The sequence below is a fragment of the Primulina huaijiensis genome, chromosome 12 (genome assembly GCF_012295235.1).
Source record: "Primulina huaijiensis isolate GDHJ02 chromosome 12, ASM1229523v2, whole genome shotgun sequence".
NCBI lineage: Eukaryota > Viridiplantae > Streptophyta > Magnoliopsida > Lamiales > Gesneriaceae > Primulina > Primulina huaijiensis.
This window is the reverse complement of record NC_133317.1, coordinates 5,952,902-6,023,439: the sequence shown is the minus strand read 5'-3', so window position 1 is coordinate 6,023,439 and position 70,538 is coordinate 5,952,902. Positions and strand designations below refer to the sequence as shown.

At 33.0% G+C, this 70,538-nt stretch overlaps 9 protein-coding genes across 12 annotated transcripts in view; 6 read left to right on the top strand and 3 right to left on the bottom strand.

The window, feature by feature from the left end:
- Window positions 1–3,026: 3,026 nt before the first annotated feature.
- On the top strand, window positions 3,027–9,336 carry LOC140990470 (polygalacturonase At1g48100-like). Its single transcript, XM_073460175.1, has 6 exons — window positions 3,027–3,596; window positions 7,433–7,870; window positions 8,115–8,159; window positions 8,262–8,469; window positions 8,557–8,747; window positions 8,839–9,336. Exons 1-6 carry the CDS (start codon window positions 3,117–3,119, stop codon window positions 9,232–9,234), a joined length of 1,758 nt encoding a protein of 585 aa, XP_073316276.1. The 5' UTR covers window positions 3,027–3,116; the 3' UTR covers window positions 9,235–9,336.
- A 3,101-nt stretch (window positions 9,337–12,437) lies between these two features.
- Window positions 12,438–14,350, top strand: LOC140989982 (1,4-dihydroxy-2-naphthoyl-CoA synthase, peroxisomal-like). The gene is made up of 7 exons (XM_073459569.1): window positions 12,438–12,786; window positions 12,927–13,049; window positions 13,142–13,243; window positions 13,339–13,524; window positions 13,735–13,830; window positions 13,917–14,039; window positions 14,139–14,350. The coding sequence occupies exons 1-7, from the start codon at window positions 12,532–12,534 to the stop codon at window positions 14,253–14,255; spliced, it is 1,002 nt and encodes a 333-aa protein (XP_073315670.1). The 5' UTR covers window positions 12,438–12,531; the 3' UTR covers window positions 14,256–14,350.
- Window positions 14,351–15,661: 1,311 nt separating this feature from the next.
- LOC140990674 (ADP-ribosylation factor 2) lies at window positions 15,662–18,882 on the top strand. 2 transcript variants are annotated; one of them, XM_073460495.1, is made up of 7 exons: window positions 15,662–15,818; window positions 16,576–16,744; window positions 16,895–16,965; window positions 17,160–17,279; window positions 18,048–18,166; window positions 18,268–18,349; window positions 18,706–18,882. In XM_073460495.1, exons 2-7 carry the CDS (start codon window positions 16,597–16,599, stop codon window positions 18,709–18,711), a joined length of 546 nt encoding a protein of 181 aa, XP_073316596.1. In that variant the 5' UTR covers window positions 15,662–15,818; window positions 16,576–16,596; the 3' UTR covers window positions 18,712–18,882. The 2 variants fall into 2 exon arrangements, with proteins under 2 accessions (XP_073316596.1, XP_073316595.1); XM_073460494.1 differs by lacking the exon at window positions 18,706–18,882 and having other exon boundaries at window positions 18,268–18,361.
- A 6,217-nt stretch (window positions 18,883–25,099) lies between these two features.
- On the top strand, window positions 25,100–26,872 carry LOC140989655 (galactinol synthase 1-like). Its single transcript, XM_073458966.1, has 4 exons — window positions 25,100–25,532; window positions 25,735–26,055; window positions 26,259–26,393; window positions 26,501–26,872. Exons 1-4 carry the CDS (start codon window positions 25,209–25,211, stop codon window positions 26,696–26,698), a joined length of 978 nt encoding a protein of 325 aa, XP_073315067.1. The 5' UTR covers window positions 25,100–25,208; the 3' UTR covers window positions 26,699–26,872.
- Window positions 26,873–37,211: 10,339 nt separating this feature from the next.
- Window positions 37,212–38,030, bottom strand: LOC140990151 (uncharacterized). Its single transcript, XM_073459728.1, has one exon. The coding sequence runs from the start codon at window positions 38,028–38,030 to the stop codon at window positions 37,212–37,214; it is 819 nt and encodes a 272-aa protein (XP_073315829.1).
- Window positions 38,031–44,368: 6,338 nt separating this feature from the next.
- LOC140990579 (protein trichome birefringence-like 2) lies at window positions 44,369–46,038 on the top strand. The gene is made up of 4 exons (XM_073460337.1): window positions 44,369–44,909; window positions 44,981–45,171; window positions 45,365–45,523; window positions 45,642–46,038. The coding sequence occupies exons 1-4, from the start codon at window positions 44,790–44,792 to the stop codon at window positions 45,904–45,906; spliced, it is 735 nt and encodes a 244-aa protein (XP_073316438.1). The 5' UTR covers window positions 44,369–44,789; the 3' UTR covers window positions 45,907–46,038.
- Window positions 46,039–46,543: 505 nt separating this feature from the next.
- Window positions 46,544–48,612, bottom strand: LOC140990540 (high affinity nitrate transporter 2.5-like). Its single transcript, XM_073460274.1, has 2 exons — window positions 47,254–48,612; window positions 46,544–47,168 (listed from the first exon to the last, which is right to left on the bottom strand). Exons 1-2 carry the CDS (start codon window positions 48,396–48,398, stop codon window positions 46,796–46,798), a joined length of 1,518 nt encoding a protein of 505 aa, XP_073316375.1. The 5' UTR covers window positions 48,399–48,612; the 3' UTR covers window positions 46,544–46,795.
- A 4,182-nt stretch (window positions 48,613–52,794) lies between these two features.
- LOC140990321 (high affinity nitrate transporter 2.5-like) lies at window positions 52,795–54,799 on the bottom strand. Its single transcript, XM_073459946.1, has 2 exons — window positions 53,420–54,799; window positions 52,795–53,355 (listed from the first exon to the last, which is right to left on the bottom strand). The coding sequence occupies exons 1-2, from the start codon at window positions 54,562–54,564 to the stop codon at window positions 53,007–53,009; spliced, it is 1,494 nt and encodes a 497-aa protein (XP_073316047.1). The 5' UTR covers window positions 54,565–54,799; the 3' UTR covers window positions 52,795–53,006.
- Window positions 54,800–64,563: 9,764 nt separating this feature from the next.
- Window positions 64,564–70,538, top strand: part of LOC140989617 (alpha-glucan water dikinase, chloroplastic-like) — an 11,175-nt gene continuing 5,200 nt past the window's right edge. Inside the window, exons 1-18 of one of the 3 annotated variants that reach the window (XM_073458903.1) lie at window positions 64,564–64,682; window positions 64,802–64,914; window positions 65,191–65,472; window positions 65,803–65,847; window positions 65,990–66,099; window positions 66,208–66,286; window positions 66,405–66,496; window positions 66,585–66,738; window positions 67,337–67,561; window positions 67,730–68,068; window positions 68,144–68,251; window positions 68,371–68,469; window positions 68,569–68,709; window positions 68,821–68,909; window positions 69,330–69,464; window positions 69,667–69,829; window positions 69,948–70,037; window positions 70,150–70,335. In XM_073458903.1, coding sequence (XP_073315004.1) covers window positions 65,203–65,472; window positions 65,803–65,847; window positions 65,990–66,099; window positions 66,208–66,286; window positions 66,405–66,496; window positions 66,585–66,738; window positions 67,337–67,561; window positions 67,730–68,068; window positions 68,144–68,251; window positions 68,371–68,469; window positions 68,569–68,709; window positions 68,821–68,909; window positions 69,330–69,464; window positions 69,667–69,829; window positions 69,948–70,037; window positions 70,150–70,335 — 2,325 coding nt within the window. In that variant the 5' untranslated portion in view covers window positions 64,564–64,682; window positions 64,802–64,914; window positions 65,191–65,202. The remainder of the gene's footprint in view (window positions 64,683–64,801; window positions 64,915–65,190; window positions 65,473–65,802; window positions 65,848–65,989; window positions 66,100–66,207; window positions 66,287–66,404; window positions 66,497–66,584; window positions 66,739–67,336; window positions 67,562–67,729; window positions 68,069–68,143; window positions 68,252–68,370; window positions 68,470–68,568; window positions 68,710–68,820; window positions 68,910–69,329; window positions 69,465–69,666; window positions 69,830–69,947; window positions 70,038–70,149; window positions 70,336–70,538) is intronic. The other 2 variants (XM_073458904.1, XM_073458905.1) reach the window with 2 other exon arrangements.

Sequence of the window (70,538 nt, the reverse complement as noted above, 5' to 3'; positions counted from 1 at the left end):
CAGCGTGCATTAAAAGCACGCTGCGAATACTACTTTCCACGGCGTGCACCCATACGTGCGTTGTTAATAGTGTTGCATTTGAAAGAAATAACGGCGTGCAGTAAAAGCACGCTGCGGATAGTATTATTAACGCCGTGCAGTAAAAGCACGCTGCGGATAACCTATGCAATTTTTGCAGTGCACAATAAAGGCACGCCGTAAATAGTATTATTAACAGCGTGCATGTTTATGTGCGCCGTTAAAAGTAAATCATTTTTTTTTAAAAAAAAAATCGTGTTTAGACATTAACGGCGTACATTAATTGCACGCCGTCAATAGTATTATTCACGGCATGCATATTATTAGCACGCTGCGAAAAATGGGTTCGAATTTTTAAATTAGCGACAGTTTATAAACACCGTCGCCGATCTACGATCGACGACGGTTTATTAAAATACCGTCGCTAATGGCGTAAATCAGCGACAGTTTAATAAAAAACCGTCGCTAAATGTAGCGACGATGTTATGACCGTCGCTAAATTTAAATCCCGTCGCTAATTTAGCGACGGCGTCTTCGGACTTAGCGACGGTTTTATCACCGTCGCTAAATGTAGCGACGATGTTATGACCGTCGCTAAATTTAAATCCCGTCGCTAATTTAGCGACGGCGTATTCGGAAAAATCGTCGCTAATTTTTATATGTTCAAAGAATATTAACGGCGTACATTGCACGCCGCGGATAGTTGTATTAACGGTGTATATATTCACGCCGTGAATAATAGTATTAACAGCATGCACATGTACGCCGCGGATAATCTTGAACTTTCAACAGCTTGCAACTTTGCTGCGGAAAGCCCATATGCACGCTGCGGAAAATCATTTTTGTTGTAGTGCATGGACGAAGATAATCATTAATAATTGAATGAATGTCTGCAAGAACTTATTTTAAGTGCTTCCAAATTTCTAATTATAAAAATTATATGTAGAAACTGAAAAATATTTAAATAAGCTATTACAAACACTACCTTAATATCATAAGATAGATATATATGTTCAATGTATCAAATACGTGTATGTAAGATCACATGAAGTGCTTAGAAGGGTTACTAATAAACAGTTAATACAATCTTTTCCTTTCTTGTTAATTTAGATGTGTTAGCAACTAAATCTAATATGTTCTCAAGTGTTGATATCAGTTGGCTAAAAAATAAGTGTTGAAAAATTCAAACTCACATATTTGAACAAATCACAAACAGAGTCGTTTAGGTAAACTGAAAATGAAAAATGCACACATATGTTTCTGGATTTTCAAAGACTCAAGCTTCTAAGTCATCTCTTCTTCCGTTTGGAAGGCTCGCACTAGAAAACTTTGGATTATACAAGTGATTTGCAAGATCCCAGTTCAGTTTGGACTTAGACACTGTCAGACTGAAACTCTTAATATATCTTCTCTGGTAATAGACAGTATGCAAACTGCTATTCAAATGTGATGAATTACAGTACTATCTTAGCACTTAATGATCATTAAAAAAAAATCAGATACTAAGACTTTTTATCGTGTGCTAAACTGATTGAGTTTTTGTTCGGATGGAGATTTGAGCACTTAATCTTTTTCAGTTGTTGCAAAACTAACTTCGTTCAGCTAAATTATTTATCTATATATAGTTCCTGAAAAAGTATCTGTTGATTTGTGTCTGTTGGCTTGTTTTTAGTCCATGTCAACATGTTTCTGATGGTCGTACGCTGTTGCGATCAAATTTGTATCGTACACTGTTGCAATATGTTTTTGTCTGCTTGCTCAAACCGATTCTGGTAAGTTGAATGTAGGTAAACTGAAATTATGAAAACTGATAATATGATAGGAACTATTTCAGTTGCAGTTGGAGCCATATCAATTTTGTTCAACTGGATCAGTTCATTTTAGCTATTTGTTAAAACATGAAATTTCTTAATCCATAAGTGTCTGTACGAGCAAATCTTTTTCAAGTATTTTTCATCATCTTATGATCAGATTTGGGGCAACTTTTATTAGATGGCACTGTTTTAGATATTTGTCATAACTTCATAAAGAATATAAGATCATTCTATTTTGACAAATTAATTGTGAATTTGTAAGGTATATTATATTCAATGTTCAAACATTAGAAGTTAGAACTAGTCCATCCTTAGTGTTTGCCTTATTGCGTTTACTTCTTGCTGTAACTTGTAGATGGTTTTGCTCCTATTTTATCACAGATCAGTGGCTCTTCAATCACACATATATATTCATCTTCTTTTGGCCAAGATAAATCTTGATATTGTAACGACGTAACTTGCACATATTTATGATCAGCTCTATCCTCAAAATTTAAATAATAGTGTGAATTATAATTATGAAATGCATTAATTTATTTAGGGAAAACTTCCTTTTTGGTCCCCTGTATATTTGTTTATTTGCTATTTTAGTCTTCTATGTTGTCAAATTTCAGTTTTAGTCTGCTGTATTTCTTTATCTTGTTCTATTTTTTTCCCAATTTCAGTTTTTTTTTCGAGATGACGTTGATGTGACACCAATCAAATGCTGATATGTTATTGACGTCTGATGTAGTATAGCATTAACATTCCTAATCAACAACTATTGAAATTATCAAAAATCGAAAGAAGTAAGAGTAAACATGAAATTTGAATACATAGATGACAAAAAGTACGAAAAAGTAGACATGTAAGACCAAAAATGCAATTTCCCTATTTATTTATTTACCCCTCTTGTCTTTTTTATTGGAAGTTTCTCATTAACAAAATATATATTAATATAAAACATGCTCAATTGGACATATTATAACAAATCGAGGTCCTAACCATAAAAAAATTGGCAACAAGGAATTCCAAGCGATAAATAACAAGAGAATAGGGGAATAAGAAACACACGTCGTTTTAACATTTATCAACAACCTCAGTTCTTGTCCTCATCAATAGTTAGCTTCTACATATATACAACGCCTTCAAATCCATCCTCCTTACATATACTAACAGAACCATCTTTATACTAATCATCACCTCCTCCACCACTACCACTACCACTACCACTACCACTACCAATACCACCACCATATCCGCCACAGCCGCCGCCACGCACCCACGCACTTCAATAGACAAAAAATGGGTGCTTTTTGCTTGAAGAACATCATATTTTTGCTTACCATATTTCTTGTTTTATGGCTTTCTTGCATGGAAAGCACTTGCAATGCAAGAAGAGCAGGCAGTCATTGGAGGCAAAATTCAATAAGTAGCTCAGCTTCCCTATCCAAGAAGAAAGACAGAAAACATGGCTCCAATTATCTTCATCATGGCCATGCTGGTAAATCAGCACATAAAGCTCATTCTCCAAAAGCACCACCACTAGCTCTGACTCCCCCGCCGCCACCACCAGCAGCATTGGCTCCGCCACTGGCACTAGTGCCACCGCCTACTGGAGGACATAAAGGAAGCCCTCCGCCACCACCAACCACAGGACACAAAGGAAGCCCTCCTCCCACAATCACTCCGCCACCCAACAAAGGTGAAAAACCACCTGGTTCCACTGTGTATAATGTGTTGGAATTTGGAGCCAAAGGTGATGGAACCACGGATGACACAAAGGTAAAGTTTATATACATAGTACGTACAAAAATTTCAGTCGTTATAGAATTTGTGAACATTACATAATTTAATAATATTACATGCTCTTGTCACGAGACAACCGTTAAAAGGTGAATGTTGGTGGTCGGGACAAAAGTTAGGTGCTAATTTTGGCATAATAGAAAATTCCCCTGAAAACTATTTTATTAATATTTATTTATTATACATGTATTGTTTTGTAAAAGCTTGTTAGGTAGTTATTATTAAAAAATGAATGAACTAAAATTTGTTCTGGTCGTGATTTTAATAATATATTATTTAAATATAATAGGATAATGGAGTATTCTCGATCGGGCCGGGTCATTAATTCTGTTATTGATATATGCTTTAATTTCAAATAAAATATAATGGATAAGAAAGTTTTAATCTAACATACATATAAATATATGACTTCTAATTGTGAATTTTCTAATATACATTTGTTCATTTAATTTAGCAAATTAAATCAATAGTTTTTTTATGGGTTCTTTTGTAATTTATTGTATATCTTAAATGTCTTTGAATATTAATGTGAATTTTCTAATATACCTTTGTTCATTTAATTTAGCAAATTAAATCAATAGTTTTTTATGGGTTCTTTTGTAATTTATTGTCTATCTTAAATGCCTTTGAATATTAATGCATATTGAATTTATCAATTTACCCATTATTTTTCTTTGTTGCTACTAAAATTTGTTACTAAAATGAGTGTATTTTTTTATGATTGCTAATGAATATTTAATATTTATATCTTATCTTATCTTTTATTTTACATATAAATACGTCAATTTTATAATAAGTTGATTTTAAAATATGAACTAAGAAGCATCATATATGTTGTAGATATTGAAATATGTTAAAGATTATTTCTAAGAATATTTTTTTAACGTAAAATTATTATGTGATTGCATTTTTTCAATATTTTTCTCAAATTATTTTTTAATTGTGATTTTGCTACTTGTACCTCTCATTGCGGAGGTAGAAAACCTTGTACCATGTATGGATATATAACTTACTTTACATTACATACATAAAAAATAATTTTTTCTCTTTTCTACGTATTAATTAATTTATCATTATATATGATGAATTTATATATATAAAAACTATTTTTCACATTTCAAAATAACAAAATTGTTATTTAATATTACCCACTTGTTAAATTTACTAAGTTATATCAACCAATTCATGGAAGGTAGAACAATCGAAATGTGACGTTTGAGTTGTTTTACGATTTTAAAATATTTTAGTTAACGTTACATTGTTATCCCGGTTATAACTTTTGGTAAAGCGGCATATTTTTTTTAGCTTAATTGTTTTTTGTAATATTCGACAGTATTCAAAATATTGTTTTGCTATATATTACTTTTTAATGATTATATATATTTTGTGTGTGATATAAATACATTCTAAATTAATTTTAGAATTATGTGAATATATGCATATTCTTTTTTATATTTTTATGATGTTATGACTTAAATTTTTTAAAAACATTTAGTAACATTTGAAATATTAATATTTGTATCTAAAAATTACGATGTGTCCCATTATTTTTTTTTAAAAGGAAAAAATACCGTTATATTTTGGCCTTTTTCGATTATGAATTATTTTGAATTTTTTTGCCTCCTTAATAAAATATATATATATAATATACATCCCTTATATCGAGAGAGTTTTTTTCTAATATATTATCTGCTCTTGAATTTTCTTGTATTTTCTCATAATTTTTATTTCAAGTGATTATATCAATAATTTTAAAATTAATATATACATCATATCTATTTTAATCACTTCATTTTTTCCAATTTTTTTTAGACCCAAATCGTGAACGACTCAAATAAACAAAACAGAAAGATCATAGTAAAAAGCACACAAGCATCAAAGAGATTAATCAAAATCAAATCTGACGATGAAAACAAACATAAAAATTAAATATGATGTTATGATTGCTGAATTTAATCGAAGAAAAAAGCAGAAAAAATAAATAAAAATATGAAAAAGATACTGAAAAATTCGAAAATCATGCGAGAAAAGGATTGAAGAAACTAAATCATGGTTGTTTAAAATGATAAATAAGCTGTGAAATAATATCTGTTATTGAATAATTTGTGAAAAATTATGTTTATACGTTCATTTGCAAATTTAGAATCAATATTCATANAAATGAGTGTATTTTTTTATGATTGCTAATGAATATTTAATATTTATATCTTATCTTATCTTTTATTTTACATATAAATATGTCAATTTTATAATAAGTTGATTTTAAAATATGAACTAAGAAGCATCATATATGTTGTAGATATTGAAATATGTTAAAGATTATTTCTAAGAATATTTTTTTAACGTAAAATTATTATGTGATTGCATTTTTTCAATATTTTTCTCAAATTATTTTTTAATTGTGATTTTGCTACTTGTACCTCTCATTGCGGAGGTAGAAAACCTTGTACCATGTATGGATATATAACTTACTTTACATTACATACATAAAAAATAATTTTTTCTCTTTTCTACGTATTAATTAATTTATCATTATATATGATGAATTTATATATATAAAAACTATTTTTCACATTTCAAAATAACAAAATTGTTATTTAATATTACCCACTTGTTAAATTTACTAAGTTATATCAACCAATTCATGGAAGGTAGAACAATCGAAATGTGACGTTTGAGTTGTTTTACGATTTTAAAATATTTTAGTTAACGTTACATTGTTATCCCGGTTATAACTTTTGGTAAAGCGGCATATTTTTTTTAGCTTAATTGTTTTTTGTAATATTCGACAGTATTCAAAATATTGTTTTGCTATATATTACTTTTTAATGATTATATATATTTTGTGTGTGATATAAATACATTCTAAATTAATTTTAGAATTATGTGAATATATGCATATTCTTTTTTATATTTTTATGATGTTATGACTTAAATTTTTTAAAAACATTTAGTAACATTTGAAATATTAATATTTGTATCTAAAAATTACGATGTGTCCCATTATTTTTTTTTAAAAGGAAAAAATACCGTTATATTTTGGCCTTTTTCGATTATGAATTATTTTGAATTTTTTTGCCTCCTTAATAAAATATATATATATAATATACATCCCTTATATCGAGAGAGTTTTTTTCTAATATATTATCTGCTCTTGAATTTTCTTGTATTTTCTCATAATTTTTATTTCAAGTGATTATATCAATAATTTTAAAATTAATATATACATCATATCTATTTTAATCACTTCATTTTTTCCAATTTTTTTTAGACCCAAATCGTGAACGACTCAAATAAACAAAACAGAAAGATCATAGTAAAAAGCACACAAGCATCAAAGAGATTAATCAAAATCAAATCTGACGATGAAAACAAACATAAAAATTAAATATGATGTTATGATTGCTGAATTTAATCGAAGAAAAAAGCAGAAAAAATAAATAAAAATATGAAAAAGATACTGAAAAATTCGAAAATCATGCGAGAAAAGGATTGAAGAAACTAAATCATGGTTGTTTAAAATGATAAATAAGCTGTGAAATAATATCTGTTATTGAATAATTTGTGAAAAATTATGTTTATACGTTCATTTGCAAATTTAGAATCAATATTCATAACGTACTTAAGTTCGTTACCCACGTGCAACGCACGTGCTTTGCTACTAGTTTAATTAATATTACAGTTTAAGTATAGTAACAAAATACAGCTTACCATTACAATACTTTAATATATCATAATTTGTACGTAATTAAATATAAAATTACAGGAATTAATTAAAAGTAATGAAAAGATCCATATGGGTGAATTCAATGTAGGCATTCCAAGCTGCATGGGCTGCTGCTTGCAAGGTTGAAGCCTCGATCGTCCATGTCCCAACAGAATATGTATTTCTAGTGGGACCAATTTCATTTTCTGGTCCATATTGCCAACACAACATTGTATTTCAGGTAAACTATAAATGCTTTTATTTCAAAATCCCAAATATGTTGATCAAGGTGACGTGTTTGTTGAATTTTTGGCAGTTAGATGGTAAAATTGTTGCCCCAACAAGCTTAAAGGCATGGGGCTCTGGTCTTCTTCAGTGGCTTGAATTTACAAAACTGGTAGGAATTACGGTAACCGGAAGCGGGACGATAGACGGCAATGGGGCTGTTTGGTGGCAAGATTCTTCATACGAAGATGATCCCTTGGATGGTCGATCAACACATTTAAACCCATCAAATGGAACAATGAAGGAAAGCCCTCCTATTTCAGTATGATTATTCTCTTTATCTTTTGTTAGTTAACTTAATTCCCATATGCCTAAAGTTAGCAAGAATTGATCTACTAAACTGATATAGTATATTTTGTTATGTCTACTGAATATATATATATACTAGCTCACATATTTTTATTTCAAGACATGTTGAAAAAACTAAATCTTTAACTACATTGGCTACTTTACAATGAGTCGCTCTAATTGTCACTAAATTTTACTTTTTGGGCCAAATATCGCAGCTTGCAAACTCGTCTGGAGAGAAAATGCCACGCATAAAGCCAACGGTGAGAACCGACATTGACATTACATTAATTGAATCCTGTATTGGAACTAAATGTGAGTTTTAGTTTTTACTAAAATGGAACGATATGGTTCTTAATGCTTAGGCACTTAGATTCTATGGAAGTTTCAATGTGACGGTAACCGGAATAAGCATACAGAGCAGCCCTCAATGCCATCTAAAATTCGACAATTGCATTGGAGTATCCGTCTATAATTTTAGTGTCTCATCCCCCGGCGACAGCCCGAATACGGACGGAATACATCTCCAAAACTCCAAAGATGTGCTTATTCGTAATTCCAATCTTGCTTGTGGTACGTGAATAAACACTGCAAAAACTACATTTTCCACTATTTGTATGTGTGATGGACAATTTAAACATGTAGTCATGTCAAATTCAGGGGATGATTGTGTATCCATACAAACCGGATGCACCAATATATACATACATGATGTCAACTGTGGACCAGGACATGGCATCAGTATCGGAGGTCTAGGAAAAGACAATACCAAGGCTTGTGTATCTAATGTCACCGTTCGAGACGTGTTCTTTCGGGGCACGAAGAATGGTGTCCGAATAAAAACATGGCAGGTATAAAAGCAACATTAATATTGGATGTAATATATTCAAACATTTAACACTAGTCGTGATTCCTGAAGAAAACTATATATTACCTATCCAGGGTGGATTAGGATCTGTGCAAGGAATACAATTCTCAAACATTCAGGTATCCGAAGTCCAACTCCCGATTATCATCGACCAATATTATTGCGACGCCCGAAGCTGCAAGAATCAAACGTCTGCAGTGGCTCTATCAGGTATAAGTTACGAAAATATAAGGGGAACGTATACGGTGAGCCCCGTCCACTTCGCGTGCAGCGATAGCATGCCGTGCACGGAGGTGACACTGACCAGCATAGATCTGCAGCCTCAGAAACAACGATATCACATGTACGATCCTTATTGTTGGCAAGCATTCGGAAAGCTCTTGTCTCCCACAACTCCTCCGGTGAATTGCTTGCAAATAGGAAAGCCAGCTAGCAACAACATTAATCCGGGGAATAATGATTCTTGCTAACTAGTTAGCTTATAAAGAGCACAAGTTTTATTATTTTTATACTAGGTTTTCCTTCTTTTTTTTGGTCTTTTGTGAGGCCGGGCGAGGTTAGCTGGTCCCTTAATTTCTNAAACCATACTAGAAAAATCTTGTGTGAAAAGATCGTCCAAAAAAATGTTGGTAGAGGAATTTGAACTTTTGACTATTGATTAAACATTCATATATTTCATCACTCGGACACCTCGAGGGATTATTATGATTCTACTTTAATCAGTAAGAATGTTGTTTATTCATACCATAATCGAATTAGAGTAGGTCTCTTGTGAGACGGTCTCACGAATCTTTATCTGTAAGACCGGTCAACCCTACCGATATTCACAATAAAAAGTAATACTATTAGCATAAAAAGTAATATTTTTTCATTGTTCACAATAAAAATTAATACTCTTAACATAAAAAGTAATATTTTTTTCATGGATAACCCAAATAAGATATCTGTCTTACAAAATACGACCTGTAAGACCGTCTCAAATAAGTTTTTGCCGTCAAATTATTATAAAAAGAAGGAAGTTGATATTTACATGTTGGAATTCAAATTAGTAATATATAATGTCATCTATATTATTTAAATGTTCGAATTCAAATAATAAATGATGAAAGAATTTATAATAATTCATTAAAAAAGAGCCCGTCAAAATTCAAGAATTATCGATTAATATGACGTGCGAATAAATTATTGTACATCACATTACAGATATATAAAATCAAAGGTCAGTCTATTCTATTAGTTATGTTTATTAATTAATAATTCTAATTATTAGACTTGGATTGAAGAACAGCTAGAGGGAGGAAATGTGGAGGAAAGGCGAAGTGGCGGCGAAAAAGGGGTGATGAATTAGAAATAATGACCACAAATTATCTAAAATATTATGTATAATCTGTCTGCGTCAAAATTGGTAGTCTTCGTCTCCAAACTTAAATTGAATAACAAGAATGCCGCCATGCGCCAACCACTGCACAGTACAAACAGAAAATGGAGGCAGCATACATTTGATGTGTTCCGTCAGTGAAATAACGAAAGTAATTGATCTATATGACTTCATTAGTTACATTAATTGACGAAGTAATTGAAATATATGATTTCATCATTTTTAAATTATAGTTTTTAAAATCGTGAAATCAAGGATATTTTGGAAAGAATTAAAAAAAAAACATTGACATTTTTGTTTCTGTGTAATGATTATAGTAAAATGTGTTTTTTAGATAAAAATTTAAAGGCAAAAACTTATGTGAGTCGGTCTCACGGGTCGTATTTTGTGAGATGGATATCTTATTTGGGTCATTAATGAAAAATTATTACTTTTTATGCTAAGAGTATTACTTTTTATTGTGAATATCGGTAGGGTTGACCCGTCTCACAGATAAAGAATCTTGAGACCGTCTCACAAGAGACATACTCAAATTTAAATTAATTAATTTTTTTGGATAAGAATTTCTTATTTGACTTTTAGTAATTGAGTTGAGTGATTAAATTAAGAAAAGGAAAAAAAAAATGCGTTTCGGTTTCTAATTCAATGCTAATTCCACTGTCATAGATGAATGGATGGAAGTAATAGTTATAATATTTGAAATAAAATTAATATTACAAAAAAGTATGATGTTATTTGTAATTTTCTAATTAAAATTTATTTTTCCAGAACTAAATTTATAGGTATATTTCACATGTTAATTATAATTTGATCATGCAAGTTTTTGGAAAGATTCACCCATCAATAAATAAAATTCATGAAAAAGATGGGAATGTGACTCCCGGGTACTACCAAAGGTCAACTTAGCCTTTTAACTTGACCCACCTATTTTTGTTTTTCTAAAAACTATTGAAAATGCTTGCAAACAAAACAATGCATGGACAAGTTTCTATGGAATATATATATATATATATATATTAAGTATTACAAAAAATACAACTAACTGAAAAAAATATATATATGCATATATATATTTGAAGTTTTGATCCTCTAAATATTTAAATTTGAATTTTGGTTCTATAAATAATGTTGTGTTTTGATTTTTGGTCCTTTTTTTTTGTAGAATAGTAGCATGACATCAAACACGTTATTATTTTTACATATAATGCACATTAATATTTTCTAATATCATGTCAGCATCCACACAAAAAATGACAAGAAGAAAAAACATAACAACAAAATTCAATTTTGAACACTTAAGATCAAAAAATATATATATAACTTATAGTTGTTGCAAATCAATTAACCCAATAACTTAACCAATCGCCGTTTTTGAATGGAAAAAGTATTTTATTCAAAGAAAACATTATTAAACCAACATAATTCTTGTACCATTTTGATTGGTAAATGCCATGATAAGAAAATGAATAAAAGACAACGCCAATCTTGACTGATTATTAGACTTAAGATAACGTGCCAAAGAATATAAAATTGTATTCTACAATCAAAGGCAAAAAAATGGAATTGAGAATAGCTGAAGGCTGTATGTATGTGCTATACTGGTATTCATATTAATTTAATTTAAGTTCTTACAATGTCAAATGCAAGAGTAGCATTTTCAAGATTTATGTGTTAAATTCAAATTTCCAGTAAATAAATAAAGATAATATAAAGTAAATAAATCCATTTTAAATGTTATTTTAGGAAAGTATCTATGGTTTCTTGATATTTATGTACTTGACTAACGACAATATGTGTTCTAATGTTTGACTAAGTATGTTTCAAACTTGGCATGCTTGTGCTTCCTATTTTGACTAGAGAGTGTTGTGTTGCACCAACGAGCATGCTTGTATATTTAATTTAAAAATGCAAAAAAATATAGTGAGTATATTGACCCAAGCAAGAAAATTATGAAATAATCTTTTTTTTATATTTTGATTCCATCAGTAAATAATGACAAAAACTTGTGTTAGACGGTCTCACGAGTCGTATTTTGTGAGACAGATCTTTTATTTGGGTTATCCATGAAAAAATATTACTTTTTATGCTAAGATTATACTTTTTATTGTGAATATCGGTAGAGTTGACCCTTCTCACAGATAAAGATTCGTGAGACCGTCTCACAAGATACCTATTCTAAAATAAATTATTCGTCAAACAAAAGGACGGATGGGCAATTTTGGAGTTTTACCTTTATTGTAGGGCGTAGGCTTATCTAAATTATCTATTCTTCTCCTCTATATAAACCTTCCAACACTTGAATCTCAACACAACACAACACAAAGGCTCCAAAGTTCCAGCCCCGGCGTTCAGAACCATTTGGAAACCAAACTTTTCCAGGGATACAGCAATGGCAGGGATAACGCAGAAGGATCTCGACCTTGTTAACAGGAGAATGGCCTCTGTTTCCGGGCATTTCACTCCATCTGCAGAAAGCGGGAGCATTGCCATGTCCAACTGCAGCGGAAGATTGAACGATTCCTATCATCGTGTGCACGGAGAAGTTCCGGGGTTTATCCCGGAATGGAAGCAAGTGCCCGATGAGTCCGGGAAGCCTTTCACTGATATCATCTACGAAAAATCCGTCGGAGAAGGCATTGCCAAGGTCATTTTTCTTTAAATATACATACTAGTGATCAAGATTTTCAATGAACTCTCGCCAAAAAGATGGGGATTTTTTGCTGATTCGTAAAGTTATTACCTGGTTGGATGTGTTTCTAACCCTGTATTTTTTGTGGACACCAGATAACAATTAACAGGCCAGAGAGGAGGAATGCATTCAGGCCTCACACGGTGAAGGAGCTCATGCGGGCATTCAATGATGCCAGGGACGATAACACTATTGGGGTCATTATTTTCACTGGAAAGGTTAAAAAATGGCAAATCTAATGCAATTTATCGTGTAATAGATTAGTTAATATTTTGATTAAACATATTTTGAAACTCGTAAAAATATACAGGGCACACAAGCCTTTTGCAGTGGAGGTGATCAATCATTCAGAGGCAAAAATGGGTACTCTGACTACGACAATTTCGGCCGCCTGAACGTCCTAGATTTGCAGGTTTGAATCCCAATGAGTTATTAATCTCGAATTCAAAATTTTCTGTTTAAACCAAGCATAGATTGCTAAAACTCTATGACATGTGAATTGATCAGGTGCAAATTCGTCGTCTCCCAAAGCCAGTGATTGCGATGGTTGCTGGCTATGCTGTCGGAGGTGGACATGTGCTCCACATGGTTTGCGACATGACAATTGCAGCAGATAATGCTGTTTTTGGCCAGACAGGACCAAAGGTGGGAAGCTTTGATGCTGGCTATGGAGCTTCTGTGATGGATCGTTTGGTAAGTTTTGAAACTCTTAAAGATTTCTGATCTTGCAATCAGACAAGATAAAGCAAGCTAGGAATCCAAGATTAAATTTTTAAATGAAAACTTTTATACTTAGGGGTGCAAAATTGCAATTACAAGCTAAAATGGGAAAAATAAAGAAGTTTTTACAATAAGTCGTCGTGGAATCCTTCATTTCCTAACTAATGTTATGAATCTGAGTAGGTTGGCCCGAAAAAAGCTCGTGAAATGTGGTTCATGGCAAGATTTTACAATGCTGCGGAAGCTGATAAGATGGGACTCGTCAATAAAGTTGTCCCAGTAAGTGCTTTCGTGCAGCTCCACTATAATAAAACTCCCCTTAGATGCACATTATTCATTTACAAGAAACTACATATATTTTGCAGCTGGAAAATTTGGAAGAGGAGACAATCAAATGGTGCAGAGAGATCATGAGGAACAGCCCAATGGCGATTCGCGTTCTCAAATCGGCTCTTAACGCGGTCGATGATGGTCACTCTGGACTTCAGGTACTTCAAACTTTCTATTGAAAGGATGTCGGACAATCTTCTTGAAATTTAATGATGTATGGGACAGAATATAATTTCTTGTGGTTTCTTGTGCTACAGCAAATTGCCGGAGATGGGACTCTTCTATTTTATGGAACTGAGGAAGGTGCAGAGGGGAAGAACTCGTACTTACAACACAGGAAGCCCGACTTCTCCAAATTCCCTCGTCTTCCTTGATTTTCATATTATATAGGGAAACAATAAATTTGTCTGGGTTGAGTTACGTAAAATTTTCCGATTTCACCAAATTAAATTGTTTTTTGTTTGTATTATGCATTTGAGCCTTTACCAAATCTTTGGAATTGTTCGATATGATCGATAAAATTTAGGATTTGTTGGTGAATCACATTTTATTCTTTTAATTTAATAAATAAATTATGTGGATAAATTAAATATATTGAGTGTACTATTGTTTTTTCTTAGTATATAGATAAATAATAATTTCAAGCAAACGATTGGATAAGAGATGATAATTAATCCTATATTGGCAACTAAACACAGCCATAAGTATACTCAATTTAAGCCTACAATTTTCAATGATTAAACCAAATATACACAAACTTCACGTGAGACGATCTCATGTATCAATTTTATGAGACATATAATTTATTTATGTTATAATATGAAAAATTATTATTATTTTTATTATAAATATAGACATATTGATTAATCTCATAAATAAAAATATGTAAAAACGTCTCACAAAAAACATAATCAACAATATATCAGCGAACTGATATACCTTGGATTTGGTGATAAATATTTATTATATCTTTAAAATAAGATTTTGGATTGAGTATCCTGAAACTAGGTATAGCACCAAACCGATTTTATTTGGTATAGTCGAATGGATCAAATTTTTTTAGGCAAACGGATAAAAAACTGAACAGAAGTAAAATACGTAAATTTGGTTCAGCATTATCGATTTTCTTATAATATTTTGAAAATTAAGAGAAAAATTAAACTTGCTAAACAATTACTTAAAAATTATTTTATATAGAAAGATTAAAATCTATAGAAAAATAATATTATTAAAAAAAATATGTTAAATCGGTTAACCATTTTTTTAAAATAAATACCGAAAATTAACCAATTTGACAATTTTTTTTAAAAATAAAATTGAAACTTTTGAATTAGTTCGTTTCGATCGAATAATTCAGTTTTTATCCGAATTGAAGCTTACCCCCAGCTAGCTGAAATAATATACGTTGCTCGACGTACGTTTATAAAAAAAAAATTCAAATAATAAACATTTACTGATTAACATGGTAATTAATACGCATCATAATTTTGAATTGATAGTACAAAATAAAATAGAGAATGTATCTAATTTACGTAAATAAATTTGCGATTTATTATTATTATCTTCATAATGGCGTAATAAAAATGACGTGGCAAGATCTCCTTGGGAAGCCGAAATCGAACGGTAGAAGATTCACTGAGTAGCCAAGCACAACATAATCTTCACCGTCAACCTAAAATGTGGAGACATCCGACGGTGGGAAACGCAGGAGTTAGCGTCACTCCTTGAGGGGCAATCTCGTTATTTGAGTGAAGAACCGATGGCATATGGATAGTATAAAAAGCACCTCGTAGAGGTACGCATCTAATATAAATAACCACTTGTCTGATAATTCATTTAAAAGAAAAAGAAAAAGAAAAAAGATTTTTCAAGTCTCATCTCGCGTTGTTCCCAGGCGTCGCCACTGTGTTACGATTCGCCAAATCTAGCGCTTGCAGGTATTTTACTCGTCTGATTTTTATTTATTCATATAGAGGTTATTGTGGTTACATTGTTTATGATTAGATTATTTTTGTTTTGTTTGGATTTGTGGGATTTTTTTTCTGTTTTATTTGTTAAACTGGAAAGTGGTGAAGTAAAAGCGATTCATTAGGTTTGAGCTTTTTTTTGTAGGTTCGTGATTTCTTGTTTGGTATCTTCAATTATCTGATCTGAAAGTTTCGATTTGATAGAGCTTTTGTAAGATATTCATAGTATATCAAACTAATATTACCTTTTTATATGCTGGCAATTGATGTGTGCATTCCGAAACATGTTTTTTTTGAACTGTCGTTTGTTGGATTTATATTGTGGCTCCTTTTATTTAGGAGTGTATCGTTTCATGATTGATTAAACAAGTTGTCTGTCAAATAAATGATCCTACTGTTTGTTGCATTGTTTTTCAAATTTCCAAAAGATGTTAATTTGTTTAGAAATATGTCTGTCAAGATGACTGTCGCACATGCTTGGGATTATTGTGTCTATGGGAAACATTGATGGTTCATTACAATGTGAGATATTTGGATAAGAAAGGAAATGTCACAAAATTATATTGATGTTGCTATGTTTCTTTGTATGCTAATGGAATTTTAATGCACTTTTCATGGTATCATCTTTCTACAAGAATTTCATATGTGAGTGTAGGAATTTTAACTGTCCTTTGAATTGTTGCCTAAGTATATGCTATAAAGTTGACTATGTTTCGTGATGACAAAGGATTCAAATCAAGAAAGAGAAATGGGGCTAACATTCACCAAGCTCTTTAGCCGGCTTTTTGCCAAGAAGGAGATGCGCATTCTTATGGTTGGTCTTGATGCTGCTGGTAAGACAACAATACTGTACAAACTCAAACTCGGAGAGATTGTAACTACAATTCCAACCATTGGTATGCCCTCCCTTCAACTACTCAGATTTCTTTCTTTTTACTTAAGTCCTCTCCTTGATTTCCTAAAAGTCAATACACAATCATGTTATTTTTGACTTTTCGATCTACTTTCCGGTATTCATTTTTCTTTGGTTTTAAATCGGACTGCAGGTTTCAATGTGGAGACGGTTGAGTACAAGAACATTAGCTTCACCGTTTGGGATGTTGGCGGTCAGGACAAGGTGATATTCCATGGTCAATAAATGGTTATGTCTTTACAATCTAAATTCTCAAATTTGGTTCATGAATTTATGTACCTTGAGCTTCTAGTATTTTTCATCCCATAGGATGCTAAAATGATTTTTGGCTATTGGATGAAACTCTCATATGCTTGTAACAACAATCTTTAACCTAAATTTGCTATTTCCTTTTGTAGATCCGCCCATTGTGGAGGCACTACTTCCAGAACACGCAGGGCCTCATATTCGTTGTGGATAGCAATGATAGGGATCGGGTTGTAGAGGCACGGGACGAACTGCATAGGATGCTGAATGAGGTGATAATTCCTTGTTCACTGTATCCACACGTTACCCAGTGCAAACCACTTACTAATTCGTTTTGAACAATGTTTTAATTATTCAAGAACTCTGGAATAATTAATTACTAGCCATGTGGAATAGTATCGATTTGGTTAAAGCTCCTAAATCACCCGATTATTGATTCACAGTATATTTGTGTAAGACCTTTTGCATCTCTAAATGTTGCTGCTGCTATTAGAAATTACCAATTAACATGTGTAGACACTTTGACCTAAAGATAGAGAACAAAACATAGTGATATTTTTGCCACAAGTTCTGTAACTCTCAACCATATGAAGGCTATAATCATGTGAACATGACAATACATTGAAATGTGAATTGCAACTGGGTTGAATGCTTTTGTGTCCGCAAGTTGAGTGAATGAATATTTATAAATTTCACTTCCTTGTACATCTGCATTATTTTTATGTTAGAACTTAGAGATTAGAGACATACAAGTGCAATCTACCCATTATACAGAACCATTGGCATGAATGATGAGTGTTTTGGAGTTCTATCTCCTCTATTGACCTTTACCCGAGCATTAGTGGACTATACCCTGAATTTAGGATAGTTGGAACTTGGAAGGTATCAGTCGACCCTATTGTTGCTAAGAGTCATTTCCATGAAAGAGTTTCACTTTACATGGTTGATATATATTCTATGGCTTGGTTATTAACCTTATTATTTCCTGAAGTTAAAGATTAGACCAACCCTTTAGCCCTAATTGTTGGCCATTTATTTAGGATGAGCTGAGAGATGCTGTGTTACTTGTTTTTGCAAACAAACAAGATCTGCCTAATGCTATGAATGCTGCTGAAATAACTGACAAGCTTGGCCTTCATTCACTCAGGCAACGCCGCTGGTAAACATTCTTGGCATGGATTCCTTGTATACTAGCTACTTCTATGCTTTGCTTATTTTGATATGTGCAATTTTGAACCTGGTTTTCCTTGTTCTTTCCAGGTACATTCAGAGCACATGTGCTACCTCAGGGGAGGGGCTTTATGAGGGGCTGGACTGGCTTTCTAACAACATAGCTAACAAGGCAAGTACTTGATATAACATTACTCGACAACAATTTCTTGATATGTTCCAGATATTTTATTCTAGATTTTATATATGTTTGTGCGTGTTGATAAGTGTATTGATAATTTTTAAACTAATTTTACAAATTCACGTCCGTCCAATTATGTGATCAAAGTTTGAACAGAAAAAGTAAGGTAGTGTCGTTCTTTTTTTTTAGTGTTTTGGGAAGAATTATGTATACTTGTTTGTTTTGGGAAGGATGAAAACATTCTGGGAAGATGCTAACAAACATTGCCTAAACTTTTCTTTTGCCTTTTAATTTATTTTATATCGATAGTTGTATGATGTATTTCTTACTATGCTCCATTTTTACAGGCATAAAAGCTTTATGGAGTTGTTTATGTGAGTTGTTGATGTATGCTTTTGGGTTTTTTTCTAGACTTGTGCCGTGTGACCATGGATGGTTTGTTCCTTAGAAAATGGTTGTTTTTGAGTTAGGAGTTTGTATGACAAACTGTGATTTGTTTTATATATTCCCAAGCTACGTTCTTATTTTGTTTGTGCTTTTTTCTCTTTTTTTGAATAACTATGTTTTTAGTGTAATGCTCTACCGTTGTAAATTCTTTGGTTGAGTCTCTCTCTCTTAACAGTTTTGAGCTAAATTTTTTAGCTCGTAATCTACTATAATAAATTTTAACTCTTATATCTTCTTATTTATACAAGATTATGCTCCTACCATACTTCCACAAAATGAGTAATCAGAGAAATCGATAGCGGAGAGTTCTAAGTGAATTGGGTCAATATATTAGAGAGAGAGAGAGAGAAAATAATTTTAGATATAACTATTTAGTACTGATGTAATTTTGATTATTTTATAAATAACTTGATCTCATCTTGATATTTTTGTAATTAACTTTATGAATTCTTATGGCTTATTTTTTAGCTTCGTAAATCTTTTAAAATCAATTTTGTCAAACACTAAGAATGGTCTAAATCTTGTTCGTTCGAGCTGCTTAGTGTGTTAAACATCTGAACCTTGTTTTGCATTAATTAATTTTTTTTTTTTTCGTGTACTTTTAAAATTCCAAAAACACAATTATTTTGGTTCAATCTTAAAAATCCACATTGCCAGTCAAATGAAGAATATTATAATAAGGATTATTATAACTTTTTCCCTATTTTCAGATTATATTAAATAATCGGTGAGCTGAATAATTGGATCACATGAGGCCCATGCTTTAACTTGGGTCTCATTTACAAATTCAAATCCTCTATTGGATCAAGTTGGTTCAGATAAATAGCTTCAGCATCACCGAGTAGTTGGGCTAGTCCGCCTGACCTTTTCTTTTATCAATTGAAGTTCGTTATTGCTGCTTAGTATGTATTGAGTAAATTCTTGAAATAATATAATAGTCTACAAATTACACTAATCAAGTAAACCTATCTGTGTAAACCATGTACGACAAGCTCGTCCGAGAAGGTGTTGGCAGGAGAAGCGAACTCTTGACTACTGGTCAAATACTCACCAACTCGAACATTTCCTTGGAGTCGTTTTTTTAAATATAATTAAGGCGAGAGATTTATCTAAATATTAGTACCTGACTAACTAAACATTAAACCCAATCGGTGGAATTTGAACCAAGATAATGAGGGTCTTGAGGTTTTGTTCTTGTGAGACGGTCTCACGAATTTTTATCTGTGAGACGGGTCAATCCTACTGATATTCACAAAAAAAGTAATATTCTTAGTATAAAAAGTAATATTTTTTTATGGATGACCCAAATAAGATATCCGTCTCACAAAATACGACCCGTGAGATCATCTCACACAAGTTTTTGTCTCGCTCTTGTCATTAGAGCAAGGTGTCCGTGGTAGTTCACGTGACTTTTAATCGAACTGAATTCGTTCTAGAGTTGATAAATGTTTATTCTTTGAAAATTGGGTTGCAATAAACAGAAAATAGTTCCTAATTTTTACTAATTAATACAGGTTATAATCTCCACAAAATGCTGTGACTTGCACGAAAAAGTGTTTTTAATCCCTTCAAAAATAATAATAAATTACTTCTTTTTATATTTTGAAATGAATAGTCATTTATATTTGTTATTATCAATTAACATTTAATATAATGAAATGAAAAACTATAGAAATGATTTAAAATCTAGATAGTGATGAATAAACAAAAAAAGATATTATATAAATATTGCCTGAGGCTATGCGATGCCTCTTCGTTTGGTACACACATACATATGATAAGTCCCTTCTCAATCACATTTTGCAAATCAATCCACACCACAATTATTTTATTTCACAAATTAATTTACACAAACATATGCTTGTAGTATATTCCATAACGCAGGACCCTCCGAATAATCAAGGTCTTCATCATCGTTCAATTGAATTTTGTTTTATTTTTTCTTTTATTAATGTGCACAACATTATAGCATGTCTGAGAATATAAATTGCGTGTCTACAAAATGTATATTTTATGTTGGAATTGTCCTCTACTGGTAGAGTAATTGATATGCGTCTTGGATTGACGTGAGACATAAAATATTTGAATTGTACAATTATCGTCATTTATGGTTTTTAGTAAATGTGCAAACGTTCGATCCTATTAGTAATGCCGAGCTAAGATCGAGTGTTTTATCCTACGTATATGATGATAGAATTAAATTAACCAATGACTAATTAAGCTCCCAATTAAATACTTGAGGAAATATCAACTATAAATCCCAAATAACGACTAATAGGACCCAAATTCGTGTATTCCTTTTGTCCCCACCTATGAATCCACAAAGATAATTAGGGCCCTCAAAAAGTGGGGATCGGATTCTACCTTAAAATATATTATTGCCTTTCGGGAAAAAATTGTCCTTTATTGAATTTTGTTTTGTTTTGAAATGAATGTGTGTTTGTGAGTATTTGATTAGTAGGGATAGCTAACAACGTGCATGGGAACTAGTTGTCCATATAAGATTGCTACTTTGTACCAGCATTTGCCATTTTGTTATGGTCCACATGAATTTGGGGTTACCCGCCTCTCAAAAATATCAAAATATATAGGCGAAAACTGTGATTTTAGTTATGTAAGTTGAAATATTTTAGATTTTTGTCATGTAAGTTAATCACTTGTTCTGGATTTTAGTAACGTAATTTCTCCATATTTGGTTTTCATCCAGTAACTTGGATTTATTTTCCCGAAGTCACTAAATCAATCGAATGTTGTTTATTATGCATTAGTGTTCTTGTACGTAACTCTTATGACGATAATAAAACTTATATTATACAAATTAAAATATACCTAAACAAAAAAAAACGACTAATTTAATTTTTTTCTTCTCATTTTGAAATATTAAGTGTCGTTTTATTTTATTTTTACTCATATGGATTTTAATGTGTGTAATATGAACTTTATTTGTGTTATATGAGTCACGTCACTACACTAAAAACGGCAAACGACAACGGATTTTGGATAAAATCTGTTGTCGTGGCCTTCTTAAAACTGTTGTAACTGAGGGTGTTGTTGAAAGTCCGTTCAACGACAACGGATTTTATCGGTTGTGATAGGTCAAATTTGCGACGGTTTTTAAAACCGTCGCTAAAAATATTAGCAACGGTTTTATTCCAAACTGTCGCTAATTCAAAATTAGCGACAGTTCATTAAACCGTCGCTAGTTCAAATGAGTAACCGTCGCTAATTTAAAATTAGCGACAGTTATCAATCAAGACCGTCGCTAATATTAGCGACGATTATTAATCACAATTTCCGTCGCTAATTTGTTTCGAAAAATAAAAAAAAATTCTTTTAATAATTTAATAAATCTAAAAAAACTTATAATCGAAACTAAAATCGTGTAAAAGAAAAAAATTTTAAGTGTTGTGAAGTAGTAAAATCGTGTAAGAGAGAAAAATTTTACGTGTTGTGTGAAATTGTATAAGAGAGAAAAAATTTTGAAGTGTTATGAAGTGGTTAGAAAAATTTTAGGTGTTGGGTAAAATTGTGTAAGAGAAAAAAATTTTAAGTGTTGTGTGAAGTGATAAAATGGTGTAAGAGAGAAAAATTTTAAGTGTTGTGAAGTGGTGAGAAAGATTTTAAGTGTTGTGTGAAGTGATAAAAGGGTGTAAAAGAGAAAAATTTTAAGTATTGTGAAGTGTTGTGGAGGAAAATGGACCGAAAATGTGATATTTATAGACAATAGCGACGGTTGTAAACCGTCGCTATTGGCGACGGTAATGTTGAAACCGTCGCATGATTTAAATTTGCAACGGTTTATATTTAAACTGTCGTTAAAATTAGCGACGGTTTCAGAACATTGTCGCTAATTTTAGCGACGAGTTTTGGAAAAACGTAGCTAATTTTAAACATGCGACGGGTTTTGGATAAAACCGTTGTTAAAAACATACGACAACGGTTTTTCACAAAAACCATTGTCGTATGTGCGTTGTTGTATGCAGAATTTCTTGTAGTGCGTATGAGAGAATCGGTATCAAATTTTAAAAAAAATATTTGATGAGTTTAGTGGATTTCAGCGGAAAAACAAAACAAAACAAATTGTCATCGCTAAATTGATATGTCTTTGAATTGCTTCAATTCACATAGTTTAGTTCTCTTCTCGTATATATATAGTATTCCAGGATAGACGCATATATCATTCATCATATCATTTATCACGTACGTAACTATACTCGTGCTGCTAAACCCTAATTCCACCACCAAAATTTGACAGATCAACTTCAAAATCCAAGTCAAATATCCACAGTAGAAATCCAAGAACAAGAAGCAATGTTTGTTAATGAAACATAAAAAACCCTCTCTTTATTAATTACGCGCAACGTATATCCAAGGATTATCTAGAATTGATTTCTTTGCAAATGCATAAACGTTTCCTTTGGATTCAACATGAGATGTGGTGCCACAACCTAAATATTTTTTCATGGCTACACGTAAATATCGGATAAGGGAATGTAAAATGAAACATGAAGTGTTCGAATTCGAACGTGGACGGATAGAATAGTATATGCAATGCAGAGCTAGCCGAGAACCTTCAAGAGGACCACTTCTTCTTACATTCATGAATAATGAAAAGGTATGTTTGCATTCCATATAGATTCCCAAGTTGAAATTGAGATTCTTTTTAAAACTTATTATTCTAGTTACCACATGCCTTTAACCAATGAATAATTGTTTAAATTTCATACTTTGAATTATTTAATTTCCTTTCGAAATTCCACAAACTGGAAAAAGGATGATATATTCGAATTTATTCTGATATAAAAAGTAATGTATATTCCATCTGCTTTTAGGGTTAGCTTGTTTTGGTGTACTGTTCTTCCTTTTAACTTGGCATATCTCGAAGCAAATACGTACACATGGTTTACTAGAATTTTTAATAGGTGTTCTACATTTTATAAATACTAGAGACTGGGCCGACACGTTGTGAAACATATGTGTAATATAATACGTGAATATTATGTGTTGCACGTAATTCAATTCTCAAGTTTAGTTATGATATTTATAAAATTAAATATGACATAAGATTTTGTAAGATGATTTTTCTATAATTATGAAATATGAAATATGAAATTTTAACACTTCATGATATTAAATAAAAATATGAGTAGTAATTTTGGAATTAAAAAAAAAAGTTTCACCATGGTAACTTCTTTAATTAACAGTTTAGATAATTCAATCAACGAGAAATAACCAAATTTATTTATAAATTAGCCTATTTTTGTTTTGATTTTTAAGTAGTTTTAAATTTGGTCATGTAAGTAGGGTTTCCTTTTGCTTTTAAGTCACATTTCATTGAAATACTGACACGATATTGGACGTTGTTGATATGATATAAAATATTTTCACATGACGATAGATATGACTAATTTGGACTGCATTAGTTTTGTTTTTGATGAAAATTAAATTTTTAAATACTATAAAAACATACCAAAAATCGCTAGATTACATGATGATTTTGATAATTTATCTATTTTCTCTATCTTATTTGGACTGGAGGAGTTGAGATTGCTTTGATATATTACATTTTGTCTTTCGTAATCATCATGGTGCAATCTCACTTAATCCTTGACAATAAATAAATAAAGAAGTATAATTTTTTCCATGTTTGTTTGTCTATATGTGATTTTAATCTCGTGTTGTTAATTTCTCATTTTTCCAACATGAAACCGATGTGTCACTAACTTAGTGCCGACGTGACACTCATTTGTAAAGTGTTATATCAACACCCTAAAGAACTAAAATCGTCAAAAATTGAAATATACATTATTAAAACTCAATTTTAACGATATAAGACTATAAAATTGAAATTTTTTCCTAGATAAACTTAATGGTGTGCGTATATATATTTCACTTCATGTCAATGAAATTTACATTTTTATGTGTTTAATTTTATTATGATTATTGTGGTTTAATTAGACTTGTTTTCTATAATATAATAAACTGCCTCTATCAAACATTTTTCCCTGTCACTAATGCCCTTCAAAGTTCAACCCACGTCCACCTTCGCCTTGCCATCGAAACAATTCTTTCATGGAGAAAAGCCATGAAAGACACAAAACAAATTAGTCAGCATCATAGCTCATTATAATATCTAATGCATTCTCTCCACACAAAATCCATGCATGTCTTAATCCACACGTAAATTAATTTAATTTCAAAAAATAAAATAATATAAAAAAGAATATTGCATTTAAATTTGAATTTCATTTACGCTGCATCAATCTTTCATTTTCCGTCTATTTAAAGCCAACAGATCCTGCCATTGAAGCTCAGGAGCAAACAAGGCAAAGTAGGGTTTTGCAAGTGTTGCTTACTTTTACTTTCCTACAAACTCTCCTCAACCGCACCCGATTTCTCTAAAATGGCTCCCCAAATCCCCGCAGATTATTTCCCTGGAAAAGTAGCTCCTACCATCGATTCGAAACGAGCATACGTGACGTTTCTAGCTGGCAGTGGTGATTATGTGAAAGGCGTCGTTGGATTGGCTAAGGGTCTAAGGAAGGTGAAGAGTGCCTACCCTCTTGTGGTGGCAATCTTGCCTGATGTTCCTGAAGAACATCGTGAGATTCTGAGAGAACAAGGTTGCATTGTGAAGGAAATCGAGCCGATTTATCCACCGGAGAATCAGATTCAGTTCGCCATGGCTTATTATGTTATCAACTACTCCAAGCTCCGCATATGGAACGTAAGTAATATGCTCATTAATTGTGTGTCTATTTATTTATTACGGATGAATCGAGATTTCAGCTAAACAAGGGTTGGTACGTGGTAAAAAAAATTGACTTATGCATCCATACAGAGACGGGTTGAGGGAGAGGGAGAGGGGAGAGGGAGAGGGAGATGACAGAGACCGTTTCAGCCTTCTTTGTTGTTTCTNTTTTTTGCAGTTCTTGGAGTACAACAAGATGGTGTACCTTGATGCAGACATCCAAGTTTACGAGAACATCGACCATCTGTTCGACTTGGCCGATGGCTATTTCTATGCTGTGATGGACTGCTTCTGTGAGAAGACGTGGAGCCACTCGAAACAGTACTCTATTGGGTACTGCCAACAGGTCCCTAACAAGGTGACTTGGCCCGCTGAAATGGGATCCCCTCCTCCACTCTACTTCAATGCTGGCATGTTTGTGTATGAGCCTAACAAAGAGACCTACGAGAACCTGCTTGAGACCCTGCGCATCACTCCACCGACTCCATTTGCAGAGCAGGTAACTTTACATTGTATTTTCCAGCTTTACAACATATAATATGTCATATGACACCATTTGAGCGTCATCATGTTTTACTTGTACGTATTAATCAAGAGTATAGGCTGTTGGTTGTGTTTAGTTTGTTAGTCATGGCTCCATAATCTTCTATCCTGGGTGCGATCATCATCATTCTGAAATCATTTTTACCGCGAAAACGACAGGATTTCTTGAACATGTTCTTCAACAGCATCTACAAGCCAATTCCCAATGTCTACAACCTTGTCCTAGCCAACATATGGCGCCACCCTGAGAACGTCGAGCTTGACAAGATCAAAGTAGTTCACTACTGTGCTGCTGTAAGATCTTATTCAACATCAAATACTCAGTACCAAGCACCGTGTTAAATTCCTATTTCACTCACATTTATTCTCAATTTTGATCAAATAATATAAAAAAAACTCAGGGATCCAAACCATGGAGGTACACTGGTGTAGAAGAGAACATGGACAGAGCCGATATAAAAATGCTTGTCAAGAAATGGTGGGATGTTTACGACGACGAGTCCCTCGACTACAAGGGCGAAGATTTCTCCAAGACATCTATCCTGGCTTCCATGCCTGAGCCTGCTGTGTCATACATTCCTGCACCATCTGCTGCATAAAACTAATGAGCGAGAGGATATGATTGTGCGTTTCGAACTTCAAATTGGGTGTAACCCTATGACTACTATGTTGTCCTAATATCTACTGTTTTGTAGGCCACTTGGCCTACTTTTTGTTTGGTGTGTAACGCAAAAATATATAATATGACATAAATTTGGTACTGTTTGGTTTTATGCAATGTACTCAAAGTAGTCAAGGGATGTAAAATTTCTTGCTGCAATTACTATTATAACATAAACTAAATTCTCTACATATTGCGGGCGATAAGTTCATTTTCAGTTTTGCTATACATTCGATTCAAAACATTAGTACTTTTTTTTTTTTTTAAATGTAGCTCGTAATAATTGGATAAACAAAACAAAAAACATATAATCAAAAGAATATGATATAAAAATTTTAACAGGGAGGAATTTCGAATTAAAGAGCGTAATAAATAACAACGATGAAAATTAATACTAGAGAAGATAGGAAACCGAAATGTTTTTTTTTTATTTTATAAATGCTTCTTTAAATGTGACTATTTAATGTCTTAAATTTCCATTGTAGCACAAAGTATATTACCGAGTCCGAAACCCAATCTACCATATGTGAGAATTATCAGTACTCACACACACTAATAAACATGAAATTTCTTCACTGTTTTCTTCTCGTTTTAATAATTATTGTGAAGTTTTCTGATGCAACACGTCCGATTCCAAGAACAATGCAGGAAAAGAAAGCAGTTTCGGATGATGATCCGGAAACAAATTCATTTCCTGAAACAGGGGAAGGGAAACAAAAATTGAAAGAAGAAGAAGAAAAAGAAAACTATGAGTTTTGTGATTCTTGCGAAGACTATGATGAACAAGATTCATCAAATGAGGATGATGAATCGTCCGAGTTCACAAAAGATAAAACAAAACCCAAAGAAACCAAAAAATGTGAGGGCATGCCTTGCGAAGACGAAGATGATCAAGATTCATCAAATGAGGACGATGAATCATCCGAGTCTACAAAAGATAAACCAAAACCCAAAGAATGTGAGGGTGATTCTTGCAAAGACGAAGATGATCAAGATTCATCAAATGAGGACGATGAATCATCAGAGTCTACAAAAGATAAACCAAAACCCAAAGAATGTGAGGGTGATTCTTGCAAAGACGAAGATGATCAAGATTCATCAAATGAGGAGGATGAATCGTTCGAGCCTACAAAAGATAAACCAAAACCAAAAGAAACCAAAAAATGTGAGGGCAATTCTTGTGAACATGAAGATGAAGAAAGCTCACATCCAACTAAGAAAAAGGAAAAATCCAGTGAGTCCACGAAATGTACTTGCCCTTCTTGTGATGGAGAGGCTGCAGAACCACAACCTGCAAAAGGGAACTCAAAATCAGAAGGAAAAGATACAGATGATGATGTTGATGGTACTGGAAATGATAAAGATGGTTTCGACAGTGATGTTGATGATGATCATAATTCCCCGACTCCCACAAAGAAGAAACCAGAATCCAAAGAAACCGAGAATGGCGATGGGAAACCAGCACCGGAGAAATGTGGACCTACGTGTGGTGATGATTCTGAATCAAACGCAGCACCACCTACAAACAGGAAACAGATACCGGATGAACTTGAGGATGGTGATGCTGCACGAGCACCCGAGAGTGATGACCCGGAAATGGACTTGTCTCCTAAGGTCCAGCCTAATAAAGGAAATGGTAATAAATCAGCGGCAGCACCACCTACAAATGGGAAACAAATACCAAAAGAACTCGAGGATGGTGATGCTGTACAAGCACCTGAGGGTGCCGACGACCCTGAAATGGAATTGCCTCCAAATGTTCCGTCCACGAAAGAGAAAGATGCTAAATCAATGGCACCATCACCTACAAATGGGAAACAGATACCGGAAGTACTCAAGAATGGTAATGTGGAACAAGAATCCGAGGATGAAGACCTTGAAATGGAATTGTCCCCAGAGGTAAATATTCCGAATACTAAAAGAAAGGGCGCCACCGTTAAGCCAATGGCCCCACCTCCGATGAATGGGAAGCAGAAACCCAAAGAACTCAAGAACAACAATGCTGAACAAGCAGCCAAGGAGGACGACCCTGAAATGGAACTGCCACACGTTCCAACTACCAAAGGGACAGGTGCTAAACCAACAGCACCACCTCCAGCAAATGGGAAACAGAATGCTAAAGGCAACGCTGAACAAGCACCTGAGGATGAAGACTCTGGAATGGAACTGCCCCTGGTTCCGACTACCGAAGGGAAGAGTGCTAAAACAACGACAACGCCTCCAATGAAAGGGAAACAGAAAACCGAAGGGGATGCTGAACAAGGACCCGAGGATGACGAGCCTGAAATGGATTTCCCCTCAAAGGCTCCATCTGCTAAAGGGATAGGAGCTAACCCAACAGCACCACCTCCAACAAACGGGAAAGAGACACCCAAAGGACTCAAGAATGATGATGCTGTACAAGCAGCAGAGGATGACCACCCTGATGTCGCATTGCCCCCAAAGGCTCCGTCCACTAAAGGGAAGGATGCTAAATTAACCGCACCACCTCTGACGAACAGGAAACAGATATCCAAAGAACTCAAGGATGTTGATGCTGAGCTAGAACCTGACTACGACTACCCTGAAATGGAAACACCAACGAAGGCTCCCTCTGCAGCAGGGAAAGATGATAAACCAATCGCACCACCACCTACAAACGGAAAACAGAAATCAGTAGAACTAAAGAATCATGGAACCAAACTAGAAATCAGTTCCAAAGATGATGACAACAGTGACTTCATAGAAGATGATGAAAGCCAAAAGGTACTCTACGAAAAATTGAAAGAGCTTACGGAATAAGGGACAGATGATTCTTGTAAGGCAGTATGTGGCAATAAATTGATAAAAGAATGTTTAAAACAGGAGGAAGAGCTCACAACGGAGAAAGATCAGCTCATAAATTATCCAAGTTTCCTTGTAGCTATGGAACTATTGCCTCTTCTTCTTTTCTTTTTGTAGAAAATAGTGGAGATTGGATTGCTAACTAGCATGAAAACAAATTTATTGCATACCAAAATGATATTTTGTCAAGCTCATAGCTCCGAAGGATTTGCAGCTCATATTATCATACCTGGATGCAACTTATGCATCCAACAATTCTCCATCAAGCTTTTTTTTATATATATATTTTTTATTTTTTTTAAAGCGACGCTTAACTAGTTTATCAAGTGTGAATTTTTCTAGACGAGCTTTAATCATTTGACAAAATTAATGCCCCAAAAGAACAGTCCAAGAATCAATAATCAAGAATATCAATTCAGAAATCACAATCAAGACAAGCAATTCAAAATTCAAGAATGCATAACCAACTATCCACGAATGCATGGCATACAACAACAGTGGAAATTCAAGAAGAAGAATTCAAGATTAGATTCACAAGTAGAGCAATTTCAAAGATCCAAACCAAAAAGAAAGGGGAAAAAACAATATTTCCAGAAACAATTCAAAGGGTAGATATCAAGTAGAAAAGTTGAGAAAAGGAACAATGCCTGCTCAAGGACCTACTATAATTGGTATAAATCTTGATTGATGAATATGAAGGCGGAAATGAAACGAGGCCTTCTTCATGCGCTTGTGTCCCAATTTCCCAAAATCTTGACATTCTTGATCAGTCTTACGTCTAAATAAATAAGAAGAAAAACAGAACGAAAAACTGTGGAAAACTGAAAGAAGCATTCCTTCCCACTCGAACTAGTCTTGCGACTGTTGGGATAATTTGCGTAGATGTATATTCAAAAAATATATATAGAGAATTAATATTTAAGTATCTTTATTTAAGACTTAGGGTATATATTGAGCTAAATCTTGACGGCTAATGCAACAAACCCCATTCATCACGTCAGATGAACACTAAATGAACATACTACAATATGTTCGACCAAAAAAAAATTCGAGTTCTTATTTTATCATTAAAGAATGAAGGTCCATCTAACTAAAATTCGTACGAGTCTAATTGTATTTTATTTTTATTACAACTCACGTGAGGACGGTGGATCGATTCTGAAAAAATCCGTTATTCTGGCAGACGGTGAGATGACTTGGCTTCAAGCCCGGTCTCATAGTCTAATTGTATTATAATTTTTAAATATGATATATTATAAGTAGTACGTGTAAGCAGGTTGGCTTAATAGTTGTTCAATTGAAAAACAAAATTAAACTATTTAATTATTTGCTTTTAAATATAATCGTCGATATGATTAATTATCTTTTATTTATCTCAAAATTTATGCCCCATAATAACTTTAAAAATTTAAAGATAAAAGGAATCTGGATTCGATGGTTTTAGGGCGTACGTGTTTATTGTAAAATGAGAGATATGTCTCATGTTGCAACAATAACATGATAATTAATTATTATTTCTTAAATTAATTTATTTTTTTTAATCTCTTGTTGAAGAGACAAATTATTGAAAAGGAAATAGACACGAACATTATAAATTTATTTAAATTTGATGTTGACAATCAAATACCCACCATCCATGAAAGCTGCACGTGCATGTTGCGTTTGCCTCTTTGCTATCCAATTTCCTATCTTCTTCTCATACATTATTTTAGATGGAAAATCGTATTTTTTTTCTTGTCAAATTTTAGCGTTTTATCTTAATTGTTGTTGTGATATAAATACAACGCTAATATAATACTGACGTATATAATGTTGTCTTAATTTTTTTCATGAAAAATTATTAAAATCGTCAAAAAAAAATAAAGAAAACACGGAATTAAAATTGAAATTTGTTCACATCAAGCAAAGAACAAAAAAATACAAATTTCCCTCAATTTATACAAAAACTTTTAACGGTAAATTTAAAAAAAAATACCTCTGTCAATATTTCATTTAAGATTCAGTACCTATACATATTTTTTTAGGAATCAGTACCTGAAAAATATATAATTTTAGTTTTAACCCTTATAATGCAAAATTTACATTTTTACCCTTTATTATTTAAATAAATATATTATTTTATCCACAAACATTACATGTGTTTTCTCCATTTAAAATATAATTTTAAAAAAAATATTATTTCTCAATTATCATGGAATAAAAGTAAATACTTATTTTGACATACAAAATATCTATTATGGGGTTTCAGATACTTGATTTCGTTCTTTGAATACTCCAAATCTATAAGAAAATACTATATTTTCGAGCATTCACCATAAATTCGGTCATTTTTAGTCTTTTCATAAAAAATACATTAGGATTACTTATTCATGTCATTTTATTTTTTAAAAAAACATAGGTCATCACTCATCATGAAATAAAATTAAATATTTATTTTGACCTACAAAATATCTATTTTGGAGTTCCAAATGCTTGATTTGACTCTTTAAATACTCAAAATGTGTAAGAAAATACTGGATCTTCGAGCTATCACAATAAACTCAATAATTGTTGGTATTTTCATTGAAAATACATTAAGATGACTTATTCATGTCATCTAATTTTTGAAAAAACACAGTTTATCACTCATTGTTGAATTAAAAAAAAGTATTTATTTTGATCGATACAATACCTATTTTGGGATTTCAAATATTTGATTTGGCTATTTGAATACTTCAAATGTGTAAGAAAATACTTAAGTTTCAAGTAATATTAAATGACTTTTGATGGTGTCATTTGTGAAGTTAAAATGTGATACTTAAATTGGTATAAAGAGTATCTAATTAAAGTCTATAAATAAATTATTTTACTCGTAAATACTCATATCCAATTATTTGAGGATGCCAAAATATAATTTGAAGTTAATATTAAGTGACACCGATGATGAAATTCGTGAAGTAAAAAAGTGATACTTAAATTAATACAAATAATACATAATTCGAGTCCACAAATACTTGATTTTACCTTTTAAATACTCAAATTCCATTGAGTATGTCAAAATATATAGTTCGAAGATAATATTGAATGTTCTTTGATGATGAGATTTGTGAATTAAAAACGTGCTACCTAAATTGATACAAATAGTACCTAATTTGGTTTCACATATATTTGATTTTACTCTTTTAAAACTCAATTTTGATTATTTTTGTATATAAAAAAATATAGTTTCAAGTAATATTGAGCTACTTTTGATGTGTAATTTGTGAAGTTAAAATGTGATACCTAAATCGGTACAAAAAGTATCTAATTCGAGTATATCAATACTTAATTTTACTCCGTAAATGAGAAGTACTTAATTTGAGTTTGCAAATACTTGATTTTGTAAATGAGATACTCACAATATGTATTAAAATACTGGATATTCGAATAAGAAACGTAAGTTCACCAAGTGTTGGTATTTTTATGAAAGATACATTTAGATGACATATTCATCTCATTTAATATTTTTTTTTCTTCAAAAAAACAAATTCTCAACTAAGCATGAAAATTTAAAGTACTTATTTTTACTTGAGAAGTACCTAATTTGAGTTTGCAAATGCTTGATTTCGTAAATGAGATACTCACAATATGTATTAAAATACTGGATGTTCGAATAGACAACGTAAGTTCACCAAGTATTGATATTTCTATGGAATAAGCATTTGGATGACATATTCATTTCATTTAATTTTTTTTTTGTAAAAGAAAAAACAAATTCCCAACTAAGCATGTAAATTTTAAAGTACTTATTTTTATTTGAGATGTACCTAGTTTGAGATTGTAAATATTTGATTTGGTACATAAGATACTCATAATATGTAATAGAATACTGGATATTCTAATATGCAACGTAAGCTCACCAAGTGTTTATCTTTCCTTGGAAGATGTATTTGGATGACATATTCATCTCATTTAATATTTTTTTTGTAAAAATAAATTCTCAACTAAGTATTGAAATTTTAAAATACTTAGTTTTACTTGATAAGTATCTAATTTGAATTTGCAAATACTTGATATCTTGAATGACATACTTACAATATATATTAAAATACTGGATATTCGAATAGGCAACGTAAGTTCACTAAGTGTTGTTCTTTCCATGGAAGATGCATTGATACGAAGAGTATCTAAATTGGTGAAGTTAAAATATGATATCTAAATTGGTACAAAGAGTATCTAATGCGAGTTCGCAAATACTTGATTTTACTCTCTAAATACTTATATCCAACTATTTGGGGATGTCATATAATTTGAAGTTAGTATCACGTTGTCTTTGATGATGACATTTGTGAAGTAAAAATGTGATACCTAAATTAATACAAATAATATTTAATACGAGTCCACAAATATTTGATTTTATCATTTAAATACTCAAATTCGATTATTTGATGATGTTAAAATATATAATTTGAAGTCAATATTGAGTGACATTTGATGATGAGATCCGTGAAATAAAAATGTGATACCTAAATTGTTACAAATATTACATAATCAGATTCAACTGATGATTGATTTTATCATTTAAAAACTCAAATTTGACAATAAGTATAATGAAATAATATTGATACATATAATGAATGATTATCAATAAATATTATGAATGAATACTAATGAGGATGATATCAAATGAAGTATTGCCTTGTCATTTAATGAATACCAACAAGTATTGTGAATGAATATTAATGATATTATAAATTAATACTCATAAGTATAAAGAAAAAAATACTATAAGTATAATGAATAATTACCAATAAGTATTATGTCAAATAAATATAATTGTCAAATAAGTCATTCAATGAATATCAAAAGTATTGTCAATTAGTATTGATGAATGTTCTATAAATCATTAATCCAAGAATCGATAGATATGCTTAAAATGCAAACTTTAAGCTCATTTACGAACTATGTTCATAATGCATATCCCAATTAGTCCATGATGAATAATGAACTATGTTTATTTATTTAAATGACATGAATAAGTATCCTAATTAATTTTCATGGAAATATTGCATATTCGAATATCCAGTATTTTAATGCATATTGTGAGTTTCTCATTTACGAAATCAAGTATTTGCAAACTCAAATTAGATACTTCTCAAATAAAACTAAGTACTTTAAAATTTTCATGATTATTTGAGAAATTTTTTTTACTAAAAAAATATTAAATAAGATGAATATGTAATACAAATGCATCTTTAATGGAAAGATCAATACTTGGTGAACTTACGTTGCATATTCGAATATCAAGTAGTCTATTGCATATTATGAGTATCTCGTGTACCAAATCAAGTATTTGCAATATGAAATCAGGTACTTATCAAGTAAAATCAAGTACTTTTAAATATTCATGCTTATTTGAGAAATTTTTTTTTTTACAAAAAGATATTAAATGAGATGAATATGTCATCCAAAGAATCTTCCATGGAAAGCAAACATTTGGTGAACTTACGTTGGATATTTGAATATCCAGTATTCTATTACATATTATGAGTATCTCATATACCAAATCAATTATTTGCAACATGAAATTATGCACTTCTTAAGTAAAAGTACTTTAAAATTTTCATGTTTATTTGGGAATTTTTTTTTTTTTTTTTACAAAAAATATATTAAATGATATAAATATGTCATCCAAACGAATATTCCATGGAAAACAAATACTTGGTGAACTTACGTTGGATATTCGAATATCCAGTATTCTATTACATATTATGAGTATCTCCTGTACCAAATCGAGTATTTGCAAACTCAAATTAGGTACTTTTCATTCAAATGCATATTCCATGGAAATACCAACACTTGGAGATTTTACGTTGATTCGAATATCCAGTATTTTATTACATATTTTGAGTATCTCATTTACGAAATCAAGTATTTGTCAACTCAAATTAGCTACTTCTCAAGTAAAACTAAGTACTTTAAAATGTTCATGCTTATTTGAGAATTTGTTTTTACAAAAAATATATTAAATGAGATGAATATGTCATCCGAATGCATCTTCCATGAAAAGCCAACAATTGGTGAACTTACATTGCATATTTGAATATCCAGTATTCTATTACATATTATGAGTATCTTCTATATCATATCAAGTATTTACAAACTCAAATTAGGTACTTCTCATCCAAATGCATATTCCACNAAGTATTTGTCAACTCAAATTAGCTACTTCTCAAGTAAAACTAAGTACTTTAAAATGTTCATGCTTATTTGAGAATTTGTTTTTACAAAAAATATATTAAATGAGATGAATATGTCATCCGAATGCATCTTCCATGAAAAGCCAACAATTGGTGAACTTACATTGCATATTTGAATATCCAGTATTCTATTACATATTATGAGTATCTTCTATATCATATCAAGTATTTACAAACTCAAATTAGGTACTTCTCATCCAAATGCATATTCCATGGAAATACCAACCCTTGGAAAACTTACGTCGCCTATCCGAATATCTAATATTTTAATACATATTGTGAGTATCTCATTTACGAAATCAAGTATTTGTCAACTCAAATTAGGTACTTCTCAAGTAAAACTAAGTACTTTAAAATTTTCATGCTTAGTTGAGAATTTCTTTTTTACAAAAAAATATATTAAATGAGATGAATATGTCATTCAAATACATTTTCTATTGAAATACCAATACTTGGTGAATTTACGTTGTCTATTCGAATATCCAGTATTTTAATACATACTGTGAGTATCTCATTTACGAAATCAAGTATTTGCAAGCTCAAAATAGGTATTTATCAAGTAAAACTAAGTATTTTAAATTTTACATGCTTAGTTGAGAATTTATTTATTTTTTACAAAAAATATTAAATGAGATGGATATAAAATCCAAATACACGTTTCATAAAAAGACAAACAATGACTGAATTTATTGTGATCTTCGTATTTTCTTACACATTCGGAGTATTTAAAGAGCCAAATCAAGTATCATGGAACTTTAAAATAGATATTTTATATGTCAAAATAAGTACAAAATCTTATTTCATGATGAGTGAACAACTATATTTTTTAAAAAATAAAATAACATGAATAAGTCATCATAATGCATTTTTAATGAAAAACCAACAATAACCGAATTTATGGTGATTGTTCGAAAATATAATATTTTTTTACACATTTGGAGTATTCAAATAACAAAATCAAGTGTCTGAAATTTCATAATAATTACTAATATTTTGGTAGATGGAAAACACAAAATTAATTTGGTGGATAGAATTATATATTTATTTAAATAATAAAAGAGCAAAAATGTAAATTTATCTTTGTAGGAAGTTAAAACTAAGTTTGTAGTGTTGTCAGGTACTGATTTGTAAAAAAAATCATCTAGGTACTGAATCTTAAACTAAATATGTACATATGTATTTTTTAGAAATTTACCCAACTTTTAATAAAGAACTGTAAATTCTATTTTTGTAATTATATCTATTTTATAAATCTTTACAAAATTTAGTAAAAATTTTAAACACGAAAACAACGCAAGTAATATTTCCGAGGATATATTCATAAAATAACCTATTTTAAAAATCAAAATCTAAAAAATGTCGCTAAAAAATTTACAAATCTAAAGGAAAAAAAGTTAATTTCCTTTTTCATTAGAAGGGATGTATATTTTTACTGAGCCCACTATTAGCATTTGTGAAAAAGCCCATTAACTCCGGCCGATATGGTAAATACGACCGCCGCTTCTCTTCTTCTTTGGCCTTGCTCTTCAAATACACTTCATGAGCCGACAACGACGCAGTTTTGCTCTTGCCGCCCTTCCTCACCTTCACCGCCGTAGCCTTCACGCCGGCGGAGATATTGTCTACCTTTGTCGGCGGAGAGCCGCCGTTGTTTAAGAAAACAAACGTGTCCCTCCCATCGCTGTTGCTCCTCCCCATTAGTTCCTTGAATCGCCACAGCTTTGAGAACCCGGTTGAGTTGCTCTTCTTGCAGGTCTCTGGAGATACCTCAACCGCCTTTCTGTTCGACCACTCGCAACAGGGACCGAGGATGTCGTCATTCCTCGTCGAGGATGACGTCATCTCCCCGCTGTCCCTCGTCTCCACAAAGACATTCTTCACCGGAGGTTTCGATGGCAGGCTTTCGAGCTGCAAGAAATCGGGTTCATCGCCGGAGAAGAACAAATCTCGGTTGAATAACGGGAAGACCGGTCTGATCTTGCCGTTGAGGAAAGCATCCTCCGCCGCTATCGGGGAAGTATCTCCTTCTCCACACATAAACGAAAATTCTTCTTCCTCCTCCTCCTCCTCTTCATCTTCACCATTATCACGATCTTTTATGATTTCTTTCCTCTCTTCTTCACAAAAATCGTAGCTTAATCTCAACTGTTCCTGTAAACCTCGACTTATTTTAACTTCTGAAGCTGAATCTTGATCTGGGCTGAGCATTTCTTCAAATCTCCCCTGCATTCTTTTTCCGTTTTGGTTGGTTTTCTTCCCCTAGTTTCAGGCTTGAAAATGGTTTTTTTGAGATTGGGAGAGAATTGAGGACAGAGGAGAGGTGGACGTTGATTGAGACGATTAAAGGAAGCAGTGTAAGATCACAACTTTATACATGGGTAAAGGGTGGTGGTTGGAAACTTGGTCCCCTCTTTTAAAATATTAATTGTTGCTGTCGAATATTGAACGTGAAAGGCATTATTTAATGAGTAAGAATTTGTTTTAATAAGTGACAGGAAAATCGATTACGCGTGAAAAAAAAAGAACAAATCTTACACGTCCATTTATCACATGAAAGTTCAATTTAAGCCAGCTTCCGAATTTGAATCCTACGAATTAAGAGATATGGATCCCGAAATCCTCCTAGTACGATCAAAGCTCGTTGGATTAACTAGTTTGGAGAAATGATACCGTTGATTGAAATAGAGCAAATAAATTGAATGTTCAAAGGGAATGTAAGCCAGCCAAAGGATTGTGTTTCCCGTAAGCTTTTGACCATAATTTGACTATTGAAAATTAGTATATTTCAGGTTGAGAGATTTGACGGTAGGATTGCTGCCCACGAACAACGAAAATTCTTTAAATTTCACGGAGGTTTATTAATTTCTAATACTTTTATGAAATCAGCCTGGACAGCTTGTTTCTCTTCGTTTTTGTTTTAAGCGACCTGGACACCTTGTATTTCTATATTTAAATCGAAATTACTACACACTGGAAAATTGGAGAAGAGGATAGGAACGTTACCCAACCGGATCTGATTGATTCTGGATCAGATTTAATCGGCTCAGGGTTCTGAGGTATATTGACAAAAAGTTATATTTTAGGTATATAATGACAAAAACATCTGGTACTTTTTATATAATTTAAATAAACAAATTTGTAGTTAGTCGAGTAGCTCACGAAAACTTAAATTTGATTCGAGTAAAGATTCGAGTTCGATCAAATAAAAATCGAGTTGAGTTTTGAATAAAATGATTTTCTTTTTCTTTTTTGATATCTCATTCAGATTATTTTTTTCTCGAACAATATAACCATCTTGAGAACTCATCATCTTCACCATTCTGATCACCACCACTCCGACAACAGCGCGACATTCCGGCGACGGCTGGTTGATGACCCATTTTGACATGAATGGTTTAGTTGTAGGCATAGCCGCCTAATCTACTTTGGTATTTATGAACTTCACACTTGATTGCCTGCCTACTCTTACATGTAAAATTAGTGAGGGAGGGTGTTTTTACATTTAATATAGCTGACAAAAAACGCGATGAATGCTGAGAATGGAAATGTCAAAAGAATAAGAACACTAACCTAACAATGGTAGCTAATTTCTCTATTTGGAATATAAAGATTTTATTTTGTAGACACTAACGTAGGATTTAGCCCCTCGCCTACGTTAGTAGTAGTGATGAGAGTAATATATCGTACTGTATCATACTAAAAATACATACTGTTCGATCGAGAGAGCACGATATATTCGTCTAATTTATAATAACAGACCATGACTTAAGATATAAAAATATGAGTTTGGATAAATTTGGTTTTTTAATGCATACTGAAAACTTAATAAGCTCAAATTTAAAAAAATGTAATGATCATCATTGTTTTTAGAAATTTCCTTTTTTTTCCCTTTCTTATTTATCATATATAAATTGGTAATTATCATTTTATACAATATATATTATATGAGGATTTAATTTCCTACCAAGGAGTGTGTGTTTATAAATCATGTGGTTTCTTCTACAAATACCAGTATTCTTCTTAACGGAAGCACGTATAATAAAATAAGGCTATGTTTGGTACGAGGTATTAGGTGGATTTATAGTTTTTTAATCAATCTAATCTCATGTTTGGTAGGATTTTTATTTAACAAATCAATGTCTCCTATAAATGATTAGGTTATATTAACTAGGATAAAATAATCACTCCTCACTCCCTAAGAATATTTATCCAACTGTAAATCCATCCTATTTTTTCAATTTTACCAATCTCCTATATCTAAACTCATCACCACTTCCCGCCACCGACCGCCCACCAGCCGAACGCCGGCATACCGCCGTCGTCGCCAACCAACCGCCGCCGCCCGACTGCCAGCCGAACACCGGCATACCGCCACCGCCACCGTCGAAATGAATGGGCAATTTTGTCAATTTATCAAAAGATTTTTAATTATCTCATTCTTAACAACCATACCAAACATAATATTATTTTATCATTATATATTATATTTCTACTTCAATTATTCTTTTTATCATTTATTTCTTAATCATTTCATAATTTTATCCTCCAACCAAATACAGTCTAATAATATTATATATTTTAAAGAAAAAATAACTCTTGCTGAGCAAGTTATCGATTTGTTTGCTTTAATCGTAATAATGGGTTGACTCATCCACCAAATTAGCCACTCTCATTTACAAACAATAAAAACGATGAACACGTGTAATTAAGTATATGTCTTACTTTATACGCTTTCTTTGAGTACATATTTATTATTTTTATTATGCAGATGTCTCAAATATGTTTTTATATATATAGTTTTGATATGGTGCATATTTACCGTGCACACCTATGTGAGCACCGATGATGTGTCACTCACTCATTGGATGTGATGATATATATATATATATATATAGACACACACATACCGAGATTGAATTTGTGACCTAATTTTTTTAGGATGAGAGGAATTGCAGTCGATACTCTTCGGTGAATTAGATAAACAAACAAATGTCATATATTTCCGTTGTATTTAACCTTTCTTCATTTTTCCAAGGTGATTGTTATTTTTAAATGAATGTTTCATCAATTTCAAAAAACATTCTACTTGTATATCAATATGATTATATCCACAAAAATAATTAATTTTTTAAAACTAAATCAAATATATAAATGATTACATCAAAATATATATCCAATACTGTTCTCCCAAGATTTGCAAGCGCAGTAATTTCGACGGTGGAAAATAGACGCACGTGGGTCACAAAAACCGCACGTTTTTCTTTTTAAAATTTTTAAAAAATATGATTCCGTCGTTAAACAGACCGTCACACTTGATATGTGTGTTTCTTAAATAAATAAATAAATAAATCAGAGAATAGAATAATTTTAAACATTTTAAAAATTAGAAAAAAATTTATTACAATTTTAAAAATGACATCTTCCGCACTCTCTCTGAATCATTCATAATTTTTTAAAAATTGCGTATAAATTAATAAAAAAAATACAATCTAATAATATTATTTTAAAATTTAATTATTCCTATGATTCTTAAAATAATTATTTAAATAGCACACATAGTCAATGAATTTATATTATATTTTGAAGCAAAAATATATAAAGTAAGTTAAATAGGAGTGGCAAATATAAATTTCTTGAGATTAGTTTTCTTCATTATTGATAAAACTTACTAAAAATGTAAGCTTATATAAAAATTACAAGTTTATATTTATTACATATATAATAAAATATTAATACTATATTAAAATTTTAGTTCTTGAAATAATTTTTTTAATATTAATCTATACTTACTATATTATAAATATTTGTATTTTTGTCCTATAAATTTTTTATATTGGCATCTTCAACTTTCCTCTATAATGTAGAGGTGGAAAACTCCTCCAACCTACCTCTATTTGAACTCTTCATTTTGAAGAGTGAAGATCATTCTGCATTAGAATATCAAATAAGAGGATGACATAAATTTCAAAAAGGTCCTCGAAATTACCAAAAAGGTCCTTTCTAATTTTTTTTAATTTTTTGGTCCATTTCAATTTTTTTTTATTTCCTAATTAATTCTAGTGTTATTTTTTTTTTTATTTTTTATTTATTTGAAATGTTTTATTTTTTAAATTAAATAATTATAATTTTACTAGATATGATAAACACCAATGTAAATAATGAACAAAGTCGTGATCGAAAAAATACATAACACAATTTATTATCGATATATTTATATTTTTAATGGTCAATTTTTTAGTTTTTTAAAACATATGTGCCATTTAAGTTTGTCTTCATTTATATTTTATGTTTGTCTGATTGTGTCTTGTTTGCAAATTGTTTGACAAAATAAATGCATTATTTTAAATAAATCAAGTCGAATACACATTTAATTGTTTTATGTTTAATAACATAATACTTAGTTATTTAATATATTATGCAATTTATTTTAAACTTATCGAATTAATTAAATTGAGTTGAACAATACATTATATAATTATTTTATTATATGTGTGTGTGTTTGAAAATGAAAAAAAATTTAAAAATTGAGTATTTGATAACATTTAGAAGATATGAATTGAAGAATATTTTTTTTAAAATTGAGATAAATGATCTCTGTTTGGGATGATATATGATAAAAATGAAAAATATGAGTTAGAGATGACATAAAATACTCATATTATGTAAGATTATAATCTTTTAAATAAAACAAAATATAACAAAATTTTAAAATTCAAACATTAATCTTGATTAAAAATTATTTTAATATTCATTTCAATTTTTTTACCCAATTATTATTATATTTCACACAAAAGTCATATTTTATACTAAATGTAATAAGGGCTTTTATGTATATGATCACTGGTATAAATAATAATAATAATAATAATAATAATAATAATAATAATAATAATAAAATCATACATATCGTTTCACATATCATTATTGTGAAAAAAATTTGGTATCCGACCCAGCACGTGAAATAAACTTGTGTTATGAACATATTTGTAAGAACGTCTCACAATACAAGGATCCAATAATAATAAATCTATAAAAAAAAACAGAGCAGGTTGGTTTATTTTGAAATTACACTTGTGCTCCCTCCATCTCCCGGTCTAAGCCAACACGTGCCACCTGTCAAACTTCAATAATCTTTTGATTTTATCGAAAATTAAAAACGATGTGATCTGCCTTTTGCATAGATATCTCAGTATATTATATAAATCCAAGGGAAAAAAAAACCCAAAATAACTGCATTTAAACACCTGATGTTTGTTTACACGACAACATATACGTAAATTTTGCCAAGTTCTTGGGAAATTTATACTTCTGAAAAATGGTGGGTTTTTCATCTTCTTTAGCAACCATGGACGTGAAAAAATTCGTATTTTCAGACCAGTTGCTATCATCTCCTAGGAGAAAGGTGGTTTCACGATTTGGTTTTGGCATATTTGTCTTTTATTTATTTTTACTGTGGTGTTGTTTATGTTTGATTTTTCGTTCAAGACTCCATTTTTGAACCCTGTATTTCCTGGGTTAATTAGTTTTAGTTCTCATAATGATAACACATTTGTGTCTTGGCCCTCTTCTAGTTTTAATAATGCTTCAAGTGTAAGCAATGATTTTTTTATTGTAGAAAAATCGAAACATATTGGTGGTATGAACGAAACCTTTGAAGCAAACATGGTGAGGAGTAATAAAAGTTTAGATTTTGTGAATTTTCGTGAAAAAGACGAGGTTTTTGTGGATTCCCAGGTGGGGAATGTCTCTGGGAGGTTTAGAGATGGTGGCCTTAGTACTAGAGAAAGCGTTGTGAAAAAGATGAAAAAAATTGGTCTCTGGATGATAAAAATTTAATGTTGATAGACTCCACCGAGAATGTGAAGAACGGAAGCTTTTCTGTTGAAGAAAATGTACATGAGAATATGCTTGTTGATTCAAACGGGCGTGAATTGAAATTTAACGAACCGAAAAACGAAGCCTTGAGAGATGGTAAGGTTCGAAGTTACACTAATGATGGAGATTACGAGGGCTTAAAGCATGAAGTAGAGGGTATGAGTGCAAATGCAAGGTCTTATAAGGAATGTGATATCTCTAGTGGTAGATGGGTGAAGGATGATACAAAGCCATATTATCCTCCTGGTTCTTGCCCATATATTGATAAGGATTTCGATTGCCATCTCAATGGGAGGATGGATAACGAGTTTGTGAAATGGAGATGGCAGTCATATGACTGTGACATCCTTTGTATGTTTATCTCGTTATTTATACTTAGAGAATAAAGATTTACTTTGGTATTCCCGTTCGGGATTTCTTTTTTTAAGTAATGTGTGATTTTTACTAACTGCATTGAATGTGTAGGCACATCATTTGTTGTTCTGTTTCTTGTTAGGCATATGGTCTACTAGAAAGTAGTCATTCGATTCTTGTGTGCACTTACATGGATTTTTACCTACTGCTGCGCGGCTGCGCCTGATTCAATGCATATGTCGATAAGAAGGTACAAACACACATGTTGAAGAGCCTTAAAAGTATTCACATGTTTAATTTGTTACAAATCGCATACTTTGCTTTTGTTGTATCTCTATGAATTTTTACATTTACCGTTTACGAATGAACTTTGAGATAAATAATTTGGAGGCCTACTAAGATTGTTTGTCAAGCTCAAAGGTCTACATATTAAATATCAAAAATATTTGTTTTATCTGGTTTATCAAATAATAGGTCTGTTTAAACCGTTTAATTCCACATGACTAGCTTTCATGGCCATGCACATCATCATAGATTTCTTAGCATTTAGAATGGAATTTAAGTCACTGCCCTCGCATTTGCCTAGCGCTCGGATGCAGGAGTTAAAGAGGTAATGATTTAGAGAATTTAACTATTTTTTACTATTCCTATCATTTTGAAATTTGATTATGATGCTTTTACAGGTTTAACGCTATTGATTTTGTTGAGGGCTTAAGAGGGAAAAAACTAGTTTTTGTTGGAGATTCTCTAAATAGGAACATGTGGGAATCACTTGTTTGTATGCTTCGTCATGGTGGTGTACAAGATAAGAAACGAGTCTATGAGATATCCGGGAGGAGAGAATTTAAAACGAAGGAGTTCTATGCTTTCAGATTTGAGGTATGCTCTGTAACCTTTGACAGTTAAAATTGTCCCGAGCTTAATTCGTCTTTGTTTGGCTTTATTTGCAGGAATTTAACTGCTTCGTGGACTTTGTTAGTTCTCCGTTTCTTGTCAAGGAATCATCTTTGAGAGGGACAAACGGTTCTTTTGAGACACTACGACTGGATTTAATGGACGAGATGACTTCCATGTATCATGATGCTGATGTGATAATATTCGATACAGGACACTGGTGGACTCATGAAAAGACCTCCCGTGGGTGAGTTTTTTCCAATTTTTCTGATGAAATACATCGCCGTTATTTGGCGGCAAGCATAAAAATTGTGTGTATGAGTGAAAGAAGGTATAGGATCACACACATTCTCAAGGGTTTGTCATTCCTATATTTCCAATATATTTGCAAAAAATGTATACCAGTCTCGTGTTAACGAAAACCATTTGTTGATTTAAAGGGAAGATTATTACCAGGAGGGTGATTATGTTCACCCGAGACTTAAAGTTTTGGAAGCTTACAAAAGGGCAGTTACCACTTGGGCGAATTGGGTGGACAAGAATATTGATGTAAACAAAATTCGAGTTATTTTTCAAGGATACTCCATCACCCATTTCAGGTTGGTTAATAAACTTCATTCTCTCTTTCTGTTGCATCAACCTTTATATGTTGATTCTGTATATCGTCTAAGACTGCGATTCAGCATGATGGGGTATTTGATATGTAGTTGCTTGTAGGGGTGGCCCATGGAACTTAGGAGGACAATGCCACAATGAAACCGCACCAATATTTAATGAAACTTATTTAGAGAAGTATCCCAAAAAAATGAGAGTTCTGGAATCTGTGGTGAAGGGTATGAAAACTCCTGTTACGTATCTAAACATTAGTCGAATAACAGATTACAGAAAAGACGGCCATCCGTACCGACCTGATTCAAAATCAGAAACTGGTAATGTGCATGCACAAGATTGTAGCCACTGGTGTACCAGATACTTGGAATGAGTTGCTTTATGTATATTTATTAAAAGAGTGGGAGAGGATCTTGAAAAACTGAATACAAGAAAATTATGTCAAAATTTCTCAGAATGGTGCAATTTGTTGTAACACAGAATTCGAACTACATATATTTATTTACCTGAATACAAAAACTTATTTTCTTCATGCATTGGTTATCGTTGGGCAGGGGAAAAGATCTCGAATCCAAAAAAAGGTTTACATGACAAATTTTCCAAGTTATTTGTCGGGATCCATGTCTGTTCATTTGAACCAACCAAGGCTTATTGTCCGCTTCTTAAAAAGTTGGCTTCAAGGTGATCCACATGGATTATTTAATCTCCTTTTTATTTGACATTTAAAACTTAGATGAGTGTGAATGTGTCGTGGATGTTTGTATTCCATCTTACGGTCATAAGTTTAGAACGAAATTTCTTAGATTTAATAGTAACTTAATTTTCTCAACTAAAAAAAAAATGAATGTCATATTATTAACTGGATGACAACTCCGTTGTATTGATTATCAACAACTGCGTAATCTTTAGATCATGAATCGAAAAACACACTTCAAAATTAAAAGGCAAGTTGATATGGTAGAAGAGGCTTTCCAATCACCATTGTTCTTAAACACTTCACAAACTGAACATTGTAATTCAGGAGGGATAACATTTATGAAATCATCGGCACGCACAACTGCCTTACGATTGAAAGATGAAAAACAGGAAAAAATTGTTGGGATACAACTTACAAGCGAAGGACGAAAAAAGTAAAAGAAAACGTATTTTCCGCACCTTGCCAAATATTAAATTGAAAACAGAATATCAAATTTAACAAAAACATGCATAAGTTCAGCTACTTTCTACCCAAACATAAACACTAAAAACAATGGGTTCATAGTTCAGACATAAGTATTTGGCGTTGTACCGGCAGGCGTTGGTGCCGAGTCCACCCTTTTACCTCTTTCACTTCTGCTGTTTTCTGAGAATTTCAAGCTAGCCTTGTGAAAGCCCCTCTCTCTTTCTGCTGAAGTCCATTCAGATGTGTAGTAATCTTCCTCCGTGGTGCCTTTAGAAGATGGCCCGCAGAACATTCCACCCCATTGAGGGAAGTATATTAACATGATCACTAAAGTGCAGAATATCATCATCACCCCCATGAGTTCTAAACCTTTTTCGGTAGAGTATCGTGATCCTCGAAAGAATATAACTTGAGTGAGAACCGCTCCTACGTTTCCCCCGCCGCCAGTCATTCCGGAGATGATGCCTAGAGACCTGGTAAGATTATTTTTACTAATGTTCAAGAAAACGAAGAACCAAAACAATCAAAATGCAGTTGAGTGTAGAAATATTAGCATACCTTCTTGAAACGAAAGGAACAACCCCGAATGTAAGCCCACAAGCAGCTTGAACAAACACGGAAAATATGAGCATTATAGCGACTGATAAGCCCAAAGATCCCACTTTTCCTAAAAGAATACAGAATATTCCCCCCAATGTCTGCACAATCCACAGAGTCCACAGCCTTCCTCGCATTCCAAATTTCTTCGCCATGAGATCCGACAGAATCCCTCCTCCTGGCCTGGAGAAAATATTTGCTAATCCGAAACTCGCCGCTATTATTCCAGCTGTGTGAAGATTCACATTGAATCTATCATAAAAGTACTGCGCAATGATGTTGTCTATCGTAAGTTCAACCCCGAAACAGTATCCGTAAGTAAGTGCCAGGATCCATCCTCTGTAATTCGTAATTGCGTGATAGAAAACCTTCGAAAAGTCGTCTTTATGCTTGTCTCCTGATTTGTGAAGCTCAGAGTAGTTTCCATCCGGTAAATCTTGGCCAAGAAAGAAGATACCGTATGCCGATAAAGTTTGAAACAGGGCAGGGATGAAGAAAGCGATCCTCCAAGCCGTGAATTTGGTTGAGCCTATATTGTGTATGAGATCGAATACTAATGGCATAATGAGCTGTGTCGCGCCGCCGCCAAGATTTCCCCAGCCGCCGGCCACGCCGTTGGCGGTACCGACGACCTTTGCGGAGAACAAAGAGCTCATCCAAAACTGAGTCGAAACAAAAGTTGCAAGAGAGAAACCGGTGAAGAAGCGAACCAGTAGGAACGAGACTGGAGAACTGGCAATGGAAGTACAGTAAACTGCCGGTGCAGTGATAAGAGTGAGAGTGGCAGAGGCTAGACGTGGCCCGAATAAGTCGCATGCTGTTCCCATGGCAATTCGAGCAAAAACCGCACCTGAAACGGCCGCGATTCCCGCGTTTCCTATGTCAGTGGCCGTGAGGTCAAGGTTGTCGCGTATGATCGGCAACAGGGGTGGCGCGGCGAAGGTGGAGACAAAACAGGCGAAGAAAGACACCCAAGAAAGATGGAACGCTCTCATGTGAGGCGCCGCCACTGAAAATAGCCTGAATTCTGTGGATTTATGCTCAGAATCCACTGGAAGTGCAAATTTCTTCGGGTGGAATTCATATTCACCATTAGAGATCTCCATATTTGATGATAAACAAGAAATCTCTGTTTGGGAAGTTTAACAACTTCGAAACTTTTTCCAGGTTCGCATTGGCGAAAGGGACGCTTATAATATTGGAGAAGTGACCTTCATATGGCTACATGAGGAATTCAAAAGGCTAAAAAATTTACACTATCGCCGAGTCTCATGGATTAATTTCCTTTTTGACAAGTGGGAAGTGAAAATATTAGATTTCTTCACATGTGAAGCAGGTTCCTTGCGGAGAAATTGCCCCTAAAGTTTGATAATTAATGGCTAGAGCCGTGGGGTGAAAATTCAAATCTTTCTGCCCAATCGGACAGTGACGTTCAAGAGATTCATTTGTTCCATCCATTGACTTTGGAGACAAGGAATCCAAAGGAATGTACAGTTTTTTTTGACTTAGTAAACTATTCCTTGCTGGGATATTCTTGTGTGGAATAAATGACAATTATGTCCTCCGGTTTTGCCATCCATTGACTATAACGGATAACCACACCAGGATTAGGTGAAACGAAGCACTCAACTGAGGGTATTTGTGATATTAAAGTACGTTTTTTTGTGGGTTAGTTAAATGACAATTTATTACATGTTATTTGTTTTAATTTACTCATTAATCCAGCCTTAGTAACTAAGCCGGCACTCGAGAAATTATCTCTAAAGACAAAGGAGAACTGTTAAAAACTTTCACCTACCCTTTTCCTTTTGATTCAGTACCATGTAGTATTAAATACATGTTATTCTTCATCTCTTCTTGTGTCTTAAGGGTGTTTTGGTCATTTCTTAGGCAATATCTAACAATTTTCGTTTAGTTTAATATTTAGCCAGCATGATGGGGGGATATTCATGGTGGATACAGATAACAGAATCTTTCAAGTTCCCAATAAAATATATGCTTGGAAAGTTGGAGTCGTATGCACGGCGCATCATTTTTCCAAAATTCATTCACATATCAAATTTTACTATATGAAATACTAAAAAAAAAATTCTTTTTATGAAATTATATATATTTGTCGAAACCCGGTGGTAGATGTACAATAGTAGGTTGTTCTCTTATATTGAGAAAATATATTTATTTAAATTTTTTACTTGCAAAATAAAATAAATATTGAATGGTCAACTGAATTAAATTGTTGGGTACTGAATAAAGCAAGCTGATTGTATAATATCTCGTCTCCTAGAGACGTGCATTGACTTGATAATTAAGTTTCTTACAAACAAGTTGATGCTCACTGAATTTCAACATTTATACATTACAAACGGGTCGGGACGGCCCGGGGAAGGCAACTAGAATTGAGCTCATGATATTGAAGTTCGAAATATACACTTTACAGTCTTTAAATGCTTAATTAAGGTTTCGGCCAAGGAGTATTTATTGCATGAGTCTTTATTAACTAGGTTTAATTTTGATAATCAAAACTTGTAATGCTTTCATATCATGAAATTAATCATTTAGTTAAAAGAAGGTGTGTGTACTTTTATTTCTATTTTTATCATGTTTAGCCTCTTTCCACTCTAAAACTTTCTAACTATATATATACATGTTTGGTCTAATTAGCTAAATTTGTGTTGGATTGATGATTTATAGTTTTTAAGAGGTATTCGATATATGGATTCGAAATGACTTAAATTTTTGGAATTTAAAGCTCATTAAAATTGTCAATATATATATTCCGCCGCTAGGGAACAATCAAGATCTCCCCTCTATTGAAAAAGCTAGCATTATGGGTGGCATGTGTGTTAAAGTAACTGTATAGCAAATCAAATTATGGCATGAGTTTTATTGACTCTTATATAAAAACTTTTTTTAATAATATTTTATGATTTTATTCAATTATGATATTTAATTTATCTGTATCCGCATTGAAGCTGTATAGATAAAAGTCATTGAATATATAAAAAGCATCATGGGGTCTGGCTATCAACGTAAGAACATGAAAGTCATTAGAAAACGTACTTTATATTCTAATTAACATGTTCATAATCAATTCAAAATTATTACTCAAAGATATATCGCATCGATATCGAATTCATTTGCAACTCTCGATATACCAATGTTTGCATATTCGATCAGGATATATGAGTTGAAGGGACCGTACTGTACATTAACCATAACTTAAATTTCTTGCAGACATTGTCAGTGATACCTAAAGGATCATGTAGTGATGCTACTAGACGTTCTTACTACGATACGATGGGTGCAATCAGACTCGAGTTCTGACCTTATTGATCAAGAGGTTGATTAAGAGAATCAGGCTAATTAGGGTAATTTCGAATAAGAAAAAATGTTATTATAAATCACAGGAAGTTGTGAACCCACGATAAGCTGTATCTCTGAACCATTGAATGTCACACAAGTATTGAATTTTGTGTTCCTCTTTAAATAGTCGAATCCAAAGAATTGAATTTGGCTACTGTAGTTTAATGAAGATCAAAAAAATTTATAAGTTCATTCTATGTAATAAAAATTGTGAAAATTAGCTTAACTATTAATTAAATGAGAAGAGTAGAATTACATGTTTTAGTAAAGAAGATCATAAAACTGAAAATAAATTAGTGGAAAAATTTGTTCTTTGAAATTTTCATTTTTCATTATATGAACGATATTTGTACTCTCGTTACATCGACAACGTCTGATCGTCGATCGAAGTTATAATGAGCTCATAATTATTTATTTAGTAAATTTAAAATACATTAATAAAATAATAAATTATTAGTAGTGACTCTTAAGTATAAGATTCTCATTAAATAATGATTATTTCATTTATAAAGTTTTGATATGCTGCACACCTACCGTGCACACTTATGTGAGCACCGATGAGGTGTCACTCATTTATTGGATGCACAATTTTTCTATATTTCATCACATCCAATAGGTGAGTGACACCTCATCGGTGCTCACATAAGTGTGCACGGTAGGTGTGCAACATATCAAAACTCTTCATTTATATATGTATATATGTGTGTGTAAAGATATAGATATAAATTATGCTTGATTAAAAGTTGACTATTCATAATATTTTCAAGAATACAAAATATCATATGAGAATTTTAAATAAGGCAAAAACTTGTGTGAGACGGTCTCACGGGTCGTATTTGTGAGACAGATCTCTTATTTGGGTCATCCATGAAAAAGTATTACTTTTTATGATAAGAGTATTACTTTTTTAATGAATATCGATAGGGTTGACCCGTCTCACAAATTAAGATCTGTGAGACCGTCTCACATGAGACCCACTCTTTAAATAATGAAAATAGAGAATCCGATAAGATTGAAAGATTCTATTTATTAAATTCATGTTATAAAAATTGATAACACAACAATTAATAATTTAGTATGTATCTTGTGAAACGGTCTCACAAATTTTTATCTGTGAGACGGGTCAAGCCTACCGATATTCTCAATAAAATGTAATACCATTAGCATAAAAAATAATATTTTTCATGGATGACCCAAATAAGATATCCGTCTAAAAAAATATGACTCGTGAGACCGTTTCACACAAATTTTTGTCTTAATAATAACAAATCACTGGAAATCTAGTCTTGAATTTGCATCTCTCTCTCCCTCACAAGGCCACCTTGTTCCTTAAAAAAGAGCTTTCGGCCATATTGATTGAAAAGAAAAACTGGAGTCTCGGCCAATGCTTGGATTAGGGAGTTAATCATAAGAGCCAAATTTTGATTAAGGAGTTACTAAAAATCTTTGGCCAAATCATTGATTGGGAATAAAAGGTTATCATCCACTTTTGTGAATATTATCAAGCAATTCACGGACATGACTCACTTCCATCACTGTGCTGCTGTGGTTCGCGGACGTGACTCACTTCCACCACTGTGCGCCATGGTTGAGCCATCGTCAGATTTCTGAAATTCCGATTATCAACTTTCGACTTAAATTTCATTTAGATCTTTAGTACGATCAATACGAGGAATTCAGTTTCTGATCATAAACCTGATTAGCCGATTGAAGAAGGAAGAAGATTCGTTCGTATAAATTTATAACAAGGGCTATCACCCAAATTTCACCGGAACATCATATATATCATCAAGTAATAAATCACATATTTTGGGGAGATTATAAATTAGGCCTTTTAGTTTATATTGAAGAGGTGGATTTAATTGAAAATAATTATAATAACTAAGATTGCTTTGTCCATATAATAGGATTTTAATTTAAAAAATCTAGAAATAATATATTTCTTCTTTTTGACTCCATTATCGATGACTTTCAATTTATAAAGAAATGTCNTATAATGCTCAAACTTGGCCAAAATCTTAAAAAGCCAAATTATGAGACAAATATTACCATTTTCTCTAATTTAAAGACAAGTTTATGTGATTGAAATGACTTTCAAATGTTTACAAACTGAACATTATAATACATAACTGATTTACATTGAAAGAGGAAAATGGGAGAACATAACCACAATACAATCGAAGGATGATTAAAAAAAAAAGGTAATAGAAATCATAATTTTGACACATTGTCAAATATATAGATATAAACAGAATTTCAAATTTGACAAGACCATGCAAAAGTTCAACCTCTTTCTGTCCAAGCATAGACACTAAAAGCAGTGGGTTCAGACAAAAGTATCTGGAGTTGTATCAGCAGGCGATAGGTGCCGAGTCCACTCTTTTACCCCTCTCACTTCTGCTGTTTTCTGAGAATTTCAAGCTTGCCTTGTGAAATCCCCTCTCTTTTTCTGCTGAAGTCCATTCAGACATGTAATAATCTTCTTCAGACACGCCTTTAGAAGACGGCCCACAGAACATTCCACCCCATTGAGGGAAGTATATCAACATGATCACTGAAGTGCAGCATATAATCATCACCCCCATGAGTACTAATCCTGTCTCGGGAGAGTATCGAGATCCTCGAAAGAATATAACTTGAGTAAGAACCGCTCCCACGTTTCCCCCAGCACCAGTCATCCCAGATATGATGCCTAGAGACCTGGTAGGTAATGGGTAAGGATGCGTAAGGAATACTGAACATATATATATATCAGAAAACATACCTTCTTGAAACAAAGGGAGCAACCCCGAACGTAAGCCCACAAGCAGCTTGAACGAAGACCGAAAATATGAGCATCATAGTAACCGATAAGGATAAAGATCCTGCTTTTCCCAAAAGAATACAGAATATTCCTCCCAGTGTCTGCACAACCCACAGAATCCATAGCCTTCCTCGCATTCCAAACTTCTTCGCCATGAGATCCGACAGCATCCCTCCACCTGGCCTGGAGAAAAGATTTGCTAATCCGAAACTTGCAGCTATAATTCCAGCTGTGTGAAGATTCACATCGAATCTATCATAAAAATACTGCGCAATGATGTTGTCTATCGTAAGTTCAACCCCGAAACAGTATCCGTAAGTAAGTGCCAGGATCCATCCTCTGTAATTTGTAATGGCGTGATAGAAAACCTTCGAGAAGTCGTCTTTATGTTTGTCTCCTGATTTGTGAAGCTCAGAGTAGTTTCCATCCGGTAAATCTTGGCCCAGAAAGAAGATACCGAAAGCTGATAGAGTTTGAAACAGGGCAGGGATGAAGAATGCGATCCTCCAAGCCGTAAATTCGGTTGAGCCGATACTGCGTATGAGATTGTATACTAAAGGCATTATAAGCTGTGTTGCGCCACCGCCAAGATTTCCCCAGCCAGCGGACACGCCGTTGGCCGTACCGACCACCTTTGCTGAGAACAAAGAGCTCATCCAAAACTGAGTCGAAACGAAAGTCGCAAGAGAGAAACCGGTGAAGAAGCGAACCAGTAGGAACGAGACTGGAGAACTGGCTAGTGAAGTAAAGTAAACTGCCGGTGCAGTGATGAGAGTTAGCGCGGAAAAGGCGAGGCGTGGCCCGAATAAGTCGCATGCTGTTCCCATGGCGATTCGGGCAAAAACCGCTCCTGTGACAGCAGCAATCCCTGCGTTTCCGATATCCGTGGCCGTGAGATTAAGGTTGTCACGTATGATCGGCAACAGGGGTGGCGCAGCGAAGGTGGAGACGAAACAGGCAAAGAAAGACACCCAAGAAAGATGGAAGGCTCTCATGTGAGGCGCTGCCACTGAAAATAGCCTGAATTCTGTGGCTTTGTGCTCTGAATCCACTGGAAGTGCAAATTTCCTCGGATTGGACTCGTATTCACAGTTAGAGATCTCCATGTTCGAGGATAAACAAGAAAGCTCTCTTTGAGAAATTGAAACTTTTCCAGGTACGTCTGCATTACAGAACGGGATTCTTATAATGTTGGAGAAGTAACTTCAGTTGGCTCTAAAGGGAATTCGAAAGGCTCAAAATCTTGAACTGTCGCCGAGTCTCACTGATTATTTTACTTTCGACAGCGGGGAAGTGGAAATATCGGATATCTTGACATGTTAATCGGGTTTCTTGCGGAGAAAACGCTGGAACATGATGGATAAATAATGGCTAGTGGGTGAAAATTAAGAACAACTGCCTAATCGACAGTGATGTTCAAGAGAACTCCATTTGTTCCATCCATTGACTTTGGAGAAAAGTACGTACGGATCCGAGATGCTTATAATGTTGAAGAAGTAACCATTAATCTGCCCGCCCCAACATTTTCAAATTAAAGGATAATCGAAAGGCTAAAAGTGTTTCACTATCGCCGAGTCTCACCGATAAATTTACTTTTCGAAGGCGGGGGAAGTGCAAAAATCGGGTTTCTTGCTGCCTAATGGACAGTGATGTTCAAGGGAACTTCACTTTTTTAATGCTTTGACTTTGCAGACGAGGAATCCAAGGGAATGTGCAGTTCTTTTGACCTGGTAACGATTCTCTGTCAGAATATTCTTCCATGGACCAAATGACAATTTTGTCCTCCAATTTTGCTGGACTAAAAGGCTGCGTTTGGTTGCAGGATAAAATAAACTAATGATTAGTATGTAAATGATAAAGAAAATGATTGTCGTAGATATGTAATATATGGTAGTATGTTTGGTAAGATTTTTAAGTGTAGGATAATTTTGAATTTTTTGATGAAATGACAAAATTGCCCTTTCTTATTTTTTTATTCTTCCACTCCGGCGGCCGGAGACGGCGCGGCGGCGGTTGTCGGCGCCTGGCGGTGGTCGGCCGGAAGCGGCGGCGGCGGTCGACGGCGGTAGGCGGCCGGCGGTGGAAACCTGCGGTGGCTGTCTGCCTGCGGCGGCGGCGACGTTCGGCGGTGGTCGTCGGCCGGCGGCTGCCGGCGACCGACAGACGGCGGCGGCGGCGGCGGCCGTCGGCCGGCGGCTGTTGGCGGTGGTCGGCGGTGGGGGTTGTCGGTGGACGGTGGGTGGAAGGAAGTGGTGGTGAGTTTGAATTTAGAAGAAGGGTAAAATTGGAAAAATAGGATGTATTAAGAGTGAGATAAATAATCTTAGGGGGTGAGGATGTATTATTTTAACCTACCTAATATAACTTAATCATTCATAGGAGGGATTGACTTGGTTAAATAATCACGCGTACCAAACGAGGGATAAGGTGGGTTAAAAAAAATAAACCCACTTTATCCCATCAACCAAACGCAGCCAAAAAGTAAAGAAAAATGAAGTGTCTCTATGACAATTTATTTTCTTTTTCTTTTTGTGGGTTAGTTAAATGGCAATTTATTAGCAAATGTTTCCAAAAAAAAAATATTAGATGTGACATTAATGGGAATATGCATGGTGGTGTATAATGTTTCCAATTTTAAAAATATTAGATGTGAACATTTATATAATTGTAATTTTTCGACTATATTGCCAAAACAAACCTGATTACAGTTGTCTCAATTTGATTGTACGTTCTTTGACTTTTCGTCTCCTATATTACGTAAGTAATGCTACATGTACATCAATATCTGTATATCAATTCGTATAATACCAAAAATAGTAAAAGCTCGCGATATAATGATTATAAATATTATTGTAATGATATATTAGTTGTATTTTTAACATCATTCGTATTATATTAGGAAGATAATTAAAGACCTAAGTTTCTTATTTTCTTATAATAAAAAAAAAAGTTTCAATTTTCAGCATCTGTACGTTTCGTACGAATGCTCCCTGCTGCAACTGGAGGAAGAGTCCATTAATTATAATAAACTCCGATAATATAAAAATTTGCATACTATATTCCTTAATTAAGGGTTTCCTTCCTGGCGGATTAAGATAGCACATAGATGTGGTAATAATTGAATTTGACGTTCGCTAAACAAATTGGAAATAACTCATTCCGCATTGTGACTGAATCAGCGACCGATGAATTAAACAAGCAGTTTGTTAAATTTTTCTCTTATTTTTAAAAATCTATGATACATTTTGGAGACTGATTCATGTCATAAATCGGTCTCTATTTTGCGACCAAATTTTTTATTTGCCTCAAAAGTAGCGATTATTTGAAACACTCGTCACTGATCTGGGACTGGGTTTAAAGAGTGTTTGAAATAACTTCTATTTATTTTGAAATCATTCTTTTAGAAATTATAAAGAAATCGGTGAGAAACAAAAGTAGATAGTTTTTGAAAATAAAAGTCCAAAGTATAAACTAAAGTTTGAATGTTTGAAGAAATATTGTTTACAATCTTAATTTTCAGTAAAATGACAACAATATACTTAACTTATTGTTTCTCACGAAAATTGCGGGGTGTACCAGACACGTGATCATACCAAAGTTGTGAATAATATGACTTTTTTAATCAAACGTTGAGGATCTCGATTTGGTCATATGTTTTAACTCCTTCGAAATGACTCCAAAAAGAAAACACAAAATGAGAAATATGATGAAATTACAGAAGGAATCGATTAACAACATCAAAACTAATTATGTTGCTATGAACCTGATCAACATTTTTACAAGAAAGTTGAAGGAATATGTAAAAAATTCAAGAAACTTGACGGATGGAAATTGAAATAAAAAGACAGAGAATTGAGGGAATTCTGCAGAACTTTGCTGTAGATTTTGTTGGATGTGTTTGTTGTTTCCTTCTTTCTGATTATTCTTTCTGCTTTTGTCACACTCTACGGAGGAGTTTCAACCACATTCCACGATCGCTCACGTTGGGTCATGGTTCAACTCTTCATATCGTGCTTTTCTTGGACCAACTGCCTGCAACTTTTGTGGGCTTGGCATCTGTTAGGCTGTGGCTTGGAATTCCATGGACTTTGATAACTCTTGTGCTTAGCTTATTTTAGGTATAACACATATATAAAATTTATTTCGTAAAGTTATATAAATTTGGAATTTTAGAACCAGATAAACCTGATCGAATGTGAATCGGTCATGGTCCCAGTCCTAACAACACCTGTGGGGACCCGGACGCTAATCATGTTCTTAATTGTCATTGGGACTAATTAATCAATTATAATAAACAGGGTCTAAATATATTTTTTTTAAATATAATATCTAATGCGGAACGTAATGGAATAACTCTACTATACATATCAGTATAAGAGTAAAGTACAAGTCTTGTACTATATACAATCATTTACAAACTACTAAATATCAAGTGTTCAACCCTATCTCAGATCAAGTCCGTAGTCTCCACTCTAATCACGATCTCTCTCTTCAACTCCTCGATCCTGAACCTGTCCCACTTGTTGTCATGCACACATACAAACACGACAACAGCCGGATAACTCCGGTGAGAATAAATCCCAGTATAAATCAACGAAACATGCAATCATATAATTAATATAAAGCATGAAGCAGATATCAGATATATATCAAAATCTGAAACAAAATTAATATCAAGCTATCAATCATAATCGTGACTCCACGACTCAGACTAGACTCAATCCTAGTCTAGGGATCCCGGTTTCCAGAAGTTGGTATTCCTATATCGACCAACAGTAATAGAAGAAACTCCGATTCTATCCACGTCGATATAACCAAACATCCAGTGTCTTTACCTATCCGTCACAGACTGTGGCACTATCGCCAATACACTATCTTGTGACATTGTGCAATGTGCCCGTGGCGATCCCGCCACTATCAGATACTTCTGTCACAAGATCACTCGTCTAAACACATGCTCTCTATACATCCATAGAACAAGCATATCAAATCAAATCAATGCAAAGAATAACAAATAGTATGTGATTTAGGGAAACACAAGTATATCCTACTTGTGTCGATCTCCCAATACCACATTGACTTATACCTTTCGTTTGTAGTCGCGGTCTGAAGAAACGGAAGTTCTGAACTCAAGATTGTCTCTGTAAACCTGAAAGGACATATCGAGAATAATAATATCAACCTTCCATTCTCAATTCTACTGAATCTGATTAATCTGAATTTAATTCAAATCATCGACATAACGGCACAATCTCAATATCCCCGTAAATACCATATCAACATATATCAATTACCAATCATAACCCATATCCAATACAATCTCTAAGCCAGTCACAATTCAAATCTGTCCAATACCACTCAATATAATCTGAAAAATCATAACAAATTCGTAATCAATTTGTTTTTCAATCTGACTTCGATTCTATGATGTCTAACGTATCAAGAACATCATATAGAAATCCNATATGCGCGACCCGCCTCGGCGCATATGCGCGAGACATTATGTCTCAGCGCGTGCCTTCCCGTCAGCTCGCGCATATGCGCGCCCTTCTCGGCGCACAAGCGCCACAATCTCTGGAATCGACATCCTGAAATCCAGCCTCTCGCGCATATGCGCGCCCTGTCTCGTGCATATGCGCGAGAAGTTCTGTCTCGGACATACAGCTCACGAACAACTGGCGCATATGCGCCAGAACCTCTGGCCTCACTTTCCTCTTACTCATACATGATCTCCACTCATGCCTCGGAATGGTCCGTCTATTATCATATAAATTTATCGATAAATCATCTCAGATTAACAGGATAAAAATATCGGGCATTACAACACCGAAAATCGTTTTATGGGTTAGAACCTATAAAGAACAGATCGGACCAGTTCTCCTTTTTCTTAATTTTTTTAGAATTTAATTATTTATTATACTTATAAAATATTAAATTTTTGTTTTTGGTTATATATAAAATTAAATTTGATATTTTGATCATATGTATCTCATTGTTTAGATCTTAAACTTTTGTAAATACATATTTTTATTATTTATATAAACGTTTAAGAATTTTAAAATTTAAAGTATATTATTTTTTAATATTATATTATTATTTTATATAATATAATAGTGTTTCGTCTCGAACGTCCAGTCGAATCGATCTGATCGGATGAACTATTTTAACGTATACTGATTCGATCTCCTTTTTCATTTGAATTCCAGCCTTGCAACTTTGGTTCGTCGTTAGCTCGGTAAGGATTTTTTCCCCATTCTAATAAATGTAATTTTCTTTCTTTTTTTGTACTCAAGAGTCAAGATACATTGGTGGGTTCATTCCAGATATAATTTTTTTTAAAAAAAAATACACGAAAATTTTTGTGAGACGGTCTTATGGATCAATTTCGTGGGTTGAATATCTTATTTAGGTCATCCATGAAAAAGTATTACTTTTTATGCTAAGAGTATTATTTTTTTATTATGAATATCGGTAGAGTTGACCCGTCTCACAGATAAAAATTCGTGAGACCGTCTCACATCAGACTTACTCTTTTTTATAACATTGTTTAATATAATTTTATTTTGTTATTAAAAAATATTATACGTGATGATAATTATTATTAGACTAAAAAAATTCAAGAATGAATCTGTAAATATTTTATATATTGCCAAAAACTGAAAATATAGAGGTAAGATTGGAATTTGACAATATATATTAAAACTGCAACAAAACAAGATATATGATCAAAATTGTAATTTTTCAATTTTAAATTTTATTTCCCATTAAATTAAATTTAAAGCTATCACGCTAAAATGGAAAAAAAAAAAAAAAAAAAAAAAAAAAAAAAGAAAAAAGAAAACGGCTTGGATGTTATTTTATTTTTTTAATTTAAAATTGATGATCACAAGTTTTTTTCAATCCAAACCAGGGATTTACTAAAGAACTAAAATTAAAGCACGAAATTATGTACATCTCTAATTTCTCTCAACCAAGGGGAAGCCCTTCTTTTATCTAGCGTCACACCCCAAAAATTTGCATGAAATAAGAGAAGTCACTCATTCTTAAACTCCTCCTCAATATATAATCCAAAACTTTGTCAGAAATTCATTCTTTTCTCTTTTTTTCCCTTTACACAAACACAAAGAGAAGAAAAGAGAGACGTGCAGATCGACCAAGAGTTGGAAACAAAAACAATTCAAATGGCTCAGATCAAGCATCTCTTCCTAGCTGCAGCATGCCTTCTCCTCTGTGCCACCCAGACTCCCTCCGCTGAGGCTCGGAGACTCTTCGAGGTAAACGCCTTCTGCCGAACATCCAGCCACCCGCAACTCTGCACAAAAATGGTGAACGGCGCGAAAAACTGGCACGATGCTTCAGCTAATGCCATGAAGGCGACTCTCACCGCGGCTAAACGCCTCCAGTCCATGGCTCCTCTCTTGAAGCCGGCTGTAGCAAACTTGCTGCCGGTTAGCCGAAACTCGATCATGGACACTTGTGTCGAAGATTTCGACACCATTGTTTCGGATCTCGAAGAAAGCATAAAAGCTCTCGATGAGAATGACAAGGGCACCCTTTTAGTACACTTGAGCGCGGCTTATAACAGTGACTGCGAGGATGCGCTAAACGAGTTCGGGGTCGACTTCCCACTAAGCAAAATGGCGGGGTACTTGGCTAGAGAGGTTGATAATTGTTTGGCTGTTGTTCAGCAAATATGATAAAGTTTCAACCAAAAGATATGTTATATATATATATAGACACACTTAAGTACGTTCGTGTGTTTGCACGGACGTTAGGGTTTATTTGAATGTCTGAAGAGAATTGAAAGCCATTCTTTTCTCTGTTTCATGTCTTTTTAGGGTTTGTTCAATTGAGTCATGTCATATTTGATCGTGTCATTTGTAAGTGTTTGTTTTAATTTATTATCTTAATGAACATCATTTACGTTTACTTATCGAATTTTTAACTTTAGAACCACCTCATGATTAAAATTCACATCCAACCAAATAAGAAAAGAAATTTAATAGTAGGCACTCTGATCACTTTTTACTTGAGATTTGTATGATATATTCAATATATCATAAATCATTATATATGTGTAACGCATACGTGCAAGAATTTTAATATTTATTCACATGTTTTTCACAATAGGTTGAGATTAATTAAAAATTATATTATATATCTAAAGTCTACAAATGATAGTGTAATACACACGCGTGCACACAAATACATTATAATATAACGTATGCTTTGGAGGTTTATAATACAAGTTATACAGATATAAGGAAAATTGTTTTTTTCGTTCTCTATCTTCACCTCTCCGTGATTGTGGTCATACATGCATGTGTAATTTTTTGTTTTTTTAAATAATTTTAGTAATTTGTTTTGCGATTTTAGTCATTTTCCGGTGAGAGTGTGTAGATGTCAATGAACACATCAACACTAGCTATATCAAAACCACGTAGGCGCCATATAGGCCATAACTCCATGAAAAAAAGAAATAAAATTGTCAAGAAACAAAGATAGATGACTGAAGGTATACCGTAACGAACCAGACCTAATTCTAACTCCAGCTTAAATTAATTAAATTCTTATAAAAACATGGATTTTATGAGAACATCAATTTCTTTCTCGATGACCCTAACCATATAGTCAACTCCCTCGCCCTCTCCTCCGCCACCATCAACCCTTTCTGCGACGCCGCCAATGACAAAGCGGTCAGCACATCCATGGCCAAAGATGCCAAAATATGGGAGGAAGCCATGACAAATGTGCTCAAAGACACGCTAGTCAAGGCCATAGTCGACGGTATTGGATCGAATCTGTCCTCGGATTTGCAGCTACAGTCGAAGTAATCCATGGACAGCACATGCAATATTGAGATATATGAAAACATGGTTGCTGAGAAGAAACCATGAATGTCATTTTATCTGATTAAGATTGTCTCATTAATTTTGATTCAAATTAAATATATTTGGTGGTTTAGTTTAGTTACTATGTTTGCGTAATTATTCAACTATGGAAGTATCGCAAAATATTTTCCATGTTCTTTTGAACCATATGGAGTTTGTCGCCAATACAATAGCATTTAATGAATTAATATAATGCAATCTTACGTTTGCATGAATTCATTCCGATTATAGTGCACTGTTTCGACTTCCTATTTAAATTAATTTATAATTTTTTGTTCGATTAAATGATCAATATAATCTGACTTCTGATCACTGAAATCAAACTCTAATGATGTATAAATTGATAGCTCATGTAAATAAAAAGAAAATAAAAGTTAGTATATCAAAATAAAATTTTGNTATTACTGTGGAGAGACTTAATAGTCAGGGATGTACCAAAAGCAACACCAACCTTATAATTTTAATATAGGTATATTATGGTCCAATAATAAATTAATCCCAACAAATTTTTTTTGGTCGAAATCAGTAGGCGAGAACAAAAAGTTTTAGACATATTTTCCAAATTCTCCGCAGGAGAATAGACCCCAAGCAATTAGCATTCTCGGCGGCTTTGAGAATAACAATTGGAGTGTTTCCCATCTGTGGGGTTTACTGTATTTCTCAAGCCACGACGTCCCAACAAAATGGAACCAATATATCTTAACAGAGTTATGATTTTGTATATTGAAAGAAAAATTTCTCGTGATATTGATTTTGAGAATATAATTGATAGGTTTGTTCTTCTGAAAAATGGCTGATTGAGTCTAAAGTAGTATGTATAATTTTGTCGACGTAACTTGCGAATATTATCTTGTTTATGTTTGTTTTGTTTATATTATTTTGAAATTAAAGTTTTAGATTTTTCAAATTTTTGGTTTTCTATAATTTAGACGTGAAGCCTCTCAAAAAAAAAATTAAAATTTTGGGGGCTTATAATAACAAACTTTGGATACATATATACTTTTTNTTTATCTACTCATGACTTAAAAAAAACTATTATAAAAAAACATTTTTAATGTTTAGATTTTAATATAATCTCTCGAACTGGAAAAAAACGTATTTAACACCAAAATTTTTTTAATGCGTGCACATATCGTGTGAAAGAGCACTAGTAATTAATTAAATATAACTGTTAATATATATTGTATCAATATGTTTAATTCATTGATAGCTCATGTACTGTTGAATCTAAGTAAATTTATTTAATTTATTTTCACTTTACCTTTTTATTAAAAAATTTTTAAAAAACTAATTCACTTTACGTTTTTGAAGAATATACACATGAAAAAGTTGAAGAAAAGAATAAGAAAATCTTGTAATCACAATTGATACTTGAAATGATTTGTGATTTAAAACGTACCAAATTCCTCTGACTTTTGGAATTTTGCGCAATTAATTTTAAAAAAATCACGTTTCCGATTGAATTAATATTTAACCAAGCTCCATCGTGTTACTCAATAAGATTTCCAAAATTGATTTCTTAATTTCTGGAAATTTTAATTTTCGAGTATTTTTTTTAAAAAGAACTTGGAAACCAAATATCAAGTTTTTAAGAAAAATTTTATTTACAAAGAATACTTGTCACCATATATGCCAAATATATTGTGAAATGATTTTAATGTTAGTTTATCTANTTTTTTTTTTTTTTTTTTTTTCCAAATCTGATATCAAAATGTGAAACGCCGAACTTTAAGAAAAAGAATTGCGCCACTTCTCTTTACTTTATGCTACGAAACAAAAGTGTTACCAACAACTCACGATAAATATAAATAAAAAAAACATGGGAAATTATTTATTTATTTCTTGTTTTATGTTCTTCCTTGGGAAAAGCAACGTCCATCACATTCAAATAAATTTTATTAGATCATCTTATTTATTAATTTTATGAAACTATTTTATATTTTATTCGATTCATAAAAAATATTATTAATTTTTGTTCAAAAATTTTAATTTTTAATAAAATATAAATCGAATCGAACTATTTTGCGAATATAGACAGTGAGACCGTCCACCTTTAAATCAAACATTAAGCAAAAAATCAAATAAAAGCAACTCCCAAGCCCAAATCACGCGACTAATTACGCACACCCACACAGTCGCGTCCCGCTCAGAACCCGCCACGTGTCCCTAATTAACGATTATATATTAACGCATTCGCTTTGCTTTGCTTTTTCCATTTTCCCATTTCTTGCTTCCTTCTGTCGCTTATTTTTACTCTCTGAGAGAGTGTGTGTATTTTTTAAAATTATTATTATTGATTTCTGTTACTGAATCCTCGTTGATTCCAGTTTCAGGTACATAATTTGTAACTCATTTTCCTTCTTTCTTATTTTTTTGGGGGATTACAGAATTGATTTGATCATTTTGGATTGGTTCAAGTTATAACTTTAACTGCATGTTTACTGTTTGTTAGAATTCTTGAATTAGGTGGCCAGTTTCTACTATGAATTCGATAAGCATTTGCTTGAAGCCGTGAATTTTTTATTGTGGGCTTCAAGGAGTGGAAAATATTTCGTACTGCAATCGGTAAGATCAAGTTTTTTTGCAGAGGATAAGCTAAGCTCTGGCATTACAGTTTGCAATGTCATATCTTTATGCCTGTGGCTGTATGTGCTGCTATTTTTGACAGCGACTGTGGTGCATGATACTTTAAAATAGAGAATTTCTTGGTGTACGCGTATGGAAATATGCGACTCAATGGGAGAAAGGACGTTACATCTCTGAACATGATCTATGTTGTTGGTGTAATGGTGTTGAACATAATGACTTAGAGGTGGTGAATTTTTCATATTAATCTTGTAGGATTGAAAGAATATGAGCGGTGCTGTGGGGAATAACTTGCTGCTTCAGTATTACTTTTCTCCTACCAGACTCCAGCATAAGAGGAAAACCAATTCTTCGATTTCAATTTGGAGAAGTTCTTTTTTCCAGCCTCAAGCAAGTTCACCAAGACACCAATTGCCTTTATCAACTGAACTCCATGGCCAAAGATTAACTGTGAAAAAAAATATTTCACGGATGGGAAAGCAGCGTGCTGTTACGAGGTCGTCTCAGGCTGTTTTGGCCACTGATCCATCTTCTGAGGTGAGAGTTCCAAAATATATGTTTGCCATTTTGAGATGATAGTAATATCAAGCTAAGTCTAAATCAAATAGATTCACAAAACATGGTGAGAGAGAGCCTTTGTCTAATGCTTGCTAATATTAGTCAATGATCCTCATGATCACGATTTATCAGATTTTATGGTCCGTGGTTTTGTCACCATTGGAAGAAAAGATTCAAATTGTAAGGCTGAGAATAATTATCAAAGTATCAGCCAAAAAACCATGTTAAAATGACTGGTGGGTTTCAATGGTGAATGCGGCAAAGATGATTAATTGGACATTCATATGATTTTATTTGTTTTGCTTCCAGATGCTTGTCGAGAAATTCAACCTGGACGGAAATGTTGAATTACAGGTATCACAGTAAGATTTATCCTGAGAATGTCGATTACGGATTAATCATCATTCATCCTTCAACCCATGTTCTTAGTATACTCCTGGGATGATGGATCATATCATGTCTGTTTTTAACTGTGTAATATTGAATAAAAAAACAGGTTGAAGTAAGTAGCCCAACATCAGGATCAGTGGCAGTGGTCAATATTCAAGTAACAAACAGTGGAGACAGCCTTCTTCTACATTGGGGAGCTGTAAATCCCCAAAACAAGTATGTATAACTGGACTAAGAAATCTTAATCAACTAATATCTTCGAGCATCACTAGATTTGCAAACTAGTACCACCTGAAAATTTTCATTTTTTTTTGTTTTATCCAGAAATTGGATATTGCCTCAACGTCGTCCAGTTGGAACTATGGTGTATCAGAACGAAGCACTTAGGAGTCCTTTTGTGAAAGTATGTTTCAGATTGCAGCTTGAGTGAAACTAATTAAATGTGTTCTTAGACCACAGTAAGAATTGTTTTATGACTGATCTTTTAGATAAAATGATTCGATATGGTGATTTTTTCTTAGTTCGGATCAAGTGCAGTCCTGAAACTAGAGGTAGATGATCCTTCAATACAAGCTCTGGAGTTTATTATTTTTGATGAATCCCAAAATAAATGGTAAAACAACTTTATGTCCAAGAACTTTCGAGTCCATGCATTGAACCATTAAGTTAATACCAGCCCTTTGCACCAATCATGTTTCTAGGTACAAGAACAATGGCGGAAATATTCGTGTTCAATTACCAGATAGAGAATCAAGGACAAAAAGTGTTTCAGTCCCCGAGGATCTTGTGCAAATTCAGGCATATGTGAGGTGGGAAAGGAATGGAAAACAAATATATACCCCAGAACAAGAGAAGGTATGCTGTGCTTACCCTCTAGTTTTGGTGCAAGAACAAGCGTGATGCTTTTCTGTTCTGACGCCCCTTTTAATTTTTGGGATTTCTGGAGAAATTTGAATTCAAGCTCCTATTTTTCATTGCTTAAAGTTTAGTTCGTTCTTTTTCTTGTGAAACATAAAACAGATACTTCATGGATTTTTTTGGTCTGTGACTTTCAGTGTGTAAATTTGAGAAATTGAGCGTGAAATTGTACAATGTGAAACTGGTAAATATGTTTGATATCATCATCACAGACCATAAAATATTTTGCTGGGGTTCCAATTTTAAAAAACAAATGAATTTTCTCTAGAATTTGTAGCTTCAGAGAAACAATCTTCTGGAAATGTGCTCACAGAGAATTTGTAGCTTCAGAGAAACAAATGCGAAACTTGTAGTTTGTAGCTTCAGATACATGGAAATGTGCTCACTAGAATTTGTAAAATTCTGTGAACTTCGATAGTTTTTTATTGTTCGTGGCAACAATTTTGCTAATTTATTTATGGTCTGGAATATTTAGTTTGCTGTAGGATATTGCTTCTACTGTTGATTATGCATTTGATAAAATCCACAAAAACAGGAGGAATATGAGGCTGCTCGATTGGAGCTGTTTGAAGAAATAGCCAGGGGTTCTTCAATTCAGGACCTTCGAACAAAGTTAACGAGCAAAAATGATATAAGAGAGAGCAAGGAGAAACTTGTTTCAGGAACAAAGAGCAATATTCTAGATGATCTTGTTCAAATACAAGCGTATGTAAGATGGGAAAAAGCAGGCAAGCCAAACTATTCTCCAGAACAGCAACTAGTAAATTTCAAATCTCTCAGATGCTATATAAATTTGATACTGAATGACAAATAGTTTGTTTGCGTCCAATATGTTTTTTGTTCTGCTAAATACAGTGGGGTTGCACATGGATTGTTCTCAGTGCTTGTTTCAAGTCTTTCTTTTAATCTAGTGTTGTATATTCAACAGAAAGAATTTGAAGAAGCAAGAAAAGAGTTGCAGGTTGAGCTAGACAAGGGATCTTCCCTTGAGGACATACAAAAGAAAATAGTCAAAGGAGAGATAAAAACTCAAGTTGCGAAGCAACTGGCAAAAAAGAAATTTTTCATGGTGGAACGAATTCAACGCAAGAAAAGGGATGTAATGCTGCTTTTGACTAAGTTTTCCTCCGAGCCAAAAGAACTAAAGGTCTCCTCAGAAACAAACGTGCTCTCTGAAGTTCAACAGTTTGTGAAGGAAAAAGAGAATCACATTGCTGACCCTGTTTTGTGCAAAACAATTTATAAGATTGCTGATAGGGAACTTCTGGTGAATAAGCAACATAATATCATTTTTCGAGTTAAGAATTATGTCAAGTTTTTTTGATATTTTCTTTTTCAAAAGGTGCTTGTAGCAAAGCCCTCTGGCAAGACGAAAGTTTATCTAGCAACGGATCTTCCGGAATCTGTTGTTCTTCATTGGGCTTTATCTGAAAGACCTGGACAATGGGCAGTATGTGTAAAAGATTTTTCGTAGATTTTGAATCTTTCGTGTTAATTTAGAAAGTGAACCTGTTTTAAGCTTGGTGAATTGTTGCCAAGAACTGATAAAGACAGTTGGAAATTATTCAGGCTCCTCCTCTAAGTGTTCTGCCGGCTGATTCAGTTTCTTTGACTAAGGCTGCTGAAACAAAATTTTCAACCAATTCTGTTGATAATCAACCTTACAAGGTTTGTCAAAGAAAAGTTCGTTTGAATGAGTAGCTTTTAAGATTAATTTCAAATCAATGAGCTATGTGAGATTCATTTCATTATCTATTTGACTCACAGGTTCAATCATTAGAAATCACAATTGATGATGAAAAATATGTGGGAATGCCATTTGTTCTTTTTTCTGATGGGAAATGGATAAATAACAGTGGGTCAGACTTTTACATCGACTTTAGAGCTGAATCTCGGAAGGTTCAAAAGGTTGTTATTTGAATTCTGGTGATTCTGTCTTCACAAACTATCATGTAGTCTCATATGTTGCTTTACATTTATGGTATTGCCAACCTATTCTAAATATTCTGCTCATGAAAGGATGCTGGGGATGGCAGAGGGACATCAAAAGCTCTGTTAGGTAAAATAGCAGAATTAGAGAGTGAAGCACAGAAGTCCTTTATGCATCGGTGAGCAATCTCTACTGACTGAGGCGCCCCTTATTTCCTCTAATTATTTGCTTCTCGATTTTTTAAATCTATAGGGACGTAACTATTTCCAAAGAAAATAAGTTTTTCTTGCACCTTCAGCTTCGACTGGTGATGCACTTGCCTGCTGTTTCCAATTTCCTTCCTCAGATTATTGTTATTTTAGTTTTTTTCAATCTTCTGATTCGCTTCTTAGCATAGTTCTGATTTAGACTTGTGCATCCCCTTCTGAATACTGGAAATTGACTTTTTAACTTGAGGGAAAATTCTTTGTAACGTACATGTTTTCTGTTTGTCTCCTAATCCATCTGAAATGCTGTTAGATAGTAACACATTTTAATTTCTTAGAAGCTGATGGTTGTTGTGTTATATTAAGAGGGCATGCAATAAACTTTCCTGCAGATTCAATATTGCTGCAGACTTGATGGAAGAAGCGACAAATGCTGGTGAACTCGGTCTTGCTGCGATTCTCGTGTGGATGAGATTCATGACTACTAGACAACTCGTATGGAACAAAAATTACAATGTAAAACCACGGTAAGATTTCTACGAATTCTCTTTGCATGATTTTATAGATGTATTTTGGACGTCTGGAAATTTGAATAGAGCTAATTGTATGCCCCGAGAATTTCCTCACACATCTGTTCTAATAGTTTACTGTTTTTTTACGTTATGAAAAAAGAATTTTTTTGTGTAGTATTTAAAATTTGTTCGTTCTCATGAATCTTTTGGTGGGCAGTGAAATAAGCAAAGCTCAGGACAGGCTTACGGATTTGCTACAGAAAGTCTACGGAAGTTATCCACACTATCGTGAAATTACACGTATGATTATGTCTACTGTTGGTCGTGGAGGTGAAGGTGATGTTGGGCAACGTATAAGGGATGAAATTTTAGTCATTCAGGTCTTCTTCAGTAGTGTTCTGTTTTGCTCCATCATTTTTCTTCGTTATTTTTTTATTTTTTTAAAATTCGTAATTTTTGGATTTTGATGATGTTTCATGGTTTAAAATTGAACCGCAGAGAAACAATGACTGCAAGGGTGGGATGATGGAGGAATGGCATCAAAAGTTACACAATAACACCAGTCCAGATGATGTTGTAATTTGTCAGGTATCTAGAAAGTCAATCTAGTTTCTCATCACATATAACAATATCTTTGGTAGAATTTATACCATATATGTGATTTCTTTTGTATCATACTAATGATATTTGTGCATCACAGGCATTGATTGACTATATTAAGAGTGACTTTGACATTAGTATTTACTGGAAGACCTTAAATGATAATGGCATAACAAAAGAGCGCCTTCTTGGTTATGACCGTGCGATCCACAGTGAACCAAATTTTAGAAGAGATCAGAAGGATGGACTGTTGCGTGATCTTCAAAATTACATGAGAACTCTGAAGGTCAGAGTATGATCAATGGTTGAAATGATATATTAAGTTGCTGGAACATGGTGATTGATTCCAATCTGCATGATGTATGCAGCTAAATTTCTAAAACTTAATGCATTTAGCAGAGTACATAAATATAATATTTACTCTAGCTGCTCGAAACTGTTACTTTAAATTTTGTGAGAGAATTAATGTCCGAGAAAAGTTCAAAATTT

Excerpts from the sequence above, each read along its gene's own strand:
- LOC140990470 (XM_073460175.1), top strand. The coding sequence starts at position 3,117 with ATGGGTGCTTTTTGCTTGAAGAACATCATATTTTTGCTTACCATATTT. Across the intron at positions 8,160-8,261 it reads TGCCACGCATAAAGCCAACG|GCACTTAGATTCTATGGAAG; the intron begins GTGAGAACCGAC and ends CTTAATGCTTAG. Across the intron at positions 8,470-8,556 it reads TAATTCCAATCTTGCTTGTG|GGGATGATTGTGTATCCATA; the intron begins GTACGTGAATAA and ends TGTCAAATTCAG.
- LOC140989982 (XM_073459569.1), top strand. The coding sequence starts at position 12,532 with ATGGCAGGGATAACGCAGAAGGATCTCGACCTTGTTAACAGGAGAATG. Across the intron at positions 13,831-13,916 it reads TCGTCAATAAAGTTGTCCCA|CTGGAAAATTTGGAAGAGGA; the intron begins GTAAGTGCTTTC and ends TATATTTTGCAG. Across the intron at positions 14,040-14,138 it reads ATGGTCACTCTGGACTTCAG|CAAATTGCCGGAGATGGGAC; the intron begins GTACTTCAAACT and ends CTTGTGCTACAG.
- LOC140990674 (XM_073460494.1), top strand. The coding sequence starts at position 16,597 with ATGGGGCTAACATTCACCAAGCTCTTTAGCCGGCTTTTTGCCAAGAAG. Across the intron at positions 16,966-17,159 it reads ATGTTGGCGGTCAGGACAAG|ATCCGCCCATTGTGGAGGCA; the intron begins GTGATATTCCAT and ends TTCCTTTTGTAG. Across the intron at positions 17,280-18,047 it reads TGCATAGGATGCTGAATGAG|GATGAGCTGAGAGATGCTGT; the intron begins GTGATAATTCCT and ends CCATTTATTTAG.
- LOC140989655 (XM_073458966.1), top strand. The coding sequence starts at position 25,209 with ATGGCTCCCCAAATCCCCGCAGATTATTTCCCTGGAAAAGTAGCTCCT. Across the intron at positions 26,056-26,258 it reads CGACTCCATTTGCAGAGCAG|GATTTCTTGAACATGTTCTT; the intron begins GTAACTTTACAT and ends CGAAAACGACAG. Across the intron at positions 26,394-26,500 it reads TAGTTCACTACTGTGCTGCT|GGATCCAAACCATGGAGGTA; the intron begins GTAAGATCTTAT and ends AAAAAAACTCAG.
- LOC140990151 (XM_073459728.1), bottom strand. The coding sequence starts at position 38,030 with ATGCAGGGGAGATTTGAAGAAATGCTCAGCCCAGATCAAGATTCAGCT.
- LOC140990579 (XM_073460337.1), top strand. The coding sequence starts at position 44,790 with ATGTGGGAATCACTTGTTTGTATGCTTCGTCATGGTGGTGTACAAGAT. Across the intron at positions 44,910-44,980 it reads TCTATGCTTTCAGATTTGAG|GAATTTAACTGCTTCGTGGA; the intron begins GTATGCTCTGTA and ends CTTTATTTGCAG. Across the intron at positions 45,172-45,364 it reads CATGAAAAGACCTCCCGTGG|GGAAGATTATTACCAGGAGG; the intron begins GTGAGTTTTTTC and ends GTTGATTTAAAG.
- LOC140990540 (XM_073460274.1), bottom strand. The coding sequence starts at position 48,398 with ATGGAGATCTCTAATGGTGAATATGAATTCCACCCGAAGAAATTTGCA. Across the intron at positions 47,169-47,253 it reads GTTCCTTTCGTTTCAAGAAG|GTCTCTAGGCATCATCTCCG; the intron begins GTATGCTAATAT and ends TAATCTTACCAG.
- LOC140990321 (XM_073459946.1), bottom strand. The coding sequence starts at position 54,564 with ATGGAGATCTCTAACTGTGAATACGAGTCCAATCCGAGGAAATTTGCA. Across the intron at positions 53,356-53,419 it reads GCTCCCTTTGTTTCAAGAAG|GTCTCTAGGCATCATATCTG; the intron begins GTATGTTTTCTG and ends ATTACCTACCAG.